Genomic DNA, 72,089 nt, shown 5'->3' on the forward strand with positions numbered 1-72,089 from the left:
ATGAGCCAGGCCCCAGGGTTATGGCAGAGAGTGAAAGAGATGGCAAATCCCTGCCCTCACTCCATACACATTTCCTTGGTAAACAAAGCAACCGAGAGCTAATAAAGGTGATGGTGGAAAGCACCATGCAGAGCAGCATAAGAAATAATAATGTCACTTGCACAACAAAAGAGGTTTAAAAGAAAATGAATGGGAGGCGGAAGCAGGGGCTTCTTCTCTAGCTGGTGTGAACCTGAAGGATCAAAGGGAGGTGGCCATGGCGCTCTGGGCAGGGGAAGGACAGGTAGGAAGGTTGGAAAGTTTGAGAAAGAAGGCCAGTGGGGCCGGAATGAAGGGGAAACTAGAAGGTGGTAAGACTGGAGTGGACAAAAATCACCAGGTCATGAAGGGCTTGGAGGACTTGATCGAGGAGTTCAGACTTTATTCTGAACGTGACAGGCAGTTCTGACGGGTTATTAAGCAGGAGAATGCCACATTCCGTTTGCCCTCCAGAGAATGGAACAAAGTGGGGGAGAGTGGATGTCTGTTGAGCCATGAGGAGCTGTATCAGTCACCTACAGCTGCATAACAAGTTATCTCATCACTTAGTGACTTAAAACAACATTTGTTAGAGCTCTCAGTTTCTGAGGGTCAGGAACTGGGGAGTGCTTAGCTGGGTGTCTAGCTCAGTGTCTTCCCTGAGTAGCAATCAGGATGTTGCCTGGAGCCACTGTCATCTGAGGGCTTGTCTGGGGCTGGAGGATGTGCCTCCACAATGACTCACTGCCGTGGCAGTTGGCTGGAGGCCTCAGCTCCTCACCATGTGGGCCTCCCCCTAGGATTGCTTGAGTGTCCTCACAGCATGGCAGCTGGTTCCCCCAGAGCAAGTGACCCAAGGGAGAGAGGCAGGAGGAAGCTCAGTGCCTTTTATGACCTAGTCTCCAAAGTCGCACACTGTCACTTCCGTCATACTGCATTTACTAGAAGCGAGTCACTAAGCCCGCCCACACTCACAGGGAGGGAACGGGGCTCTGCTCCTTGAAAGGGGATGTATCAAATAATCTGTGGAGCGGAGGCGAGTGCGGAGCAGAAGTTGGTGGCCTGGGCCCCAGGGCAGGCACGGGACGAGGTACCAGATGCTGGCTCTGGGATCTGTCTGGGAGGCAGAATCACTAGACTTGCTGGTGGCTTAGACGGTGAGGAAGAAAGAGCATCCAGAATGCCTCCTGGACTTGACCTGAGTGGGTGGTGGTACCGTTCTCTGAGACTGGGAGTTCGAGGTGGATGCCAGAAGTCCAAGGGCGGCTATTGGATATACCAGTCTGGGGTTCTGGAAAAAGATCAGCTGGACAGAGAAACTGGGGAGGCTTGGCTGTGGACAGCCATTCATTGGGCGCTTAGGGCCTGTTGTAGACATTGCCTATGTCTGCGGGAACGAGACAGGTCTCTGTGCTCCGAGACACGGGAACAGCACGCACGTTAGGCGCCCGGGTGGCAGGGCGTGCCGGGTGCTTGGGCTGGGCAGTGGAAGGAGTGACTTAGTAGGAAGGGACGGACAGTTGTCGGGAGGAGGTGACAAATGTGACAGGCCCTGCCAGATGTGTTACCAAAGACGCTTGAGCAAAGCCACGGAGGCAGGATTCTAGAGTTCAAGGCAGGCATGTCAGGAGAGGCTCGGACTCAGTGCTGGGGTTGCCTCGCGTTTTAATCTTGCAGCCAAGCCCCTTTCTTTGGGGCGACTTTTCTGGAGGCGGAGTTTCCTGTACCCCTCGAATCTCCCCCCGCAACCCCCCCACCTCGTCTTTGTCTTTTTGTCCCATGTAACCCTCAATTGGTTTTTGTTCTAGAGGTGGGCCAGCCCACTGCCCAGCTGACCTTTGACCTTGGGTGGGGGCGGGTCTTGTTGCAGCTTGACAGTGATGAGCTCCTGGATAATCCCGGGGAGGCCCAAAGTGCCTTCTATGAAGGTCATGGGGTAAGTGGCCCGGGGGCTCGGGGAAGGCCGTGGGCTCCAGGCATCACCCAAGTCGCCTGTGGTGGCAGCCAGTGGGGGAGGGGAGAAGGGGTCACACTCGTCCCCTGAGGCACTTTGCCGGGAGGGGGGCAGGAGGCAGTCACTGAGGAGCAGTGTCGGGTGGAGGTGAGGCCGGAGCTGCTGGACCCCCAGCTGTGCCCTCCGGCCCCTCAGAGAAGGAGGTGTGGCCCTGAGTCCCTGGCCTTGGAGGACAGCTGCTACAGAGCTGGTACAGAGGCAGAGGCTGGCTCTGGAGTTCACAGTGGGCAGGGCGGGGGCGCTAGGGGGTCCTGTCCCGGTCCAGCCATGGGTGGGGTGTGTGACCTGGGGGAAGGGGATCGACTGTTGTGGACCTCAGTCTCCACCTGGAAGATGAAGGCAGGGGTGATGAGCAAAGCCCAGAGCGGGGAACACAGTGGACTTTTATTGAGCACCTACTGTGTGCCGGGCCCATTACTCAGTGCCAGTCGTCCCTCCCTCTTCTTCCTCTTCTGTGGCCTCTCCCCTCCCCGCTTCGCTCCCCATCCCTCCCCCTCCTTTTTCCTCCTCCCCCCTCTTGTCTCTCCCTCCCACTACCCCCTCCTCCCTCTTCATTAACATAACAGTTAGCAAATACCTCTCATATGCCAGGCCCTTTACAGTAATTTTCATTTAGTCCTCACAACAACCACAGTAGCATTCCAAATAATTTATCTGGCATAATATAAATGACTAAATCCAGAACCCAACAAATACACATTATGTTCATGTTATTACATTTACGGACCAGTAACAATGTGCATTATTCTTAGCCGTGCCATCCTCTTAATGCCCATAACGTCCCTGGTCAGGTTGTCAGCACCTCCTGTACGTGACGTCAGTGAACGTTGCAGTGGCTTCTCTTATTGCGGAGCATGGGAGCTGGGCTCAGTACTTGTGGCTTGCAGGCTCTAGAGCGCAGGCTCAGTAGTTGGGGCGCATGAGCTTAGTTGCTCCACGGCATGTGGGAGCTTCCTGGACGACGGCTCGAACCTGTGTCCCCTGCATTGGAAGGCGGATTCTTAATCACTGCGCCACCAGGGAAGTCTGCAATAAAGTATTCTTAAATTAAGATATGTACTCTTGTGTGTGTCTGTGTGTGGTACACGGGCCTCTCACTGTTGTGGCCTCTCCCGTTGTGGAGCACAGGCTCCAGACGCGCAGGCTCAGCGGCCATGGCTCACGGGCCCAGCCGCTCCGCGGCATGTGGGATCTTCCCGGACCAGGGCACGAACCCATGTCCCCTGCATCGGCAGGCAGACTCTCAACTACTTTTCCAACAGGGAAGCCCCACTTTTTTTTTTTTTAACACATAATGCTACTCCACACTGAATAGACTATAGTATAGTGTAAACATAACTTATGGGCACTGGGAAAGAAACAAACAAAACTCCTATGATTGGCCTTATTGTGGTGGTCTGGAACCGGACCTGCAGTACCTCTGATGTATGCTGATACTTGAGCAATGGGAGTCAAAACTGAGAGCAGAGGTTCTCTAACTCTGGTTTCATTAAGAAATAGCTGGTGAGACTGTGTGAAAAATTCAGGTTCAAACACACCTAGTGCCCAGATCTTAGTTTTTAATACTGTTCTCCAATAAAAGTAACCAGGGCTCCTTGGATAAACGGCTGGTTCTAAGACTGGGCAGGAATTTATACAGGATGTGCTTAGAGTATCTGGTAGTTCCAGAACAGAAGTCTCTCAGCCTCCATCTCGTTGTCTCTCTCCCTCATAGACACACACACACACATGGGGTATGTCAAAGAGACACAGGAGCCAACTGAATGAGCTCCCAATAGTCAAAGCTGGAACAATCTGAGCAACAAAGTAGCACTGGATAATAACCCAGTCTATAAAATCTCCGTGAGCCCATGCTGATATAAATGAATGACTGAACAAATAAATAAATGGCCGTGCATGATTCCAAGTAATTTGTGTGGCTATTCTGCCCTCAAGAAGTTGAAGCATGACTCTTCACACCTTACGCATGAACTGTGCACAGTGACTTCCTTCCACAGATGACAGTATTGGGGGCGGGGACTAAGTTTACAGCGTAGAAACATGACAAACATTGTCAGCCAGGTGGTGGAGGTTAACGTCAACAGTGACAAGTCACACTGATACTGTGCACCCTGAATACCATGTGAGGACAGTGGCACTTCACTTCTGTGGTCTTCCTCCCCCTCGGATCATAAGAAACATAAGACAAACCCCAGCTGAGGCACATTCTCCAAAATACCTGACCACGACTTCTCATAACTGTCATCAAAAACAAGGAAAGTCTGGGAAACTGTCACAGCCATGAGGAGCCTAAGGAGATGTGACAACTAAATGTAATGTGGTGTCCTGGGAGGATCCTGGCACAGAAGAGGGACATGAGGTAAAAACTAATGAAATCTGAATGAAGCATGGACTTTAGTTAATAATAATATAGCAATATTGGTTCATTAATGGTAACAAAAGTACCATACTCATGTAAGATAAGAATAGGGGAAACTGAGTGTGGGGTATATGGAAATTCTCTATACCATCTTCCCAATTTTTATGCATATCTAAAAACTATTCTTCTAAGAAAGTTTCTTTAAAAAATTTAAGTTCCAGGGCCCTACCTCCAATGATTCAGATTAGGAAAGTCTGTGGTGGGGTACAGGAATTTGCATTTTTCACAGGACCCCTAGATGATTACGATGCAGATAATTTGGGGTTGAGAAAACACTGTTTTCTGGGGGTGGAGTTTGGCTGGGGGGAGGTAATTCATAAGAAACCTTTGCCCAACTCTCTTCTTACATTCAGAAATTCTTCTGGACCACCCACTTGTGCTTGCCACTGTATTCTGACCGCAGATAAGATGGGGGTGAGTTTGGATAACCACAAACAGTTTGGGTTCCCTGCCCCTCTAAGCAGCACTATTGTAAAAGCTTCCAATTGTTTAAAGCTGTTAAGTTTCAGCTTAATTTCTTACACAGCAATAGATAACTAACATACCACCCGGCCATGAAGCCAGAGACTTTCATTTCCAGTGTCATCGGGCTTCACTTGTTATGGAGGGTGGGACCCACACGGTGACAGCAACAGCATGAGTGCTCAGGTCATATGGGGCACCTGCCAATATCCGATTTACATTTTTCTCATCAAGGCTTCCCTGGTGGCGCAGTGGTTGAGAATCTGCCTGCCAATGCAGGGGACACGGGTTCGAGCCCTGGTCTGGGAAGATCCCACATGCCGTGGAGCAACTAGGCCCGTGAGCCACAACTACTGAGCCTGCGCGTCTGGAGCTTGTGCTCCGCAACGAGAGGCCGTGACGGTGAGAGGCCCGCGCACCGCGATGAAGAGTGGTCCCCGCTCACCGCAAGTAGAGAAAGCCCTCACACAGAAACGAAGACCCAACACAGGAAAAAAAAAAAAAAAAAAAGTTAAAGGGCATTAACAACAAGCCAACCAACCAGATATATGGGGGTAGGCATTTTCCATCCCAGTTACAGAATGAGAAAACTGAGACTCAAACAGGGAAAATGACTTGCCCAAGGTGGCAAAGAAGGAAGAAGAGGCAGGCTGTACATTCTGGTTCATCTGATGCCAGAGTCCTTTCCCCAACCACAGTGCCCGCACCGCTTCCAACTCAACTTCCTCCTCTGCTCCTCCTCCCTCCCCGTCTTTTCAGATGTACTGAGCTGCAACCTGGCCCTTCTGTGAAGCCTCCTGACACCACCGTTTGCCCTGCTCCCCTAGCCAGTCCCTCCGAAGGCAGCACACAGTTACAGACACAATCACGCCTTTAAGCCATCAATCCTCTGATGTGTCCCTCTTCCTCATCTCAGTTAACAGCATCTACTCAGTTGCTCAAACCCCAACCTGCCCTGCCAACCTCCATCTGTCCTTTTCCTTTCCAGCTCTCCCTGTGACGTGAGACCCATCAGCAAGTCTGAATCTACTTCTAACGTGATCCCTAATCCTTGCGCTTCTGGCCTCTTCACTGCTACTCCAGCCCAGGCCACCATCTCCGCTGAGAGCCTTCCAGCTACTCTCCAGGATTCCCGTCTTGCCGCCCACGGCCCCCACACAGCAGCTAGAGCTTTGCACAGCCTCCCCTGGTTCCCATGGCAGAGTCTGTGCTTTGCCTCACCGGGGCCTGGAAGTGGGTCTCAGCCTCAGCAGCATCCTCAGTGTGGCTTCCCACCCCCGCGCCATCCACCTGCCAGCGTCTGCCACTCCGTCACTCCCTCGGACTTGGCCCCCTGCTGTACTTTCCTCATGTCACTTTGTGGTGGACACAAGGTCTGACTCCCCAGTGGCCATTTCTGCTTCCTCTTCTTTTCCTGGCAAATGGGATTCCAGTTTGGATCGGGTGACAACAAATTTGAGGGAGCACACTGGTTCTCCCCACTCCTGGAACTGGGGGGAACACAACTTATGCTTTTGTCCTGGACACAAATCTTGAGGGTCCGGGATAACGGTGGCCACTTCCCTTTCCACTGCCACGGATCAGTTTAGAAAGAGCACGGGCTACAGTTCTGACCGAGGAGACGTGAGGGGCGTTCTGTTGGGCACTGCTACAAGCTTTCCTCACTTTTAAAAAGGGGAACAAGGAAGGGAGGGAGCTGCTCTCTGCCCTGCACCCTCCGAAGGTTTGGGTGCTCGGCGTACAAGAGGGGATTCTTGCTGCTGCTGCTGCAGCCGACTTGCAGATGCTGGCCACTGCTGGCAGGCCATGACTTCACCGTGGAGCCACTGGCACCACCACGTGTCCTGAGAGCTTAAACCTACGCTGACTCCTCTGTTATTACGGCCAAAACCATATGCACTATAGATATCTAAACTCACCTTTTTGCTGCTTTATCACTCCTACCTTCCCGCTCCTAAAATGTAAGCTCTGTGAGGGGAGGGGCCTGTCCCTCCATCACTATGTCCCCATCACGTGGACTGGGCATTGTCTGGCACAGCTACAGCAGGTGCTTGATAAATGCTGACTGCATTCATGTATGAGGCTCCTCCAGGGCAGGGACTCAGTCACTGTGGCTTCTGGGAGCGGCAGGGGCTCAAAAGCCTTCGCTGCATCAACAAGCAGGGAAGCCAGAAGACAGCTGCTTAAAAAACCAATTTAATAATATATAAGGAAAAACGTACAAAAACAAACTAACAAAGGAGACGCAACAGGGCTCGAGGTGCCCATGCCAACTAGCTGCCCACGCAGAGGGCCGATGCCAGCCCCTAGCTCGCCCTCCTCCTCCTACAGTTGGAAGGGCTCCACGGGCCACCTTGCCCTGACGGTGGGATCCACGTGGTCCTGAAGGCGGTGCCACTTCATGTGGGCATTCCGACCCTTGATCTTGCCAAACACCCTGAGGAGGCACCAGAGGACACAGGGGTCAGAGCAGGGGGAGGCGGGTAGCCCTGAGGGGGGCACCCAAGAGGGCTGAGGGCAGGCGGTGTGGGAACGTCCAGGGAAAGGGCGGTACCTCTCACACTCCCGGCAGGGAAAGAAGCCCTGGCCCTTGCTGCTCCCCGGCAGCTCAGGGGTCCGCTTCGAGCTGGTGTTTGGGCTGGAGTTGGGGATGGACTCCCTCCTGTAAGTCTCAGTAGTCCTCTGTAATTCGGGGGTTGGACGGTGGCTGCGTTTCCTCCGAGGGCTACGAGTGACCTGCAGAGGGGGCAGAGGTGATGAAAGGGTGCTGACCGCCCCGCCACCCTTCTAAGGGAGAAGCAGGTGTCCAGAGCGTCCAGACGTCACGGGGTGCACCCCCCCACCGCCACCCAGCTTGGATGGGCACCGGGCATCCAGATCCCTGCTGAACTCCTGAAGCCCTACCCCGAGACCCTCTACCTTCGCTTCTGTCCTGTCTGCTTCACCCAGCTCTCTCTTGACCCTCTTTTCTGGCACTGGGGCTCGGCCGCGGTCAGAATCGATCATTATTTTCTGCCTGTAGTAGTACTCGACACACTGGGCTACTGTTTTTGTCTGGACCTAGTGGAGGAAGACAGAAGCCGGCTAAGGACAGTGCCTCAGGAGCAGCAGTGAGGATGGCCTTGACGCCCTAAATCCCCTCCCCATGGGGCCAGCTGCCACTTTTTGAAAGCCCTCCTGAAACGTCTCTCCCCTATGGCTTGGTATGCTCCTCTGCTACGGGGGACAGAGAATCACAAAGTCCTCCTGGGGATGAAGGAGTTCAGAGAGAAGCCACCAGAGTCGACACCATCTAAGCTCTGCACGCTCTGAGCAACAAGGCTGGCCCAGGAAGGCTTCTCTCCAGGAAAACGCACACAAAGGTACACACGAGGACGCTCACTGTGACATTATGTGGAGCCGCATGTCTACCGACTGGGACTAATTAAAGCAGAGTGTCCTTACGTGGTGGATACCTCATAGCCTTATGCGACAGCTAGGCAGAGCCCTCCAAAAAACTGAAGAGGAAGGAATACTTCCCAACTCAGTCCGTAAGTTCAACATTTCTCTGATACCAAAGCCAGACAAAGATATTACAAGGAAACAAGGCTACAGACCAATGTCCCTCATGAACATAGATGAAAATTTTTAAACAAAACTTTAACGAACAGAATCCAACAATATATATATGTATATATATATATATATATATATAAAGGACAATATACCATGACTAAGTGGAGCTCATCCCAGAAACGTGAGGTTGGTTTAACAATCTAAAATCAATGTAATTCATCATATTAAACTTAAAAAAGAGAAATCATATGAGCATCTTGATAGGTGCAGAAAAAGCATTTGATACAATCCAATGTCCATTCCTGATGTAAACTCTCAGCACAATAGGCATAGAAGGAACTTCTCTTCAACCTGATAAATGATACCTACAAAATCCCTACAGCTAACGGTGGAGTGGTTTCCCCTCAAATATCATGAACAAGGCAAGGATTTCCACTCTCACCACTTCTACTCAATACTGTACTGGTGGTTCTAGAGTGCAAAAAGGCAAGAAAAAAAGTAAAGGCATCCAGGTTGGAAAGGAAGAAATAAAAGTGTCTTTATTTGCAGATGATATGACTGTCTATGTAGAAAATTCAGTGGAATCCACAAAGAAGTTACCAAAACTAATAAGTTAGTTTGGCAACATTTCAGAACACAAGATCAATATAAAAATCAATTTTATTTCTATACATACTAGCAACAAACCATTGGAAACTGAAATAAAAAAGAACTCTATAACATCATTAAAAAACACAAGTACTGGGCTTCGCTGGTGGCGCAGTGGTTCAGAGTCCGCCTGCCGATGCAAGGACACGAGTTCGTGCCCCGGTCCTGGAGGATGCCACGTGCCATGGAGCGGCGGGGCCCGTGAGCCATGGCTGCTGGGCCTGCGCGTCCGGGGCCTGTGCTCCGCGGCGGGAGAGGCCACAATGGTGAGAGGCCCGCGTACCGCAAAAAAAAAAAAAAAAACCCAACAAAAACAGAAAAAAAACCAAGCGCTTAGGAATAAATCCGACAAAAAGTATGCAACAACTGTACACTAAAAACTTCAAAACATTGCTGAAAAATTAAAGATTGAAATAGAGCGATATACGCTGTTCACGAGTCAGAAGACTCAATATTGTTAAGGTAACAACTCTCCCCAGTTGACCTATAGAGTCAAAAACAGTACCAATCAAGTTCCTAGCAGGAATTTTTATTTTGAAATTGACAAGTTATTTCTAAAATTCATAGGGAAATAAAAAGGATCTAGAATACAAAAAATAACTTTGAAAAAGAATAACAAAGTTGAAGGACTAACATTTTCTGATTTCAAGACTTAGAATAAAGCTACAGTAATAAAGACAGTATGGGAATAGCTTATTAAAAGACAAACAGATCAATGGAACAGAATACAGCGTCCAGAAGTAGATGCATATATATATGGCCAACTGATATTTAACAAAGGTACAAAAGCAACTGAGTGGAGAAAGTATGGTCTTTCCAACAAAAGGCATTGGAACAATAAATATCCATATGCAAAAAATGAACTCACCTCGCACCCCATAAAAAAATAAACTTACAATGGATCATAAATCTAGAAATAAAACCTAAAACTAGAAAACCTCCAGAAGAAAACATAGGGGAAAATCTTTGTGACTTTGGGTTAGGCAAAGATTTCTTAGATACAACACGAAAAGCACAGTCTATAAAAGAGAAACTAGTAAGTTAGGCTTAAGCAAAATTAAAAACTTTTCTTCGAAAGACACTGTTAGGAGACTGACAAATTGCATATTGGGAGAAAATATTTCCAAAGCATATATCTGGATAAAGGACTGGTGTTCAGAACAAAATAAGAATTCCTACAGCTCAATAAAAACACAGACACTCCAATAAAATCAGAGGCAAAAGATATGAACAGACAGCTCACCAAAGAAGGTGCACATAGAGCAAAAAAACACAAAGATGCTCAGCATCATTAGTCATTAGGAAAATGGAGTCAGATGCTACTGTACACTCATTAGAATGGCTAACATTAAAGAGACTTAGCATACCAAGTGTCGACGAGGGTGTGGAGCAACTGGACCTTTCATAACCTGCTGGTGGGAATGGGAAGTGGTATAGCCACTTTGGAAAACAGTTTGGCAGTTTCTTAAAAAGTTAAACATACATCTATTATAAGTTACCCTCATTCCCCTCCTAGGTATTTATAATCCCACCCCCATCTCTGCAAAAAAAAAAAGAACCCAGTACATGTCCGTACAAAGACTTGTATGTGAATGTTCAGAGCAGCTTTATCTGTAGTCATCAGTAACTGGAAACCGCCAACAGGTGGATGATTAAATGAATGGTGGTCGGTCCACACTGTGGTATACTCCTCAACAATAAAGGGATGAACTATGGGTACACACGACAACATGGATGAATCTCAAAATCATTAGGTTGAGTGTAAGAAGCCAGACAAAGCAGATCACATGCTGTATGATTATTCCATTTATAGAAACCTCTAGAAAATGCAAACTAATTTAGAGTGACAGAAAGTAGACAAGACTTGACTAGGGACCCGGGTGGCAGGAAGGAAGGGTTGCAAAGGGGCAGGAGGGAACTTTGGGGGGTGACAGATATTTTCATCATCTTGATCATGGTGGTGGTCTTACAAGTGTATAAATATGTCAAAAACATTAAATCTTACACTTTGATTATGTGCAATTTTGCGTACATCAAGTTACAAAAAGAGCAAAATAATCAGCAGGATATCAAGTATATGATGTCATCCTTCTTTGAGAAAGTGCATATAGGTGTGTAAAATCCGTATGGGCAGTCAATACCTGTCAGGTTATCAATCAGAAGTAGGATTGTGGGGAGGGGCCTGGAGGGCTTTATTTTGAACATGGGATTCATTTCTGTACCGTTTGGGGTTGTTCAAAGCAATGGCATTTCAGTTGTCAACTGTTCACAGCATGAGCAGAATATCGCCCCTGACAGGCCCTGCAGTTCTAGCGCCTCGGCCGTGTGAAGGAGCCTTGTCTACACCAGCCTGCCATGTTCGCCTTACCATCTTGTGTATCAAGTAGAAGTCCTTCTTGTAGGCACAGAACGCCTTCTTAAAGAGCCTCTTCTCCACGGAGGTCCAGATGTCCGAACCTATTGGAGAAACAGCCAAGAGGAGGAAGAATGTTTCTCCTTCTGGGAACACAGCCACGGCTGAAGTGCAGACTCCCCTCTTTTTTTAGGCCACCGAGCGCCCATTATATGCCAAGATTTCTGCTAAGCCCCTTACTTGCTTTATCTCACACAATCCTCACAAAAACCTTAGCAGGTAGGGGCTCTTACCATCCCCACTTGACAGGTGCAGCAACTTGAGGCTTCCTCTGGTTAAGAGACTTGCCAAGGGCAGGCGTGGGCCCCTGGTTGCCTGACTCCAAGGCTGGAGTGCTCAACTGTGGAACGTGAGCCCAACCCAACCTGGCACCCCCCTTCTGGCCACGAAGAGCCCACGAGGGAACCAGTGGAAAGGGGAAGGTTGGGTCCAACTAGAGAACAGCACCCACTGAGTCCCCCAGAGACGACGGGCCCTTCTGGGAGGGCAGGTGCAGGCCCCAAGAGAACTCCGGGAGGCACGTGCAGAGCTTGCCATGGAAACTGACTGGCTCGCAGGGGCCTCAGCCAGGCTAAAACCACGTGGGCAGCCACGCTCGTTACCTGTGTAGTGATAGTTGGCGAGAGGGTGAGTCCGTGGCTTCTGGGGTCCTCTCAGTAAGAGGGTCTCCAGGGCAACCTGGAACGAGAGGAGTGGTGGGCAACTCTCTGAGAGAGGGAAGGTGAGGTAGAGGCCCGTCTTCATTCTTTCATTCGTTCAGAAAATATGTGCAGCCCTCCCTAAAGCTACCCCTACCCCAGGGCGACTCAAAGTGTGGTCGGTCTGTGGACTGGCCACCAGCTGTGAACCACTTGGGACACACTGCCTACAGCACTAAGCAGACTGGTGAGTGCAGCTGACGTTACCTTTTTCATAGCAAGATTTACTTGATGACGAAACAGTGTGTGGACTTATTCTGGCACAAGCTCCTTATTTCTTCAGGGAGCAGCATTTGGAGTGGCACTGCCCCCGCCCTACCCCATGTTATGTTCCTCATAGCACTAATCATTTTTTGTTTTTTTTTTTGCAGTACGCAGGCCTCTCACTGTTGTGGCCTCTCCCGTTGCAGAGCACAGGCTCTGGACACACAGGCTCAGCGGCCATGGCTCACGGGCCCAGCCGCTCCGCAGCATGTGGGATCTTCCCGGACCGGGGCACGAACCCGTGTCCCCTGCATCGGCAGGCAGACTCTCAACCACTGCGCCACCAGAGAAGCCCAGCACTAATCATTATCTATCACTTTTAAAAAATGTATTTCATGTGCTCACTCTCCTAAAATGTAAGCCCTGCAAAGAGAGGGCATTTGTCTTTCTCAACAGTCCTAACCCCGGTCAGGACTAGCTATGCAGTTTGCAGGACCCAGCGCAAAATGGAAACACGGGGCCCTGTGCTCAGAAACTATTAAGAATTTCAAGATGGTGGCAGCAGAGCATTAAACCAAGAATGGGCCCCTGAGCTGGCCCCAGCCTGATACCATGACATCACCAGGTATCAGGAGGACCCAGTAAATGTGTGCTGATTACTCTGCTGAGCACCCACCACGTGCCAGCCACTGCCTCTCAGCTTGAGAAAAAGCACCATGTAGCCCTGACTCTTGGGTCTCCAACTCGGGTGACGTGACTTCCTCCCCCACTGCACACAGTTGGACTTCTTCATTTTCTAAACTTCAGGATTGTGAGGAGGGTCCTTGGAGAAGGCAGAGGCATTTCTGTTGCATCAGAGGTTTTTATACACCATTTTTAATCAAAAAGTTAATGTTCAGTAAATAAACCAGATTAATGCAGGCCCTGAGTTGGTTCTGCTAGGCACCGCCTCCCCAGTGCCGCGCTGAGATGAGGTAACGCTGGAGGAACCCTGGTGCTCTGCTGTCACCCCAGATAAATAACTGATTGAGCCCGTATGTGTGCATTTCCCCTACGTTCAAAAGGACACCACCAGTCCCAAAGCGACCAGGGAGAAGGGTGGGTGGCCAGGCTTTGGTTCTCGTGAGCTGCAAAGCCCCAAGTAGAAGGCACGTGTCTTGCGCCTAGAGCCCCTGGCCTTAAGAGAGCAGGGAGCTTCCCACAGCTCCTCTGAGCCCACCCTCGCCTGCACCGCACCTGGATGTTGCCCTGGGCTTCATGCAGACAGTGCAGAGCGAGCTCCAGGTTGGTGCCCCCGCCCGGCATCACGCTGGAGCAGGCCACGTTGCAGAGCTCGGTCACTGTTTCCAGCAGGCAGCACGGCAGCGGGAAGGAGAGGAGACACAGAGGGTCAGCAAGTGCCAGAGAGGAAACCTCCCCAACAGCACAGATGGGGCGGGAGGCTCCTGTCACCATCTCCACCATCTCTCTGCTAAAAGCAGGCTGAGGGAAGGGAGGGACAAGGAGGATGGGCAGAAACCCTGCTCCTGGCACCTGCTCTGGATGGCCTGCCCAGCTACTGGGTGAGAGGAGAGGTGGGGCAAGGGACTGCAGCACAGCAAAGCAGTCCTGCGCTGAAGGCCAGCTCTGCCCACCCCACCCCCGCCTGGGGATCACTGCTTCTTGGTCAAGGTGAGAACTGGGAGGAGAAACCCCTTGGGGATGGAGAAGGGCCCTCGGGAACCTGGCCCCAAAGTCTCAGCCACCTCTATCCTGTGTTTTCGGGTTGGTCATCACATCTCCCCATGGCTTCCAGACCAGAGTAGCTACATGCTCGTCACTTCCAGCCAGTGATCTGTCCCGGAGCTCTGGGATCTCAGCCTGAAACTGGCTTCCTATGTTGATGTGTCTGAAATGAGGCCACACACACGGACATAAAGACATATGTGTGTGACCAAGATGGGAAATACAAGAGAGATGTGCGGTGAGCCCTGCTCAGCAGGGCTGTGGAACCCACCTTTTGGCCATCTCTCAGACACAGGGAGTGCTCATCAGCCCAGTAGACACGCGCAGGTATTCCAGAGACCTCTTGAGGGATACTTCCTTCCTTCCTCCAATTGGCTTTATCGCCAGATTTCTGGCTTCAGGCGTTTGGGGTCTAGGACAGGGGAGGTATGTGCTGATACCTGGCATTCTTCTGTATCCAAGGTAACATGCAAGCTACAAAACAGTATCTCACTGCGCCGTCACCAATTCTATATAGAACCCCAGGGTGCTGGGCATTCTGTCCCCAGAGATCCAACTATGGTATGTCTGGACAGAAGGAATATTGGGGAAACGCCTGGAAAAATCCACCACTTCTCTCCTAGGGAGGCTCTGGATCTAGACCTGACTTTCCCGTGATGAAGGCTCCCTTGGGAAAAACCGACACTGGAATGCAAGGAGGGTAAAAGCATCCCCACATTGCAAGGACTCTCAGGTTCTAAGTCTGTTCCAACTCACGGTTCAGTGCTGATCTTGCTGTTGTCCTTCACCACACTGATGCCAAAAGAGCCGTCCATGTGATCTGGAAAACACCCAAAGAAGAGCCTCAAGAAGACTGGCTACAACTGACCCATGAGGCCCTTTCTGCCTGCCTTTCTAGAGCAGCTAAAAGCAGGCTCTTCAAGATTGCATGGTATACACACACTACTGTATATAAAATAGATCATCAACAAGGACCTACTGTATAGCAAAGGGAACTATACTCAATGCTCTGTAATAACCTATATGGGAAAAGAATCTAAAAAAGAATAGATATGTGAATATGTATAACAAAATCACTTTGCTGTATACCTGAAACTAACACATTGTAAATCAACTCTAATCCAATGTAAAATTGAAAATTAGAAAAAAAAGATTGCATGGTATGGAGTTTCCTCAAAAGTTAAAAGTAGAACTACCATATCATGCAGCAAACCCACTTCTGGGTATTCATCCAAAAGAACTGCACTCAAGGCCTCAAAAAGATATCTGAACTCCCATGTTCACTCCAGCACCATTCATAATAGCCAAGATGTGGAAACAACCTAAATGTCCACTGACAGATGAGCACATAAAGGAAATGTGACATAAACATACAATGAAATACCATTTAGTCTTAAAAGGAAATTCTGCAATATGCAACAACTTGGATGACCATTGAGGACATTATACTAAGTGACATAAGCCAGTCACAGAAAGAGAAATACTGCATGACTCCACTTATATAACGTACCTAAAGGAGTTGGATTCATATTGATAGAATCAAAGAGTGGAATAGGGGTTACCAGGGGTTGGGGGAGTGGGAAATGGGAGGTTACTAATCAATGGGCATAAAGTTTCAATTAATCAAGCTCTAGAAATCTGCTGTATAACATTGTACCTATAGTCAACAATACTGTAATGCACACTTAAATCTTTGTTAAAAGAACAGATCACAGATCAACTGTTCACATCACAATAAAATAAAATAAAAAGATTGCATGGAATAGAAAAGGAATCTATGAACTTCCGGGTAGGATGGCCGAAGAGTAAGACGCGGAGATCACCTTCCTCCCCACAGATACACCAGAAATACAGCTACACGTGGAACAACTCCTACAGAACACCTACTGAACGCTGGCAGAAGACCCCAGACCTCCCAAAAGGCTCGCCCCGCACTCCGTGCCCCTCCCTCCCGCCCGGCCTCAGTGAGCCAGAGTCCCCGAAGAGGCTGCTCCTTTAACCCTGTCCTGTCTGAGCGAAGAACAGACGCCCTCCGGCGACCTACACGCAGAGGCGGGGCCAAATCCAAAGCTGAGACCCAGGAGCTGTGAGAACAAAGAAGAGAAAGGGAAACCTCTCCCAGCAGCCTCAGAAGCAGCGGATTAAAGCTCCACAATCAACTTGATGTACCCTGCATCTGTGGAATACATGAATAGACAACAAATCATCCCAAATTGAGGAGCCAGGAGTCAGTGCTGTGCCTCTGAGGTGGGAGAGCCAACTTCAGGACACTGGTCCACAAGAGACCTCCCAGCTCCACATAATATCAAACGGCGAAAATCTTCCAGAGATCTCCATCTCAACACCAGCACCCAGCTTCACTCAACGACCAGCAAGCTACAGTGCTGGACACCCTATGCCAAACAACTAGCAAGACAGGAACACAACGCCACCCATTAGCAGAGAGGTGGCCTAGAATCATAAAAAGTCCACAGACACCCCAAAACACACCACCAGACGTGGACCTGCCCACCAGAAAGACAAGATCCAGCCTCATCCACCAGAATACAGGCACTAGTCCCCTCCACCAGGAAGCCTACACAACCCACTAAACCAACCTTAGCCACTGGGGACAGACACCAAAAACAACGGGAACTACGAATCTGCAGCCTGCAAAAAGGAGACCCCAAACACAGTAACATAAGCAAAATGAGAAGACAGAAAAACACACAGCAGGAGAAGGAGCAAGATAAAAACCCACCAGACCTAACAAATGAAGAGGTAATAGGCAGTCTACCTGAAAAAGAATTCAGAATAATGATGGTAAAGATGATCCAAGATTCTATTTCTAAGATCCAAAATCTTGGAAATAGAATAGACAATATGCAAGAAACAGTTAACAAGGACCTAGAAGAACTAAAGATGAATCAAGCATCGATTAAAAACACAATAAATGAAATGAAAAATACTCTAGATGGGATCAATAGCAGAATAACTGAGGCAGAAGAACGGATAAGTGAGGTGGAAGATAAAATAGTGGAAATAACTGCTGCAGAGCAAAATAAAGAAAAAAGAATGAAAAGAACAGAGGACAGTCTCAGAGACCTCTGGGACAACATGAAACGCACCAACATTCGAATTATAGGGGTTCCAGAAGAAGAAAAGAAAAAGAAAGGGACTGAGAAAATATTTGAAGAGATTATAGTTGAAAACTTCCCTAATATGGGAAAGGAAATAGTTAATCAAGTCCAGGAGGCACAGAGAGTCCCATACAGAATAAATCCAAGGAGAAATACGCCAAGACACATATTAATCAAACTGTCAAAAATTAAACACAAAGAAATCATATGAAAAGCAGCAAGGCAAAAACAACAAATAACACACAAGGGAACCCCCATCAGGATAACAGCTGATCTCTCAGCAGAAACTCTACAAGCCAGAAGGGAGTGGCAGGACATAATGAAAGTGATGAAGGAGAAAAACCTGCAACCAAGATTACTCTACCCAACAAGGATCTCATTCAGATTTGATGGAGAAATTAAAACGTTTACAGACAAGCAAAAGCTGAGAGAGTTCAGCACCACCAAACCAGCTTTACAACAAATGCTAAAGGAACTTCTCTAGGCAAGAAACACAACAGAAGGAAAAGACCTACAATAACGAACCCAAAACAATTAAGAAAATGGCAATAGGAGCATACATATCAATAATTACCTTAATTGTAAATGGACTAAATGCTCCCACCAAAAGACACAGATTGGCTGAATGGATACAAAAACAAGACCCATATATATGCTGTCTACAAGAGACCCACTTCAGACCTAGAGACACACACAGACTGAAAGTAAGGGGATGGAAAAAGATATTCCATGCAAATGGAAACCAAAAGAAAGCTGGAGTAGCAATTCTCATATCAGACAAAATAGACTTTAAAATAAAGACTATTAGAAGAGACAAAGAAGGACACTACATAATGATCAAGGGATCGATCCAAGAAGAAGATATAACAATTGTAAATATTTATGCACCCAACATAGGAGCACCTCAATACATAAGGCAAATACTAACAGCCATAAAAGGAGAAATCGACAGTAACACAATCATAGTAGGGGACTTTAACACTCCACTTTCACCAATGGACAGATCATCCAAAATGAAAATAAATAAGGAAACACAAGCTTTAAATGATACAGTAAACAAGATGGACTTAATTGATATTTATAGGACATTCCATCCAAAAACAACAGAATACACATTTTTCTCAAGTGCTCATGGAACATTCTCCAGGATAGATCATATCTTGGGTCACAAATCAAGCCTTGGTAAATTTAAGAAAATTGAAATTGTATCAAGTATCTTTTCGACCACAATGCTATGAGACTAGATGTCAATTACAGGAAAAGAGCTGTAAAAAATACAAACACATGGAGGCTAAACAATACACTACTTAATAACGAAGTGATCACTGAAGAAATCAAAGAGGAAATTAAAAAATACCTAGAAACAAATGACAATGGAGACACGACGACCCAAAACCTATGGGATGCAGCAAAAGCAGTTCTAAGAGGGAAGTTTATAGCAATACAATCCCACCTTAAGAAACAGGAAACATCTCGAATAAACAACCTAACCTTGCACCTAAAGCAATTAGAGAAAGAAGAACAAAAACATCCCAAAGTTAGCAGAAGGAAAGAAATCATAAAAATCAGATCAGAAATAAATGAAAAAGAAATGAAGGAAACAATAGCAAAGATCAATAAAACTAAAAGCTGGTTCTTTGAGAAGATAAACAAAATTGATAAACCATTAGCCAGACTCATCAAGAAAAAAAGGGAGAAGACTCAAATCAATAGAATTAGAAATGAAAAAGGAGAAGTAACAACTGACACTGCAGAAATACAAAAGATCATGAGAGATTACTATAAGCAACTCTATGCCAATAAAATGGACAACCTGGAAGAAATGGACAAATTCTTAGAAATGCACAACCTGCCAAGACTGAATCAGGAAGAAATAGAAAATATGAACACACCAATCACAAGCACTGAAATTGAAACTGTGATAAAAAATCTTCCAACAAACAAAAGCCCAGGACCAGATGGCTTCACAGGCGAATTCTATCAAACATTTAGAGAAGAGCTAACACCTATCCTCCTCAAACTCTTCCAAAATATAGCAGAGGGAGGAACACTCCCAAACTCATTCTACGAGGCCACCATCACCTTGATACCAAAACCAGACAAAGATGTCACAAAGAAAGAAAACTACAGGCCAATATCACTGATGAACATAGATGCAAAAATCCTCAACAAAATACTAGCAAACAGAATCCAACAGCACATTAAAAGGATCATACACCATGATCAAGTGGGGTTTATTCCAGGAATGCAAGGATTCTTCAATATACGCAAATCAATCAACGTGATACACCATATTAAAAATTGAAGGAGAAAAACCATATGATCATCTCAATAGATGCAGAGAAAGCTTTTGACAAAATTCAACACCCATTTATGATAAAAACCCTGCAGAAAGTAGGCATAGAGGGAACTTTCCTCAACATAATAAAGGCCATATATGACAAACCCACAGCCAACATCGTCCTCAATGGTGAAAAACTGAAACCATTTCCACTAAGATCAGGAACAAGACAAGGTTGCCCACTCTCACCACTCTTATTCAACACAGTTTTGGAAGTTTTAGCCACAGCAATCAGAGAAGAAAAGGAAATAAAAGGAATCCAAATCGGAAAAGAAGAAGTAAAGCTGTCACTGTTTGCAGATGACATGATACTATACATAGAGAATCCTAAAGATGTTATGAGAAAACTACTAGAGCTAATCAATGAATTTGGTAAAGTTGCAGGATACAAAATTAATGCACAGAAATCTCTGGCATTCCTATATACTAATGATGAAAAATCTGAAAGTGAAATCAAGGAAACACTCCCACTTACCATTGCAACAAAAAGAATAAAATATCTAGGAATAAACCTACCTAAGGAGACAAAAGACCTGTATGCAGAAAATTATAAGACACTGATGAAAGAAATTAAAGATGATACAAATAGATGGAGAGATGTACCATGTTCTTGGATTGGAAGAATCAACATTGTGAAAATGACTCTACTACCCAAAGCAATCTACAGATTCAATGCAATCCCTATCAAACTACCACTGGCATTTTTCACAGGACTAGAACAAGAAATTTCACAATTTGTATGGAAACACAAAAGACCCCGAACAGCCAAAGCAATCTTGAGAACGAAAACTGGAGCTGGAGGAATCAGGCTCCCTGACTTCAGACTATACTACAAAGCTACAGTAATCAAGACAGTATGGTACTGGCACAAAAACAGAAAGATAGATCAATGGAACAGGATAGAAAGCCCAGAGATAAACCCACGCACATATGGTCACCTTATCTTTGATAAAGGAGGCAGGAATGTACAGTGGAGAAAGGACAGTCTCTTCAATAAGTGGTGCTGGGAAAACTGGACAGGGACATGTAGAAGTATGAGATTAGATCACTCCCTAACACCATACACAAAAATAAGCTCAAAATGGATTAAAGAGCTAAATGTAAGGCCAGACACTATCAAACTCTTAGAGGAAAACATAGGCAGAACACTCTATGACATAAATCACAGCAAGATCCTTTTGGACCCACCTCCTAGAGAAATGGAAATAAAGACAAAAATAAACACATGGGACCTAATGAAACTTCAAAGCTTTTGCACAGCAAAGGAAACCATAAACAAGACCAAACGACAACCCTCAGAATGGGAGAAAATGTTTGCAAATGAAGCAACTGACAAAGGATTAATCTCCAAAATTTATAAGCAGCTCATGCAGCTCAATAACAAGAAAACAAACAACCCAATCCAAAAATGGGCAGAAGACCTAAATAGACATTTCTCCACAGAAGATATACAGACTGCCAACAAACACATGAAAGGATGCTCAACATCTTTACTCATTAGAGAAATGCAAATCAAAACTACAATGAGAGGGCTTCCCTGGTGGCGCAGTGGTTGAGAGCCCGCCTGCCGATGCAGGGGACACGGGTTCGTGCCCCGCTCCGGGAAGATCCCGCATGCCGCGGAGCGGCTGGGCCCGTGAGCCATGGCCGCTGGGCCTGCGCGTCCGGAGCCTGTGCTCGGCAGCGGGAGAGGCCACAACAGTGAGAGGCCCGCGTACCGCAAAAAACAAAAACAAAAAACAAAACTACAATGAGATATCATCTCACACCAGTCAGAATGGCCATCATCAAAAAATCTAGAAACAATAAATGCTGGAGAGGGTGGGGAAAAAAGGGAACACTCTTGCACTGCTGGTGGGAATGTGAATTGGTACAGCCACTATGGAGAACGGTATGGAGGTTCCTTAAAAAACTACAAATAGAACTACCATATGACCCAGCAATCCCACTACTGGGCACATACCCTGAGAAAACCATAATTCAAAAAGAGACATGTACCAAAATGTTCATAGCAGCCCTATTTACAATAGCCCGGAGATGGAAACAACCTAAGTGTCCATCATCGGATGAATGGGTAAAGAAGATGTGGCACATATATACAATGGAATATTACTCAGCCATAAAAAGAAATGAAATTGAGCTATTTGTAATAAGGTGGATGGACCTAGAGTCTGTCATACAGAGTCAAGTAAGTCAGAAAGAGAAAGACAAATACTGTATGCTGACACATATATATGGAATTTAAGAAAAAAAAATGTCATGAAGAACATAGGGGTAAGACAGGAATAAAAACACAGACCTACTAGAGAATGGACTTGAGGATATGGGGAGGGGGAAGGGTAAGCTGTGACAAAGTGAAAGAGCGGCATGGACATATATACACTACCAAACGTAAGGTAGATAGCTAGTGGGAAGCAGCCGCATAGCACAGGGAGATCAGCTCGGTGCTTTGTGACCGCCTGGAGGGGTGGGATAGGGAGGGTGGGAGGGAGACGCAAAAGGGAGGGGATATGGGAACATATGTATATGTATAACTGATTAAATTTGTTATAAAGAAAAAAAAATACTATACTTTATAGATGTGCAGTTTCTTGTATGCTAGTTATATCTCAATAAAGCTGTTAAAATATCTGCATAAAAAAAAGATTGCATGGAAGAGGGATAAGACTTCTGAAAAAGTAGAGTAAGGAACTCGGCAAAACAACAAATTTACTGATAGAAATCATTCAAAAAAAAAAAAAAAGAACAGTAAGCCAAAGTCTCTGCAAGTTGTCCTAAAGGCATACAGCATTTTAAGAAATACTCATTCAAGAAAATCTACTAAATCTTGGGAAGAACAGTGAGAGTGTGTGGCACTGGAGCCATGGCCCACTCCCTTACCCACCTAGCCCCCAGCTCTTTGAAACGGAAGCTCTACCCAGGTAGGTGCAGCCAAGGAGATGGGGGCTTCTTCTTTCCCTGGCTCCCATGCTTAAAGAATTAAAGTAAGATAAAATAAAAATTTCTCATCAAAGAGAAAATGCCATCAAGAGATGGAAATTATTTTTTTAAAAAGAAACAAATGTGGACTTCCCTGGCGGTCCAGGGGTTAAGACTCCGTGCCTCCACTGCAGAGGGAATGGGTTTGATCCCTAGTCGAGGAACTAAGATCCTGCATGCTGTGCGATGTAGTCAAAAAAGAAAAAAAAGAAGAACCAAATGAAAATAATTCAGCGGTTAAAAAAGTACAATAACCAAAATAAGGCTCAACAGTAGATATGAGCTGGCAGAAGAAACGATCAGCAAACCTGAAGATAGAACAATGGAGACTATGAAATCTGAAGAACAGAGAGAAAAAAAATGTAGGAAAGTGAAGAGAGCCTCAGAGAAATGTGAGATGTCATTAAATGCAACAATATATATGTAGTGGGAGTACCAGAAAGAGGGGAGAAAGGGACAGAATATTTAAAGTATTAATGGCTGAAAATTTCCCAACGTTGATGAAAAATAATATGTATATCCAGCAAACTCTATAAACTCCAAGAAAGATTAACACAAAGAGATCTACATCCAGACATAACATAGGCAAAATGTGGAAAGCAAAAATAAAGATAAGATCTTGAAAGCAAAAAGGGAAAAACAATTTGTTACATACAAGGGCACTACAGTAAAATTAACAGCTAACTTCTTAACAGAAACGATGTAGGTTACAAGGCAATGGGATAATATATTCAAATCACTGAAAGTAAAAGAGTGTCAACCAAGTATCTTTTACTCAGCAAATTATCTTGCAAAAATGAAGGTAAAATAAAGACATTCCCAGATAAATACAAACTGAGAATACCTGTTGCTGGCAGACCTGTCTTACAAGAAATATTAAAGGTGAAATATTATTCAGCCCGCAAAATGCAACAAAGTACTGATACATAGTGCAACGTGGATGAAACCTAAAAACATCATGCTAACTAAAAGAAGGCATTCATAAAGGACCACATACTGTATGATTCCACTCATATGAAATATGCAGAATAGCGTAATCGATAGAGACAAAGTAGATTAGTCGTTACGCATGGCTGGGGATGGGGAGGATGGAAAGGAGGGACTGCTAATAAGTACAGGGCTTCTTTTGGGGATGATGAAAATTTCTGAAAACTGATGGTAGTGATGGTTGCACAGCTCTGTGAATATACTAAAAACCATTGAATTCTATACTTTAAAGGGATGAATTGTATGGTATGTGAATTATATATCCCTAATAAAAATAAATACTAAAGAAAGTCCTTCAGATTGAAAGCAAATGACATCAGATGGTAACTTGAATCCAAACCAAAAAAAAAAAAAAAAAAAAGCGAAGCGCTAGTAAATATGGGTAACTATAAAAATCAGTATGATTACATATTTCTTTTCTTTTCTTAAGTGCCTTAAAAAATAACTGCATAAAACAATATGTATTGTGGGCCTCTAACATATAGAAATATAATATATGTGACAGTAACTGCACAAGGAGCACAGCTGCATTGGAGTAAAGGAATATCACCTCAGACAGTAACTCAAATCCACAAGAATAAATGAAGAGATCAGAAATGGTAAATAAGAAGGTTAATATAACAACCTCTATAAATCATGCTTGCTTTCCTTTATTCTCTCAGTGTTTTTACACGAAATAAAAGTATATAAAGCAATAAACATGACCGGTAAGGTATTACTGGGTCTCTCACATATAATAGCAAAAGAGTTACAAGGAAGAGAGCTAGATAGGAGCAGTGTTTCTAAATTTCATTGTTCGTGAGTTATTACACATCCTAACAGATTCTGATAAGACATATATTTTAAGTCCTAGAGCAACCACTAAGAAATGGCTAAGAAAAAGTGAAAAATTAACAGAATTAAAATGTTACACTAGAAAATACTCTCTTAATACAAAAGAAAGCAGGAAAGGAGGAACAGAGGGAGAAAAAGACATGTAACATATAGAAAATAGAAAGCAAAATGGCAGATGTAAATCCAACCATATCAATATAACAGTAAACAAGAATGGATTAAACAAACCAAGCCAAAAGGCAGAGTTTCTAAGACTGGATAAAAAAACACATGATCCAACTAATGGTGTCTAGAGGTAACATGCTTTATTTTCAAAGACACAAATAGGCTGAAAGTAAAAGAAGAGAAAAATATATACCAAGAAAACAACAACCAAAGAAGAGAATGGAATGACTATACTAATGTCAGGCACATTAGACTTTAAAACAAAAAAGTATTACTAGAGATAATGATAAAATTATTGTAGTAATGACAAATGAAGTCACAATCACATCATAATGGTAAAAGGTCAAGCCGTGAGGAAGATGTGACAATTACAAACATATACACACCTAAAAACAGAACCCCAAAATACACCAAGCAACAAACGACAGAACAGAAGGATGAAATAAACCATTAAAAAATAATAGTTGGAGATTTCAATACTTTCAACAGTGGATAGGGCAGCTAGGCAGAAGATCAACAAGGAAATTGAAACTAACTAGACAAAACAGACAAAATACAGCATTCCACCAAACATCAGTAGAATACATTCTTCTCAAATTCACATGGAACATTCTTCAAGACAGACCAGATTCTAGCCCATATAACATGCCTCAATAAATTTTAAATTTTAAAATAAATTTAAGGGAATTCCCTGGCAGTCCAGTCATTAGGACTCAACGCTTCTGCTGCAGGGGGGATGGGTTCGATCCCTGTTGAGGGAACTAAGATCCTGCAAACCATACAGCACAGCCAAACAAATAAAAAAAAAATTAAATAAATTAAATTGAAAAAGAAACAAAGTATGTTCTCTGACCACAAGAGAATTAGATTACAAATCAATAAAAGGCAGCAATTTGGAAAATTCACAAATATGTGAAAATTAAGCAACACACTCTTTAATAGTGAGTGTATTAAACAAGAAGTGAAATGATAAATTAGAAAATACTTTAGCTGAATGAATATAAAAACACAACATACTAAAACTTACAAAATGTAGCTAAAGCAATGTTCAGAAGGAAATCTATAGCTGTAAAATGCCTGTATTAAAAAAGAAGAAAAATCTCAAATCATTTACGGTCAACTGATTTTCCACAAAGGTACCAAGACAGGGCTTCCCTGGTGGCGCAGTGGTTGAGAGTCCGCCTGCCGATGCAGGGGACGCAGGTTCGTGCCCCGGTCCGGGAGGATCCCGCTTGCTGCGGTGCGGCTGGGCCCGAGAGCCATGGTCGCTGAGCCTGCGCATCCGGAGCCTGTGCTCCACAACGGGCGAGGCCACAAACACTGAGAGGCCCACGTACCGCAAAACAAACAAGCAAACAAACAAACAAACACCCCACAATGAGCTACCACTTTACACCCACTAGGATGGTTCTAATGAAAAAGACAGATAAGAAGTGTTAGCAAGGATGTGGAGAAACGGGAACTTTCATACAATGCTGCTGGAAATTTAAAATGACCCGGCCATTTTGGAAAACAGTCCGGCAGTTCCTTAAACGGTTAGACATAGTTACCCTTTGACCCAGCAATTCCACTCTGAGCTGTATACCCAAGACAAATCAGGACTTATGTCCAAAAACAACTTATACATAAATGTTCTTAACAGCACTATTTGCAATAGCCAAAGGACGAAAACAACCCAAATGCCCCTCAACTGATGAATGGATAAATAAAATGTTGTCTCTCCAGAGAATGGAGTATCATTCATCCATAAAAAGAAATGAAGCACTGATGCATAGTATAACATGGATGAACCTTGACAACATTATTCTAAGTGAACAAACTAGACACAGAATGTCACATATTGTACGATCCCAATTATATGAAATGTCCAGAACAGGGAGACCCATAGAAAAAGTAGGTTGGTAGACTGGTGGTTGCCCAGGGCAGAGGAGCTGGGGGCTACAGGGCCTGTGTGTAACCGCTCGTGGATATAATCATCTGGGGTGATGAAAATGCTCTAGAATTAGATTGTGGGATGGGTGTACAATCCTAAGAATACACTAAAAAATCACTGTACACTTTAAATGGGTGATTCATATGGCATGTGAATTATATCTCAATAAAGCTGTTTAAACAATTACTCGAAAGGGCAGGCAGAAGGGTGGTTAGGCTAAATTGCGTCAATTTTCTTTCTGGCTACAAAATTATAAGCACCTAGAAGGCTGCTGGTCCCAGATGGTCCTGGGATAGTTCTGAACAGCAACAGGACCCCCAGACCACACCCAAGCGTAGGCCAGAGGGAATGGCTGGACCAAATTCTACAGGGGGCGGGGTTCTGGCCCCCCGCAGTCCTATCATGGGGTGATCAAGCTCACTCACCAAGCATGGCGCTGATGAGCATGTCGGGACGGGCCCGGGCAGATGTGGAACACAGAGTGTTGAAATACAGCCCAGAGCCCTCCCGGATGGGGCTGAGCATCGGGGGCGGCGTGTAGGCAGGGCACTGGGACAGTCCCTTCAGGAGGCGGTCGACCAGGAACACGGGCGAGCACAGGCAGCTATGGCGGCATCCTCCCGGGCCCGGCTCCCCAGACATGGAGGGCGGAGGAGGGATGAGCAGTGCCTTGGGCCGGAGGAGCTTCTTCCGCTTCCTGTGTTGGCTGCTCTCCTTGCTGTCTCTCTCTTCCCCGTCCTTCTCCTGTCCCTGGAGAAGAAGAGACTTCAGAACCACAGGGGTCACCTGAGGCCACCAGCCCCAGAGCTCAGACCTCAAGATGGCCTGAGAGCGGGAAACTGTACTGACCAGCCAGACGCACACCCAGCATGGCCGTGCAAAGAGTCCTCAGCGCAGGAAGCCAGGCAGGGCCACCACGCCTGAGCCAGATTCCAGACCCTAAGCCGGGCGATGTTTGAGGCTGGGGCCTTCTCAGGCACACACACCTCCCAAGGAGAGGCCTTCACTCAGACCATTTTGGAAACTCACGTCCGTTGTTAAAGTGACTGGCACTTAAAGAGTGGGGGCCAGATGGATGCAACAGCATGACAAAAGGAAAACCTGTTGCCCTCAAAATGACAGCAGCTCCTGCGAGACAAACAGTGGGCTCCATGCACCCCGTCTCCGAGTCCAGCATGAACTTCTCCAGGTGGGGTCTTCCAGCACAGGCTGAAGAGACGACGGCTTGACCTTGCTACACTCTCTCTTACCTCCACGCAATCTCCCTTCCTCTCTGCCCATCTTACCCCTCCTCATCCTCCAGCTCTCAGCTGCAACACCCCCTTCCTCAGGAAGGGTCTCTGGTGCCGCAGGGGCTCCTACAGCTCCTTCTCCCAGCCCGGCCCGTTCTGGGTCGTCAGTATCCGGGGATGGGTCTATCTACTCCACTGGGCTGGGAGCCCCAGGAGACGGGGGCAGGCCTGTTGTGGTTGCTGCAGTGTCCCCAGCCCTGCCCAGCACAGGGCCAGACACAAAGGAAGTTCACTGGAGGTTGAATGGATGAAGGAACATGCAAATCAAGCTCTTCTGGAGTCAGGATTTGGGGGCTTTTCTCACAGCTCCAACTGGCAGCTGGAAAGCAGCTGGAAGGAAGTGCACCCACCTTGCTCCCTGGGGGATGGTTCGCTGGAGCCACTGGCACCGACACAGGGACCACCAAAGGGGCTGCGGTCATGTTGTCCAAGGACTTCCTGCCTCCCGGGGAACTCTGCCTGTCCCCCTCCGGCCTCAGCACCTGTCTTGGTGGCTTGCAAAACTCCATGCCACACACCTACACACAGAGAAGAGCCAGCCCTTTAAGAGACACAGTACGTAGGGAGCAAGGGGCCCCTCCAGAGCAGCACAGCCCTGACTCCCGGCCCCCAGCCAGGCTCCCCGCAGGAGAACGGCTCCATCCTGAGATGAATGGCAGCTTCGAGCCCCTTCACCTGCGGCTCCTGCTTCCCTCGAGGTGACGGCCACTGGTCGCTGTGAAAACACATGTGGCTGCTCAGCCCTTTCTCGGTATAAAACATCTGGCTGCAATTCTTGCAGACGTAAATGCTCCTTGGCTCTGCCCAGTCTGTGGGACCACCATTGTGCTGGTTACTGTGGGGAAGAAAGGGAGAATGGGACTCCGTCCCCAAACACTGATCCTCTGACAGACAGCTTTGGACGAACCCTAAAGAAATGGAGATGATGCCCCCGATTCTCTGTGACCTGGTGCTCGCCCCTTCAGGAGTGAAGCATTCAGAGCTCGCTCACCCAGGGCCAGCACAACAAAGCCACCAGAGGATTCCCGAGGGGCTTCGGAACTTACCAGCCACCCGCCATGTTCTCCTCCTTCATCGGGTGGGGGAGCCGGTAGATATTTCCACCCTGAAGATGAAAATACATCTGAGCCAACATATCAGAAATGAGATGCAAGAGTGAAAACTATAAGACTTGGAAGAAAACACAGGTATAATTCTTGGTAACCCTGGAGTAAGCAGTGGTTTCTTGGATGACTCCAAAACCAAACAAAAGACAGACGTATTGGACTTCAGCAAAACTTACAACTTCTGTGCTTCAAAGGACATCATCAAGAAGTGAAAAGACAGAATAAGAGAAAGAAGTTGCAAATCATGTATCTGATAAGGGGCTATGTAGATTTATGTATCTGTGATACATAATGAACTCTCACAGCTCAAAAATAAAATCACATCCCAATTTAAAAATGGGCAAAGACTCTGAAGAGACACTTATCCAAAGAGGATATACAAATGGCCAATAAACACATTAAAAGATGCTCAGGATTATTAGCCATCAGGGAAATGCAAATTAAACCATAATAAGATTATCATTTCCCACCCACTAAGGTGGCTGTAATCAAAAGAACCAACTGGACAATAACAAGTGTTGGTGAGGATGCAGAGAAACTGGAGGCCTCATACACTCTGGGTAGGGATATAAAACAGCACAGCTTTTTGGAAAAGTCTGGCACTTCCTACAATAGAATTACCCTATAGCCCAGCAATTCCGCTCCTAGGTATTTCCCCAGAGAAATGAAAACATATGTCTAAACAATAATCTGTACACAAATGTTCATAGCAGCGTTATCACAATGGCCAAGAAGTGAAAACAACCCACATATCTATCAGTGGATGAATGAATAAATAAAATACGGTGTATCCATACAATGAACAACTTACCAGCGATAAAAAGGAGTGAAGTTCTTACCCGTGCTACAGCACAAAGGAACTCTAAGAACATCATGTGAAGTGAAAGAAGCCAAAGACACAAAAGGCCACGCAGCATTATGATTCCAATCACATGAAGTGTCCAGAATAGGCAAATCCATGGAGACAGAAGGTAGATGCATGGTTGCCAGGGGCTGGGAGGGATGGAGAGATTGTGGGTGACAACCAAGGGTTTTGGGTTTCTTCTTGCGGTGATGAAAGTGTTTTGGCAAAGAGTGGCAATGGGTGCACAACCTCGTAAACAAACTGGATGGTGCACTTCAAGATGGCGAATTAGATGGCACGTGAATATTAAAGCTGTGAAAAAAAAAAGAGGAGGAGGTAGCTGTGGTGTGACAGGAAGGATGCTGGACCTCGGAACATCACGAAGAGACGTGGCCAAGCTCTCTGCGCCCAGGACCTCATGGGCACGATGTGGGAGGGCCCAAGCTGCTCCACAAGGGCGGACCGGCCCCAGGCCTGCAGCAAGGGCCAAGTCGGACTTGTGGACCTGTGATTCACAACCAGAATAGACACAGCATTTCACGTACAAATATCAAGGGCAAAGGAGCTCTGCCTTTACATTCTCTAAAGAAGTGAAGGAGGCAAATCCAAAAGGAAGCGAAAGGCAGAACAAAAGCAAATAGAAAAAGTTTAGTGAAGAAACATGACGCAAAGTGTCTCTGACAACTCTAAAGCCCTGTTCTGTTTTGTGTGTGTGTGTTGCAGGGCGGAGGGTGATGGAAGGAACCATCACTTCTCTGGACCTTCATTCCCCCCTCTGTAAACAAACTGCATCTGACGATTTGCTGAGGTTATATACAGTGCCTGGACAAGTCAGAAACACGGACACAGGTAAGGACGACACTCTGCCTCCCGCATGGTCACCTCCCGTGAGAGGGCCCTGGTACCTGGATCCTGTTGAATATCATCAGCTTGGACTTGGAGTCCCAGGGAGGATCCGCTGGAGGCCCGGCCGACGACGAGAACGAGGCCATGGCTACCTGGCTTGGAGAAGCTGCACAGCACATACCCATTTTTAACTTCTCCTTCTGGAAGCCTGAAAAGCGCTGGGCCCTGGAGTTGCCAGAGAAGAGCCTGTAGCCTCCGGCCCAAGAGCAGGCCGGGCCCTTTACCCTTTTGTGGCACCGGAAGCGGTGCCATTCTCAGACTGGGCCTGCTTCCCTGGGAGGTGGGCTCTGGATGGCTCCTCTCCTCCTAACTGGGTCTAACGCAGGGCCCCGGGGGAGAAGATGTCCCACAGGTCCAAGGTCCCTTTCGAGGATCTCAACTGCTTGGCCAGAGAGGAGATGTCTGGGTTCCCAGGAGGGTCCAGGGACGATGCGGTGAGGGCAGGTGGAGCAGCAGCCACTTTTGGTCTTCCCTTTGTGTCCTGGCTCACTGTGCTGGGGGAGGCCTCTGTGGGGAAAGCAGGTTTGGATTTTCTCCTGCGGGTTAGGGATCCCTCTGGCTCAGGGTTCACGGGGCCAGCATGGAGAGTCAACAGTGGGCGCCATAGGCGGGGGCTGCTGCGGCCACGGCCCCTGCAGTGACTTCAGGGCAATTTGCTTGCCGTTGGGTGTGGGAAGCTGGGAGGAGGCAGCAGCCACCTGGGTGTGGGAGGAGATCCGCTGGGACTTGGTGATCATCTGGAACACCTGCATCTGCTCGTGGCTCACCAGAGACTCCTGAGACTTCAGGAACAGCTGCCGGAAGAGCAGCGTGGCATCCGACGGGAGGCCGCTGGACTTCTGGCCGTCCTGGGGGCCAGGCTCACCAGGGTTCTGCCACGAGAAGGTGTCGCAGTCGAACTTGCGCCTCTTGGAAGCCCAGGAGTCGTCTTCCCCGCTGGTGCTGACATATCTGGAGTCGCCCGAGGCCTCCCCTGGTGCCTTCAGGAGCGTGGGAGGGAAGGGCGGCATGTCCTCCAGACCGGTGCCCCAGCTGGGTGAGGGCTCCCCCGCAGAGGAGGCGCTGCTGAGCCCGGGGCCAGGCTCGGAGCCCTACCGGGACAGAACTGCAGAGGGCTTGTGGACGACAAACATACTGTTTCCTTTGCTCTTAGGGCAGCCCGACAGGTTTTGGAGCCACTGGAAACTGTGGCTTGATGGCTGGGAACTGGCAGGGACAGTCTGGCTATGCAACAGAGGCAGGCAGTCGGGCAGGGGAGTGCCCTCGGGCCAGCCCTCCAGGGATGATGGGGGCTGGAGCAGGGGCAGCTCTGGCTCAGCTGGGTTGGGCCGCTGTTCTCCGCTGCCCACGAGTGGATGGCTGTGAACACGTCCGTGCCCGGCTCCTTCCGTGGGGGCCGGGGCTCCTAGGGAACCTCAGTGCCCAGGGCTCCTGGGGCCGCCGGGGTGCTGGCTGGGCCCCAGAAGGAGGACCCTGATGAGGGCAGGGAGGAACAGGCCGTGATCCTCCCTTCGCCGCCGTCTGAAGGCCCTCCCAGGGCTGGCCCGGGAGAAGGGATCTTCTGGCAGACGATGCTGCTCATGATACAGCACAGGAGGTCTCGGTTGGGCAAGAGGGAGCTGGGGGATGGGGCTTCCAGGGACACCAGGGACCACAGGCTCACGGGTGCAGGCTGGCTTGCCACCTCGTGCGCATGGGGTGAGTTCCCGCAGGGCTCCTCCTCCGGGGGGGCCTCCTTGAGGATGCACAGGCCGTGCTGGACCTCCTAGTGCCAGTGCAGGGAGCGGTAGTCGCAGTAGCTCTTGCTGCAGCCCTGCGCACTGCGCACAAAGGGCTTGGTCTTCTGGTGAGTGAGCGTGTGCCCAGTCCTGGAATCACATGAGGAGAAAGTTAGCAGGTGTCTCGGCGTGGGTCACTAACTGCAGGAACCCAGGCGTGTCCCCAGGGGGCAGCAGCATCGCAACTCAGAAACTGTGCTCAGACCCTATGAGGAAAGACCCCTGCTAAGGCCAAAGCCCTCTGGAAGGGGGAGCTCTTGCCCTCACCCCTAAGCAAACCCTTAATCTGAGATTTAAAAAATCAGTGGGAGCCAAGTCAGAGTTCCCCAAAGTGGGTTCCTAAGGAACACCAGTCTCCAGAGTTGCTCCCTGAGGACTTGGGCCCAGGTGGCAAATAAGTTTGGAAAAAACATTGTTTACTTCTTAGAGGTTCCTAGTAGCAAACTGAAAAGCCACAGAGCAGATAAAGAGAGATCTGTTGAACTTTCCATGTCTCTCAAACTTATTTGCCCACAAAACCATTTTTTTAAATAGACCCGTATAGCATCCCCAAGAACCAGAGAACCAGAGTTCTGAGAACGCACTTGAGGAAATGCTAACTTGGGGATGATCCTTCCTTGAACAAAGGAGTCTTTGCCTTCCCACAGGAGTCCTCTAGACAGTGACCTGGGAGCCCCACAGCAAAAAAAAAAAAAAAAAAAAAAGAAAAAGAAAAAGCCAAATTTGCCTATAATTTCTGCAAATATAAACGAATGCAAGTATGTATTATATTTACATCATACTTATACCTGCATTAATATATTATAAATATAAACAAATGGGTAAATCACCCTCTGGGTTCCCAACAATCCTACTCCGGATGGTTCTAATCAATGGAACCCAGTAAATAATGAAACCCTTTCCCAAACGTGGACCCTTGGCCTCCATCTGCGGGAAGCAGCAGAGAGGGCATCCGGAGACCCACTTTCTAGCCCTAACTGTTAGCAGCTTGTGGCAGGAGTAAATCATTTCCCATCCTTAATGGCGAGAGGGGAGAGGATACAATGAAAGCGGGATCCATCGAAGCCTCAGTAAAGGCCGGGCGAGCTGTAAACATGCAAGGGATCGTCCTCTCCCACTTACGAGTCTCTCAGTTTGAAAGTCTGTCTCTCCTCCCTCGGCAGCAAGAAAAGCTTATCATTTCTAAGACATGAAGAACAAATGGAATTCTGCTCCTCTTACACTGACCTTGCTTTTTAAAGTCAAGTTTAAAAAAAAACTGAGTTAATAAAAGGGGGAATTAAGGAAAAAAAAAAGAGTGAACACTCCATTGCCATGTTCTAGGAACAGGCATCTCAGAACCTCTTACGCCCTGGTGTTATCCCAACGTATATTCCTCATGGAGTGCATATCTCTTCTGCTCAGACACCTACCAGGGACTCTAAAAATTTCTCTACACAGTTAGCCCAACTCCCGTCGTGACAAAATAGCCTCTGGAGTGTGTTTTTAAAGCACATGGGTCCTGTCTGCAAATCGCAGCGGCACTCTCCTCACTGGAGTGAATCTGGAGGCTGGGGAGGGCGGGCTGTCCAGGGCAGTGTAGGCCCTGGCCCCACAAACACTGGCCGTGGGAGGAGAACAGGTCGCACACACCTGGGACACCTGACGGTGGGGGGCGGTGCAGGTGGATGGGAGGGGATGCAAAAGAACCGGGAACACGCCCAACCCCCAGCAGCCCCCTGAACAGACATCCCGACCAGACTCCTACATACAGGTGGTCCTGACGCTTAAAGGCCTTGCTGAAGATTTTGCACACGTGTCTCCTCTCCTGGCTGTGCGTCAGGTAGTGCTTGCTGAGAGAACTGGCACTGCTTCCCGCAGAGGCTGCAGTCCAGGAGTGTGTTCTGTGGGGAACTGTGCTGCCGCTTTCCTTTCCTTGTGCTCCCAGACGTGGCCCTGCCTCTTTTGTTAGCCTCTTTGGGCAACTTGAACACGCCTAGCCCCAGGTCTAGACAGAGGGAGAAAGCACAGGTTATGACATCCGGGGACATCGGAGCCCGGGCCGAAGCACTCTACCACCCTCGGACCAACTTCAGCAGCTGAGTCCAACTCAGGGCGTTGGCCGAGAACCCCAACTTCAGCAGCCGCACTCGCAGAGAATACCAGGCTTAGCACCAGGTGAGGCGGAGAAGGGACCCTGGTCAGGCCACCCCTCCAGGGCCGCACCCAATCTTCAAGCCACACTTGGGGGGTAAGGGAGGGGACAGCAACAGTCTGAGTGCTTCCAGGACAGAGTGACTCGACAGGCAGGGCTTCATGACGGTAACATCAACAGCACACTTGCAAGTGCAATCCAGAAATGCACAAGGCAAAATCTTAGAAAAGTTTAAGTCCTTTCTCCCAGCCAATTCCACTCTGGGTTTTTTAATTAAGGAAATTAAGGCAGATCTGTACAAATTAACGGAGATCTTGCAGTGAACTGCAAGCGAGTTAACTGCAGCATTGTTTTTCCTGGTGAAATGTGAGAAACCACCTAATAACTGACACGAGGGCACGTGGGTGACTGTATTCTGGCCTCAATGGTCTATGGCGCAGGCATTTAAGATAAAACTGTAGGAAAATATCCGATGACGTGAAAGGATGTTCATGCCAGACCACTAAGTGCTGTGCCAGTAACAAGAGGATTGCTGAAAAACGGAATGATCTAGTCTTTAGAAGGGACAAATAAATTTGAATACAAACAAACAGAATGGGATTGATTGGTAGGATCATGGATCAACTTAATTTTCCTTTTCCTGTATATCTGAATTTTCCATGTTTATGTACTTCTTGGGTAAATGATAAAAGGTATTTCCACGAATCACCTCATCAGAGGAACAGGTGAAGAGGCTGGGAATGTCCATGTGGGAGAGGGAGATGTCTTCAAGTAGCTGAAGGGCCAGGATGTGGAGGAGGGAGCACACTGCTTCTATCTTGCTACAAGGGGCAGAGCTAGATTTGATTAATAAAAGGTAAAGAGAGGGACTTCCCTGGTGGCGCAGTGATTAAGAATCCGCCTGCCAATGCAAGGGACATGGGGTCGAGCCCTGGTCCAGGAAGATCCCACATGCTGCGGACTTCCCTGGTAGCGCAGTGATTAAGAATCCGCCTGCCAATGCAAGGGACATGGGGTGGAGCCCTGGTCCAGGAAGATCCCACATGCTGCGGAGCAGCAAAGCCCGTGCGCCACAACTACTGAGCCTGCGCTCTAGAGCCCACGAGACACAACTACTGAAGCCCACCCGCCCAGAGCCCGTGCTCCGCAACGAGAGAAGCCACCTCAATGAGAAGCCCGTGAACCGCAACGAAAAGTAGCCCCCGCTTGCTGCAACTAGAGAAAGCCCACATGCAGCAACGAAGACCCAATGCAGCCAAAAATAAATAAATAAATTTATATTAAAAACATGTGTAAAAAAAAGTATAGGGAAGCTGATTTTAAATCACTAGAAACGTAAGGACAGTGGATACAAGACCTAAGAACTCTGCAGGCTTGCTGCTGTGTTCCTAGCTCCTGGGATTCCCATTCCTGTACTCGTAGGCACACAGTAACTGTTGCATGGATGAATCATGAAAGATTTTTCTACCCCTTAAGATGGATTAGACTGCCTCACGTGATAGCAAGTTTAAAAACTGCCCTTCGGGCTTCCCTGGTGGCGCAGTGGTTGAGAGTCCGCCTGCCGATGCAGGGGACACGGGTTCGTGCCCCGGTCCGGGAAGATCCCACATGCTGCGGAGCTGCTGGGCCCGTGAGCCATGGCCGCTGAGCCTGCGTGTCTGGAGCCTGTGCTCCGCAACGGGAGAGGCCACAGCAGTGAGAGGCCCGCGTACCACAAAAAAAAAAAAAAAAAAAAAACCTGCCCTTCATCTAGGATGCAGCAGAGGCTGGACCCAAGAATCCAACAGGTCAGGGCGTGCATACTGCACTAAAGGACCCCAAAGGCTAATTCTCTGTGGCTGAGATGTAGCTTGAGAGACACAGCAGAAAGGAACCTCGACTCTCATCCCAACTCTGTCTCTGGCCATTTGTCACTTAACCTGTCTGGTCTACATCTTCTTCATAGGAAAAGCTGCTGTGTTGAGTGGTCGAATGATTCTAACAGTTTAAATGAGGGAAAATAGGACTCCCATGTGGGAAAGTCCTTGCCATGCTAACTTACTTTTAAAATGTTCATTAGAAGGCTTCCCTGGTGGCACAGTGGATAAGACTCCGCGCTCCCAATGCAGGGGGCCCGGGTTCGATCCCTGGTCAGGGAACTAGATCCCATATGCATGTGGCAACTAAGAGTTCGCATACCACAACTAGGGAGCCCGCCTGCCACAACTAACACCTGGTGCAACCAAATAAATAAATAATAATAATTTTTTAAAAAAAAGATGAGTATTTAAAATAGATAAATAAAAATAAAATAAAATAAAATAAAATGCTCATTAGGACCTCCCTGGTGGCACAGTGGTTAAGAATCCGCCTGCCAATGCAGGGGACACGGGTTCGAGCCCTGGTCCGGGAAGATCCCACATGCCGCGGAGCAACTAAGCCCGTGCGCCACAACTACTGAGCCTGCACTCTACAGCCCGCGAGCCACAACTACTGAGCCCACGTGCCACAATTACTGAAGCCCGTGCACCTAGAGCCCGTGCTCTGCAACGAGAAGCCACCGCGATGAAGAGCCCGTACACCGCAAAGAAGAGTAGCCCCCGCTCGCCACAAATAGAGAAAGCCCGCGTGCAGCAACGAAGACCCAACGCAGCAAATAAACAAACAGAAGTTTTTCTCTAAAAATAAATAAATAAATAAAATGCTTATTAAAGCAACTGTTAAACTAGAGAACAAAATGTGGTTTCAAAGAAATTGGCAGGGACACTGAAAAACAGGCACATTGAGTCACTGGCCCGGGAAGCCACTTGCTCTTCCCAGAAAGCATGTGCACAAGCTCTAAAACTGTGTGTGTTCTCCGACCAGCAAGCCTACACGGAGGAATATGTGCGAAGAACTCATCCAAGAGAAAAGTCAATGGAAAAGTTATTCACAGATCCACTGTAACATTCTATCAGGCAAGAATATGGTCCGACAATACAATGGAATAACCATTACAATGACAACCGAATAGTCTACCTTCATATAAGAAAGCAGACTCACTAAGTTTTAGAAACTTCAAATGAATTAGACACTTAATACATCTCTGCAAAACCATGTGTACCCTAGTGGCCTCACCTACGTTTTTTAAAAATCCACGTGTGGGAGCCATGGTGGGGATTTTAATTGTTATTACTTTTCTTTATTTTCTAACTTTTCTATATAAATATATATCACTTTCTAATTAAAATATATAAGCATATCCATTTGTATGAATCTGAATTTAAGTTAGAGAAGTGTAAAGAGTTAAAATTTAACGTTCAGTGGATTTTTTTTAATAAGGTAACCAAAAAAAAAATCCTCAACTTTAAAACAAATTAGGAAAAATTGAACTAGATTAATGCTTTGTAACATTCACTGGGGGGCACAGACCCATATGAAAATCTGGTGAAATATCACAGTTTCTCTGCCCAGCAAAACGCACACGTACTCACCCTAGCAGCATTTTTAGGTAATTTCTGTGGTTCAGGTTGAGAACCTTAATTACTGTAACCAGGCCTGGCCCAGCACCTGCAATACCAAGGATGGCCTTGGTTTCTAGGATTTCACATTTAGCCACGGTTCCAACACGGGGACAAGGCTAACGGCTTGTCTACATTGTGTGGAGTGCGGGCCTCGGCAGTCTTTCATTCTAGCGAGTACACAGGACAGTTCTTGAGCTGCTGATCCCAATTAACATTGACATTTGTTCTGCAGGGCTGTTCCGGATGTGGCCTTCCATGCGTGTGGTGTGATTATAAATACAAAGGAGCTCTAAGTCAACTCGTCTAAGCAACTTACCCAAGAACCCATGAAGTGGGTTAAAAACAAAAATCAAATTTATCCTATGGCGGAAGTCTGAAGGTAAACCAAAAGGTGATGTAACCAACGTCTCTGACTGTTCCACTAGTTCTCCCTTTGCTCCTCCGCTGCGGAAGAGAAAGACTTAGAACTGCATCAATGGACTGTGGGAAGGTATTCTAACAGTATTGGTAAAAATCACTACCCTCTGTCCAGTGCTTCCCAGCCTGCAAAGTGCTTTTACTTTCATTTCTTCTTTTGCTTCTTACTGCTGGCACTCTGGGGGGAAAGCAGAGTGGGTATTATTGTAAGGCAGTCTGAGATTCTGGATCTGCATACTCCACCAGCGGCTTCATGGAGTCACTGTCCTTCCCTGAATACACGGACAGGGCATCTAAGCTGTCCTCCAGCATCTCGCTGGGCGCGTCGGGCATCAGGAGGCTGAGGTCCAGGTCCAAGTGGCTCAGGCCGTCGTACAGCAGGTCTCGTGAGCCAGGCCCCAGATCCCGGTTGAGGGTGTCGCTGCATTTGAGCGCCTGGCTCTCGGGAAACGAAGGGAGGTGCATCTCGGATGGAAGGGTGCCCTTGTCCCCCAGGCTGCACTGGTCCATGGCTCTCCACTACCAGGTCTCAGCCAACAGCTACTCTCTAGACAAGCAAGGCTGTGTAAGGAGTCAGGGAGGAGAGAGCTCTTGGTGGTGTTTATTTCCTGAGAATGAACGAGGACGAATCACAATTATGAGATGGCAACACACATGGTGGATAGAGCGTGGACTTGGAATTCAAACAGACCTGTATGGGGGTTTGTTCTCGGCCACTTAACAGCCACATGACCTTGGGCAAGTCACTTAAGGTCCATGAGCCCTAGTTTCCTCATCTGGAAAATGAGCGTAAGAGTACCTCCATCATAAGATGGTTGTAAGGAAAAAGCAACCGAAATGTCCATCAACAGAGGAATGGATAAAGAAGATGTGGTACATATATACAATGCAATATTACTCAGCAATAAAAGAGAACAAACTAATGCCATTTGGAGCAACATGGATGGACCTAGAGATTGTCATACTGAGTGAAGTCAGTCAGACACAGAAAGACAAATATCATAGGATATCACTTATATGTGGAATCTAAAAAAAGGGGGATATAAATGAACTTATTTATAAAACGGAAGTAGAGACATGGATGTAGAAAACAAATTTATGTTTACCAGGGGATGGTGGGGGGAAGGGATAAATTGTGAGATTGGGATTGACATACACACTACTATATATAAAACAGATAACTAATAAGAACCTACTGTATAGTACAGGTAACTCTACTCAATACTCTGTAATGGCCTATATGGGAAACGAATCTCAAAAAAGAGTTGATATATGTATATGTATAACTGATTCACTTTGCTGTACACCTGAAACTAACACAACATTGTAAATCAACTATACCCCTATAAAAATTAAAAAAAGAAGAAGAAGAAGAAAAAAAAAGATGGTTGTAAGGAATAAATGAAAGGATTTTGGCAACATGGTGGACTAAACTGACCTCTTTCTCCAACTATAAACACATAGAGATAGGAGAAAAGACCATTTTTAATACAGAGTCAAGCTCAAGAGACAGGTAAGACCCCAAGTGCCAGCAACAATGAGGAAACTCAAAGCCACAGGTGCGAGCACAAGTTGGCCCAAGGGGAAAGTCAGACTCCAATACAGGGCCTGGAACTGTCATCCAATATGGTGGCCACCAGTCACATGTGGTGATGACACACTGGAAATGTGGCCCCGAATTGAGACCTGCTGTGAGTGTCAAATACACTGGATTTGGAAGACTTAGTACCCCAAATAATTCATTTTCATATTGATTACATGTTGAAATGATAATATTTCGGATCTACTGGCTTAAATGTAATATGTTATTAAAATTAATTTCATCTACCTCTTTATTTTTTAATGTGGCTATTTGCAAATTTTAAATTATATACATGGCTCATATTATATTTCTCTTAAAGAGCACTACCCTGGAGGCTGGGACCTGAGGTTGTAACAAACACATGGAAAAGGAAACAGGGACTTGAGTTCACAGGCAAGGGAGACCTGGGACCCTGGAAGAGCCAAGCCATCCACAGGAAAACTAAATAAATGAAAGAAAAACACCGCACACAAGCCTTGAAAAGCATCACAAGAACTAGTTAAAAACAGGACGAGAGACAACAAAACCTAGCAGAGAAAAGAAGAAGACACAAGGGGCAAGGACATTTTTTAAAAGAAACAAATGAAACTTCTAGAAATGAAAGACTTGTAAATTTAAAACTCACTGGGAGGGTTAAACAGCAGATAAACAGTGCTGAAGAGACAAATAATGAACGGGCAGAGCAATCTGAAGATAATTCTCCCCCAGAATTCAGTGCAGACAGAGAAACAAATGGAAAATACAAATGAAGAAGCAAATGCAAAAGTCCAACATATGCCTAAAAGGGGTCCTGAAAGGGAAGAGGAGAGGATGGAGAAGACATGGTACCTCAGGATGGCGGAGGGATTTCCAGAACTGCGGAAACACAGGGCTCCAGACTTAAAGATATGATTCTTGAAGGTATATGGTTAATCATGAACAAGCACTGCAAGGCCAGAGCAGGACAAAAAAAAAATGAATTCACTCCTCGACACACAAGCAGAACTGCAGAACCCTAAAGACCAAGAGAAAACCCTAAAGACTACCAGGAAGACCAGGCAGATCATTTACAACTTCTCAACAGAAACGAGGCTAGAAGACAAGGACTACCACCACCTGCAGACTGAGGAAAGGCAGGAGTCAGCGCAGAACTCAATGCACAGGAAAACCAGGATTCAAGAGTCTACACAGACTTTTCCAGACAAGGCATAAGACTGTACCTTGTACACTTTGGCTCAAACACTACCACAGGTTTTGAATCATTTAGTAAAAACAAAAAGAAAGATGAAGATTCACTTCATACTTTAAGTATTCACACTCAAAGAATCTAACCGTAACCGCCAGAGAAAAGGAATAAACTATGTAACATGTAAACTAGTAGAATTGATCCTAAAAAGAAAAAGAGAGAAAAGAGTCAAAATATTAAAATCAGAAATTAAAGAAGGGACATCACTCATGATCTTACAAAATTCAAAGGATTGTAAAGGAATACTATAAACAACTGCATGCCAACAAATTAGGCAACTCAGACAAAAACGGACAGATTTCTAGAAAGATATAAATTACCAAAACTGACTCGAGGAGACAGACTATCTGAAAAGACCTATAAGGGTAAAAAGCTTGAATTACTAATTTAAAATCTTCCCACCCATGCCAGCATAGAAACAGTGAAAACAATCTACCTTGTCTGAACTGTGGAAAATAGTAAGGTTTACAGCAACCAAGCAAACACTTATCAAGAGAAAGGTGAATGAACCACCCCCGCTTCCCCACTCTACAGCTCAGCAGTGATTCTGAAGACAACACCCCCCTTCTCTTGTGGGTTCCTGGTGTGGGAGGGAGCAGACAGGACCTTGTTCTCAAAGAACTGAGGCTGTCTGTCCTGACCTGTCAAATAGCTTCTGAAGGTCTAATGAAAAGGTGCTGCCTTTGGGAGTTGCCTTCTGAGTTGTGTCTAACTCAGAATTTGCTCAGAGCAGAGAGTGGCCATGGGGAAGGCATTTGTCAAAAACATTCAAGGCAGTCAACCAGTCACTGCAGCCTGGGGCAAAGGATATTAACTGAGGCCGACAACAGACAGCACTGAAAGCCAGGGAGAAAAGCTGGAGAGTGAGATGCTTTGGGGAACAAGGGCTCTGAAAGGGCTCCACACTGGCAGTTTCTTACAAAGCTAAACATAAACAGGGCCTTACCATACCATCCAGCCATCGCACTTCTAGGTATCCACCCCAATAAGCTGAAAACTTATGTCCATACAAATGTTTATAGCAGCTTTATTCATAACTGCCAAAAACTGGAAGCAACCAAGATGTCTCTCAACAGAAGAATGGATAAACGAACTGCGGTACATCATATAATGGGATATTATCCAGCAATAAAAAGCAAAGAGCTATTGGACTTCCCTGGTGGCGCAGTGGTTAGGAGTCCGCCTGCCAATGCAGGGGACACGGGTTCGATCCCTGGTCCGGGAAGATCTCACATGTCGCGGAGCAACTAAGCCCGTGCGCCACAACTACTGAGCCCACGTGCCACAACTACTGAAGCCCGCGTGCCTGGAGCCCACGCTCCGCAACAAGAGAAGCCACCGCAATGAGAAGCCCGTGCACCGCAATGAAGAGTAGCCCCCGCTCGCTGCAACTAGAGAAAGCCTGTGCACAGCAATGAAGACCCGATGTAAGCTGTAAGCTGCCTGCTGAATGTTGAAGGCCTGTCCCAACACTCACCCAGATGTCAACTGCAGAGACTGTGAGTTGTTTGATGTGGGGTTTGTTTGTTTTGCTTTGAACATTTAAGGAAATCTCTGTCAAATGTCTCTTTGGACACTTAAGGAAATCTCTGTCAAATCTCAGAAGAGACACTTCACTGACCACGCGTGACAAAAAATACAGTCTTTGTAAAAATAGCCTAGAGAAGTCACTAAACGAACAAACAATTAGAACCCACACTGGACAACAGCAAAGCCTGGGGTGGAGGTGCGGGGGAGAATCTGATTCCCAGAGGTACCATATTATAATATTCAAAATGTCCAGTTTTTCAACAACAAGTTATGACGTATGCAAAGTATGGAGAGGGCCATCCATTTCACATAAATGGCATCAAACAATATGCAGCCTTTTCTGTCTGGCTGCTTTCACTAAGCATAGCATTTTCGAGTTTGATCCCCCCCATGGGGCACATATCATCACTTTATTCCCTTTTATGGATGAACACTATTCCACTGTGTAGATAGAACACATTTTCTTCATCCATTCATCTGCTGATGAGTATTCGGGTTGTTTCCATTCTGGGCTATCACGCGTAATTCTGTCCATAGCGAGACATTTAATAAACGCTTGACGACTCACTGATAAATCGAGTGGATCCTAGAATAACTGGAGTTTGGGCTAGTTTCCTAGGCCATAGGTTTCGACTGTTTTTAAACCTTTCATGTTGCAATGGAATAGACTAGCTGCAAGTGTAACGTCTGAGTGTCACATTATGTGTCCACCTGTGTGTCTGTGTTAAGTAGCCTACTGAGGGGGCTCAAATTAAAGTTCACTGCAGGTCTGAAATCCTGTACCACAACTCCGGGACCCAAGTGAGTTTCAGAATTCACAATCTGAGGGATTCAGAAAGGTAAATCAATGCATACGCCACACTGTAAGTAACCGCCAGTGGGTCCAGGGCAGCACCTGGTGACCAAATCATTCTTTCTGCATTGAAACCCTGACAGCTCAGAGTAAACAGAATCAATAAAGACAGGAAAGAGCAATATGTGAGTTCAGGTGTGGCCACAAAGAGGTCTGAGCCACCTCAGCATTTTCAGACCTTCTGGGAATTCTAAATTGCAGACAAGGGAATGTGGATGACAGAAGTTTATATTTTAAGGCAAAGTGAATTTCTCTGCCAATTCCAAAGTTTCTTCTACAGTGCTGCTCTAAAGTGTTCCCAGCACTCCAAGGGGAAAAGAACCCATCTCCTTCACCTCCCGACTATAAAAACAAGCAAATAATATAAAACATAAAGCATTACTTAAAAGTAACATAAAGCAACATCTTATAAAGTAAAACTGTAAGCGTTTTCTCCTTGTCAGGTAGCACACCAAGTGCTCTTCGGGCCTTAATTCACTCACCCCTCACAACGACCCCGAGGTCGGTTCTATCATTACTCCCACTTTGCAGAGAAGAAAAGGGACTCTGAGAGGGTAAATCATTTGTCCACACTCACACAACTAACAGGTAGTTGAACCAGATCTTAAACCCAGATTATTATTATTTTTTGTATATATTTATTTTTGCGGTACGCGGGCCTCTCACTGTTGTGGCCTCTCCCGTTGCGGAGCACAGGCTCTGGACGCACAGGCTCAGCGGCCATGGCTCACGGGCCCAGCCACTCCACGGCATGTGGGATCTTCCCGGACCGGGGCACGAACCCGTGTCCCCTGCATCGGCAGGCGGACGCTCAACCACTGCGCCACCAGGGAAGCCCAAACCCAGATATCTTGACTTTAGAGCTTGTGTTCTTACCCGCTGCACAATACTGATTCCCTATAAATTAATCTGTAGACTGCACTGCACCAATTATACTAGAAAACACAAAAGGTGCCAATCGGGGCGGGGTGGAAGACAGGATTATGTCTCAGGATTTCCCCAATGCCGAAATTGCCTTCCTTCCAACATACTCCTATAGTCCATAGAACAAACTGGTCCGGTTACAACCTCAGGCAGGCACGCCAGAAGTCCAAAGGCTGGGCTTTGACATTTACATCCTTTTCCAGATAGTAAAGCAACACCCCCCCCCCCACCCCGCTCAACCAGTACTGAACTTGCTCTTGTTCTGTCAACAGATAAATTCAATTCAACAAGTTTTAGCACCTTCTATGCACAGAGCTCCCCGCTAGTCCCTGTAGGGCAGGGTTTCTGGTCCCCTGGAGACATTCCCAAGCTTCCAACTACTCTTTACAAGACTTTTGTAATTTTGTGCTTTCGTTTTGAGAACAATCTAAACAAGAAAATCTGTATATCTGGATTATTGGATTACCACTTTATAACCCAGTAATACTACCATTTGGTTTCAATGCCCGGGCTTTGTTTAGGATTGCACTAATGCCACTAAGGCTGACTAGGACTACTTTAATTGCTGCAGGCTAATGAGAAGAGGACAGAGGTGGATTGAGCTCATGATAATGCTTTTGGGCTCAACTAAAGCCAGTGGACATCATGGTACAAGTGGAGGTTTTGCTGCAGTTCAAACTGAAAAAGGGATGGGAGATCTGAGATACCACAGGGCCTGTTAAACCCAAAAGGGCCCGGTGTGGCAGTCTGCAAAGTATTTGTTTCAAGGAAGCCGTTAAATTCCAGCAAAATAGCAGCCCTCTCATTAAATTAATGTTTGTAATTTGAGTTACATTAGTTTGGTTGCTTTGTTTCTATTTGATTGGCAAGTTGACTTTGGCTTTATGGTGGCACGAGAGCTCTAAGCTTTAGGAACTTGTGCTTCATTTTAGCATCATTTAGGCCTTGTTTAATAGTTTAAAAAACAGTTTAAGTCAACACTGGGGATCCAAAGCCATTTTATTTATTTTTTCTTTTGAAAAAGGCCTATCAGGGCTTCCCTGGTGGCACAGTGGTTGACAGTCCGCCTGCCGATGCAGGGGACACGGGTTCGTGCCCCAGTCCAGGAGGATCCCACATGCCACGGAGCGGCTGGGCACATGAGCCATGGCCGCTGAGCCTGTGTGTCTCGAGCCTGTGCTCCGCAACGGAAGAGGCCACAGCAGTGAGAGGCCTGCGTACTGCAAAAAAATAAAATAAAATAACTAAAAATAAAAATAATAAAAAGGCCTATCATTCCACGACTGGTGGGGTAGGAGGAGAAAGAGATTCTCCTGTGAAATGCTACAACCTCTTGGGAAAGTAACCCACCATAGATTCTAGACCGCAGCCATAAATCCACACTTAGGTAAATAATATTTACTGAGGCCTTGTTTGGAGGGAAGGGAGAGAACAATTTCAATATCTACCTGTTCTATAGAAATGTTTTACTCAGCCTGCAGTAAATTTCAATATTTTTCAATTAGTTACCAAGTTGAAAAATCTGTCAAGAGTTTTTTTGGACAGAGTATCACTGTCCAAAAGAACCTTCTGAGCTGCTGGAAATGTTCTAAATCTGCATTGTCCAATGACAGCCACTCAGCACATGCAGTTAATGAGCAGCTAGAAATGCAGCTAGTGCAACTGACAAACTAAGTTCTTTATTTTATTTAATGTTAATTAAGTTAGCTACAAATGGCTTGTGGCTACCACCTGGGACACTGCATTGAAAATAAGGTTATCCAAATTCTATTTAAAAACCTGGGGAAAAATATCTGATGCTCTGTCAACACTGAGTCCACAAAGCAACAACTGGCTGGAGCTGAGAAGCCACAGCTGCCTTTAGACACAGCATGCACTCTCCAGTTTGCCACAGTCCTCACCACTCCCTAACCTCTCACACCTGGCCATACCGCTCATCTATATGCCCTGCCCAGCCCCTCGAGACATCTGAATTTATGACACTGATTTTGTGCCGTTGCCCTTGACCACCTTCTCTTCACTCGGCTTTACCAAACAAAACGCTTCCAAAGAAGACCGAAACGCCCCCTCTACTGCAGAGAATACTCCCAACATAACTAAGTCTGAGGTTATTTCCCCCTCCTCTCAACTCTGATAAGCACTTGTCTGAAAATCCATGTAACACTCATCCTGAATGGCTTCAAAATTTAATTATCTTTCAGGTTCTTCTATTTTCCCCCGGACTATAAGCTCTAGGATGACTTTGACTCTACCTTATGTGTCTCTACTTCTGATAGCATCTTGCTGGTCACAGAACTCTGATCAAAGAAGGCTCTCAGCATCCCTTTCCTTATGAGTGACAGGATTCCATTGGGCCACCTCTCTTCCTCTTTGAGCAGCCCTAACCTGTTGGTGTGTCAGCTTTGCCACCTCCCCCTCCCCACCAAGAGCCACCTTCTCTTCCTCTCTGTGCATCAGTGTTACCAGGGACACAGTGATCATGTCTCAGTAACATCAGGTTGTTGGGAGCTGGGAGGTAGGAGAGACTTGCAGCTTTTACCCCGCCGATGCCAATTCTTTCCTTATTTTCCCACTCCAAACATTGTTGTAAACTACAGGCTTCTTTTGTTTAACCTACACAGTGTTTTTAAAAAGTGGATCAAAAAAAAAAAAAAAAAAGAAAAGAAAAAAAAATTGGATCAGATTGCCTGAATACCCCAAATATAAAAAATAAATAAAAATTGGATCAGCCACCAACATTTTTTTTAATGGGGAGATTACACCTAGAGATATGACTTTCTGCCTTCTCTTGAAAATGATTAGATTTGATATTCCCGGATAGGTAATAATAAGATAGAGTGAGGGACAACGGCCATCTCTGGATGGGGCAATGGCCTCCAGGTCCCACAGTCTCCACTTACCTTCCGGCCTGGCCCCCATAATAACCACCATCATAATACTAAGAATAGCAGCAAACATTTACCAAAGCGTTATCATGTTTCAAGCATCACTGCAATCACTTATATATCACTTCATTTAATTCCCACAACATCCCTTTGAGGCATAAACTATATTATTGACCCTATTTTATGGATGAGGTGAATAAAGTCCACACAAGTTAAGTAACTTGTCCCAAATCAAGGTTAGCATTCAACCCTGGGAAGTCTGACTTCAAAGCCCTCACCCTTAACCACTCACTGTGCTGTGATTCCACGCTTGACGCTGGGATTCCTGCCCTATACTCTGCACTTACATTCTTCACTTGAACAACCAAGGAAAACTCCTCCTCTAGCCATGGAACCAATATAGAATTTTCACCGTAAGTTTCACTCATTTCCTCTGATCGCTCATTTAAAAAGCAGATATAAAGCTTATGCTGGAAAACAGAACGACATAGAGGAATCAGAAGGCTATGATTGCACTTGCCAGAGAGACTTCTTACATAGAATTAACTAAACGAGGAAAAGAGACATCAAAGTTTCTCACTCCACAAGCTCTTCCTACCAGAAAATGCAGACAATCGTTAAAATCTAGAATAGACATTTTCGTAGTGAGGACAATGAGAGGACCCCCGGGGTCCTCGAGAGTCTTTCACGGAGTCTCTGAGGTCAAAATTATTTTCATAACAATATTTAGATGTTATCTGCCCTTCCTATTCAGTGAAACTTTCCAGGGGCTACAGGACTTATCTCAAAAGGCTGAATGCAGAAGCAGATATAAGACTCCAGATGACTCTAAAAATGTAAAACGGGACTTCCCTGCTGGCACAGTGGTTAAGAATCCGCCTAACAATGCAGGGGACACGGGTTCCAGCCCTGGTACGGGAAGATCTCACATGCCGCAGAGCAACTAAACCCGTGAACCACAACTACTGAAGCCCATGTGCCTAGAGCCCGTGCTCTGCAACAAGAGAAGCCACTGCAATGAGAAGCCTGTTCACTGCAATGAAGAGCAGCCCCCGCTCACCAGAACTAGAGAAAAGCCTGCGCACAGCAACAAAGACCGAACGCGGCACCCCCCAAAACGATGCCACTATTCTTTTTTTTTTTTTTTTAAATTTATTTATTTATTTATTTTTGGCTGTGTTGGGTCTTTGTTTCTGTACGAGGGCTTTCTCTAGTTGTGGCAAGTGGGGGCCACTCCTCATCGCACTGCACGGGCCTCTCACTATTGCGGCCTCTCTTGTTTCAGAGCACAGGCTCCAGATACGCAGGCTCAGTAATTGTGGCTCACGGGGCCAGCTGCTCCGCGGCATGTGGGATCTTCCCAGACCAGGGCACGAACCTGTGTCCCCTGCATTGGCAGGCAGATTCTCAACCACTGCGCCACCAGGGAAGCCCGATGCCACTATTCTTGCTAAAGTTTTTATCTTCTGAAATATAGTTTTTAAATTAAAATGTCAATTATGTTAATATATAATGGGTTTACTATTGCTATTTTTAAATGAATTAATTTTTTAAAATTTATGTTTAAACTTTTAATACAGCAAATATCAGCAGATACAGTTCACATGCACAAAAAGACCCTGAGGTCTTCAATAATTTTTAAGTGTAAAGGGGTCCTAAGATAAAGAAGTCTGAGAACTGCTGCTCTGAAGAGAAAAAGTCCAGCATGGACGCATGGGCCCAAATAGGTGTGTATATGTGTCTAACCTAAACCCAAAATTCCAAACTGGTGGCCAGTAACGTGTTTTGCAAGCTCCCACACCTTGGTGTGGTCTTTAATAAGGTCTTTAAATACTTATATTTAAATACTTTAATAATTTAAAATTTAATAATTTTAATAAATATATTAAATATTTAAATAAAGGTCTTTAAATACTTATTAAATTGGTTGTCAACATTTAAAGATCAAAAAGCTTCACATAAAGACAGTGTTCTGGTTTCTTCTGGAAAAAAAAAAAAAGAAAGTAAAAGTTCTGGCAACACTGCCCCAACATTTCCACTTGGCCATTTCCACTGGCTGGCATCGCTTAGATGGGGAACACAATCTTAGGTTTGCCAGTCTGGGCCTTTACCTGCCCATCCCCTGCAGGTATCTAAGTTGCTGAGCTAGAGGGAAAAAAAAGGGTTTCTTTGCAATAAATGATAAAACATACACCAATCTAATAAATGTCTGCATTCCTACAGAGCAGTCAACATGTACAATAAATAACCCTTTTCCTCATCTGACCTCCCAAAGCAGCAACTTCTAATGGTTTCACCATTGGTACAGAGACCCTTGCATTGATGAGAAACCCTTCTGCGAAAGAAAGGAATCCATCTGACAAAGTGGATGTCCTCAGACAAATGCAAAGGGAGGAAACTCACCAGGACAAGTGCGAGTGAATGAAAGAACCTCCAGGGAACAGGAGGGCCCAGTTTAGGTCGCACAGTGAAGGGGGTTCAGGTGACAGACCATTAGATATTTCCTCCTGGAATGCTGGGTAATAAATTCGGGACACTCATCCAACTTCTTTTGCCCTGAAAGCAGGTGGTGGAAAGGCAGGGGCAATCAGAACTTGGGTCGCCAAAGCAAGGGCACAGGTGTAAAACTGGGGGAGATTGGCAATTTTTGCAAGAAAGAAGAAAGCAACACTGAACTGGGGAGATCTAGGTAGGAAAAGGGATTTTGTTGTTAGAGGAGTTATCTTCTTTCTTTCCGTATTTTTCCTCCCTTGGGAAGGAACCTGGAGAGCTTTGCTGGGAGAAGCCTAATAGGGGTGGAACTGGTGAGGAAAAGGGGTTTTCGAGGGAGTGTTGGGGAAGGCGGTTGGAACAATAAATATTAGATGAGAGAGAAAGTGGAAGGACTGAGCTGGTTTGTTATCAGTGGAAAGATCTTCCAAACAGGGGGACTCTTGGTGGGAAGAAAGAATTTTTACTGGAAAGTGATCCTCAATGGAAGAGAAATCTGGGAAAGAAAAAATAATTTCTTTGCTAGAGGAAGCTCCTAAAAGGAGCGGGAGGGGCGTAATCAAGGAGTCTGGGAGGGCTTTTTGGTTTTGCTGGAAGATCCTAAAAGGAAACAAATCTGGGTCCCCTAAAGGGAGGGGGTCTCTTCAGAAGGAAAGGAGATTTTAGCACCAGGGGCCTAGAAAGCAGAGGGCGAATGCAAGGCCGACATGCAGAAAGTGCGGAGGTCGGGTAGGGCCCGCGGCGCGAGCTGGGGAGCTGTGAGGGGGCAGTTGAGGCCTCGGGGGGGCGGGATAGGAAAGAAAAGTCGGCCCGGGCCTCTAAGGAGAGTCTTCTCCAAGGGGGAAGGGGCTGCGGGGATGCAGAAGGTGCGTGACGCGGTGCGAGGGGCACCCGCCGCGCCTGCTGCGCCCCTCGAAAGGGAGATTGGGCCCCCCTGAAGAAGAAATATAAACGAATTCGATTTTAAAAGGGGGGAGGGGGTTGAAGAATGAGGAAGAGGCGGGAAAGGACGGGGTAGGGAGGAAGGGGAGGGGGGCAGGGGCAGCAGCAACCGGGTTTTACCTGACCCTGGGGTCTCGCGCGCCGGGCCTCGTGCCTTGCGGGCCTGCCGGCAGCCGCCGCCTCCCCTTCGCCGCCCGCCGGCCGACGGCCGCTCACGCGCAGCCGGGCCCGCTCCTGGGGCTGCCCGCTCACCCGCAGCGCAGGAGCGCGCGCTTGCGTGGCCGCTGGCCGCATCGCACCGCCCGAGCTTCCGGCGCGTGTCGCCAGGCCGCGCATGCTCTGAGGCTCTTAGGCCGACGCCAAGGGGCGGGGCCACGCGAGGGGCGGGTCTTGGCGTGGTCAGGTGACCAGTGGCGGGCGGGAAAGGAGGCGGTTTGTCGCCATTTGGGAAGGAGGGCGGTTGAAGGCGGGAGAGTGTGAAGGGGCAGCGGGAAAGGAGCTGCGGGGGAAGGGGCCGGCCCCCGACGACCAACACACCGAGGCCGAGAGTCGGGCAGCTCCGGCCATTGTTCCTTGAGAGCGTCGTTCGGACGCAGCATGGGGAGCTGCGGCTCCCCGCGGGCCGCTCTGCGCTGCAGCCTCCCGCAATGCAGGCGAGGGGGTTGAGAGTAGGGGCCGCCGTCGCATTGTCGTGGGGCCTAGCGAGGCAGTCCCCCGTGCTCCCGAGGGGCCAGCGAGGCCTTCCTGGCAGTGGGTTGGGAAGATGTGGGGCTGCAGAAGCACAAAGCGGGATGCGATCTGCTCTGCCTTTCTTTAAGCAAACCCTGAACCACGTGTGGGTCAGGCTATGTCCTGAGCTGTGCTGCCGGACAGAAGGAAACCGGGAAGAGCAATGGGCCGGGGTGGAAGGTGGGGGCGTGCTGATCGGCCAAGAAGTCTGAACCGTGGAACGACTTAGAAGGGGAATTCATTCCTTAGAAATTGCGCACTGAAAACCTATGGAGACAGCAGATTTGTGGTTGCCTGGGGGCGGGAATGGGTATCGACTAGTAAACAAACTCGAGGGGATCTGATTGGGGTGATGGCAATATTCTGAAAGTGGGTTGTAGCAATGGCCGCACAACGTGGTGACTTTACTAAAAATCCTTTTTCAAGGATTTTACACTTCAAATGGGTGACTTTCATGTAACTTCTATCCCAATAAAGTTTTGATGTTTTAAAAAATTGATCCCTGGGGTAGGTAGAGCAGAGAGGAGAGGAAAAGGACTGGCATTCCACTTTTGGATTCCTTCATTCAACAAATATTGTTTATAGAGTTTCCGTTTTGTTCTGAAATACCGCAGTATATGAGTCAAACATCCCTGCTCTGGTTTATGTTCTAGAGCAACGCTGTCTGGTAGAAATAGAATACAAGCCCCAAGTGCCAGTCACAAAGTTTTACATTTCCTGGTAGGCATATTTTTTAAAGGTTAAAAAAAAGTGAAATTAACTTTAATAATACAATTTAACCCTAAATGTTATTTCAACAGGTAATCAATACAAAAAATTTTAATGAGATAATTTACTTTGGGGGAGACTTAAAAATCTGGTGTATATTTTACATTTACAGGACATGTCAGTTCAGACCAGCCACATTTCAAAGGCTCCATAGCCCAATGCAGCTAATGGCTTTGGTACTGAACAGCAAGCATACCTTTAGTGGGGGACAGGCAAATACATTTAGAATGCAATGTGGTTATCTTTTTTGAAAAATGTAAGGAAAGAAGGTAGAGACTGTCCGAGGATTCTATTTTCTATAGGTCAATAAAAGCCTCTCTGGCAAAGTTACACTGAGCAGAGACTGGAAAGCCATGAGGAAGGGAGCTATAAAAATATCTGGGGGAGGAGCAAGTGCAAAGGCCCTGAGGCAGGAAGAGGTGGGATCCGTTTGAACAGCAGTGACCAGTGTGGTTAGAACGATGTGAGTAAAGGAAAGCGTAAACTAGGGGCATATTATGTAGGGCCTTGTAGGTTATGCAAAGACAGGGATTAAAAACCTGCCTTCGTTTTAGGAGGGATTCTTCATTTATATAGCAAACACTAAAAAATACTGAGTTTCAGCAGTGTGATCTCTTGGTGGAAGAAATGAGGACCCTGGCCAATGGGTAGATGAGAGTTTAAAGAACAGGACTTAAGCTCCTGAAGGAAACTGACATTTTCCTGTCCTTTGACAAACATTGGTCACTTTATGGACAGAGACAAGATCCTTGCAACACATAACACAAAGAAGTAGCATTCAGAAATTATTTTAGAAGACTACAAGTTAATGCGACAGCCCAATGAACAAATAAAAGATATGAAGAGGCGCTTCATACAAGAGGAAACATAGGAAAAGGGGCCTAATTGTAGCAAGATTTTAATGCAAATTAAAACCACAGATATTAGGTCACACCCACCAGTTTGGCAAATTTTTATATTTTTTTCTATCACGCAGAGCAAGGGGAACTCACAGTCATGGGTCATGGGTAAACTTGGTACAATCACAGTGGAGTACAAATTGAAGATATTGAATAAAATAAAAGATGTGATGTGTCCCATGCCCCAGCAATCCAGGGATTGACGGTGGAGAAACTTGCTCATATACACTAGGAGATGTGCACAAGAATAGTCATAAGCAGCAAGGTTTGTAATAAAAACAAACAAAAAAACCCACTTGGATTGGATGATTCTGGAACAGAAAAAGGACATTAGTGGAAAAACTAGTGAAATCTTAAAGACTGAAATTCAATGCAGGGGACACGGGTTTGAGCCCTGGTCTGGGAGGATCCCACATGCCGCGGAGCAACTAAGCCCGTGTGCCACAACTACTGAGCCTGCGCTCTAGAGCCCGCGAGCCACAACTACTGAGCCCACGTGCCACAACTGCTGAAGCCCACGCACCTAGAGACTGTGCTCTGCAACAAGAGAAGCCACCGCAATGAGAAGCCTGCGTGCCGCAACCAAGAGTAGCCCCCGCTCGCTACAGCTAGAGAAAAGTCCGCGTGCAGCGACGAAGACTCAACGCAGGCAAAAAAGAAAAAAAAAATTAAATTATTGATGAAAGTTCAACTAAAATTCGGTAGTCACATTAAACTTAAATGTTAGTGATTAGATTATACTTTTTTACTAAATTTTGATTAAAATGGAGTCAATAAAAGTAAACAGTGAATTAAAATTAAATTTTCAATTATAAAATTACATTTTCTGCAGATGATGTTTTACAATTTTAATTCTACAGTGAAAGGAATTCATGCAACATGTGTGTGAAGGTAGCAAACGCAGGGCCTGGTGCATGGGAGATGCTCTGATGGGTGAGTTTCGAGGTAGGACGTGAGCTCAGGCTTAGAAGCTGGGGGTGCTAACCTCTTGCCAGAGACCACACGCCATGGTGGAAGGAGCATGAGCTCTGAATCAAATATTTACCAGAAGCAGCAGCATCCCTGCCATGTGCCCGGCACTGTTTGAAGCCCGTTACATATATGAACTCACTTGAATCCTTATAAGCACCCTATGAGGCAGATAGTATTCTTATCCCCGTTTTCCAGATGAGTAAACTGAGGAACAGAGACACTCATCGAATCAATGGAGGAGTCAGGATCCAAAGACCTGGATTTGAACCCAGCCTAACCCACAAGCTATATGGCCTCAGTCGAACCTCAGTTTCTGCCCCACAGATTGAGGACAGCGACCCACTGTGTTGGAGGTCACAAAGAGAAAATGGGAATACTTGGAAGAAAGCCCTCACTGAATCCTAACATATGCTGAACATATGTGAATGATTAAAGAGCCAGGAGGGAGGCTGGCAGTCCTGGCAGGGAAAAAGGCAGGAGCAAAGGTACTGAGGCCTCACCTTGAAGGCCGGGCCAGTATGGCTGTGTGGAAGTTGCTACAGGAGATGGGGAGTGAGGTGTGTTTGTGCCTGAATCCTGGATGCCTCCTGGAGCAGCCTTTTTCCTTCTGGTGCTTAGTGAATGTGCCACTTGGTGGCCACAGGGCAGGGCCCTCTTCTGGTAATGCTGGTTCCCATGGGTGGGGGCAGTGTGACTCTGAGGGGGTCAGCTCCTTGGGTCAGGGCCTCCCACCCTGAAGACCTGTCCCATTATCTCCAGTGGAGTCTCAGAATTCCCCCCAAACCCCCAGAGAAAACTCACCTCAATTTAGGAAAGCGAAATAGGTTGTAGAACTGGAAAGGACCAGAGATGTCATCTGGTCCAACCCTTTCAATATACGCAGATCAGGAGATTGAGGCCCAGAGAGGGCAAGGACTTGCCTAAAGTTACACAGCAAGTCAGTGGCAGAAACAGGGCCAGATGCAGCTATCTTGACTCCTGGACCTGTGCTTTTTCCTCCCCCCCAGGTTTGTGTATGGGAGTATCTGGGTATTCACATGAATTGAACAGATGGGAGCAGGGGAGGGGAGCTGCCAGCCATATTGCACTAAAGGAGAATTGGGTGGTGCTTGCCTTGACAGTAAACAACAACCGCCATGCTATTAAATTTTTCTTAAGTTTGACATTCAGCCATTTTGCTGAATAAATGATTCAACCAAGTATTTCCTAAGTCTCTACTATATCTCCAGTAAGCTAAGCACCAAAGGAGATTATAGACAAAGACCCAAGAAATTGTCCCACCTTGTTAGGTCTTAATGTTTTTGTCCCCCCCTAAATTCATATGCTGAAACCTAACTCCCAATGTGATGGTATTAGGAGGTGGGCCTTTGAGATATGATTAGATCATGGGGGTAGAGCCCTCATGAATGGGATTAGTGCCCTTTTAATTGATTTTTTATTAAAATTTTTTTGTTGAAGTATAGTTGATTTACAATATTGTGTTAGTTTCAGGTGTACAGCAAAATGATTCATATATATATATATATATATATATATATATATATATATATATATATATAAAATGTTCTTCTTCAGATTCTTTTCCCTTGTAGGTTATTACAAAATATTGAGTATAGCTCCCTGTGCTATACAGTAGGTCCTTGTTCATTATCTATTTTATATATAGTAGTGTGTACATGTTAATCCCAAACTCCTGATTTATCCCTCTCCTTTCCCCTTTGGTAACCATAAGTTTGTTTTCTATGTCTGTGGGTCTCTTTCTGTTTTGTATGTAAGTTCATTTGTATCTTTTTATTGACTCCACATATAAGCAGTATCGTATATTTGTCTTTCTCTGTCTGACTTACTTCACTTAGTATGATAATCTCTAGGCTCATCCATGTTTGGACGCGATTAGATCATGGGGGTGGAGCCCTCATGAATGGGATTAGTACCCTTTTAAAAGAGACCCTAGAGAGCTCCCTCACCCCTTCCGCCATGCGATGTTATAGCAAAAAAAAAACCCCAGCTGTCTATGAGGAAGCAATATCACCAGACATTGAATCTGCCGGCACCATGATCTTGGACTTTCCGGCCTCTAGAACTATGAGAAATACATGTTTATTGTTTATAAGCCACCAGTTTGTAGTATATTTGCTATAGCAGCCTGAATGGACTAAGACACACCCTTTCCAGCTTCACAATTGTGGTCAGATAAGGTTGGGGAAGTAAAAAGAGACACATAAAATAATAAAGAACAATTATCAAGGTTAGGATTGGCCATCATTAAAAATAACACTAGGCAAGTCTTTGCTGTACTCTGCCACACCTCCATCATCTTATAAGTGCATTTGCCCTTCAGTATCTTCTAGATGGACACCATCTCTTTTTATCTTTGAGTCTCCTGCAGTCAAACATTTAACAAATATTGAACACCTGCTCTGTGCCAGAGTACCGCAGTAAACAATCAGACAATCTCCCTGGTCTCATGGAATTTATGTTCTTGTGCAGAAGACAAGCAATAAACAAGGAAAGAGATAACAAGTTAACTCCAAAATGAGATGAGAGCTATGAAAAAATGAACACGACAGTGTGATAGAGAGGGTCTGGGTGCTTTAGAACCTGGCTGTTCAAAGCACGGTACCCAGACCAGCAGCATCAACAGCTTGTTAGAAATGCAGAAGCTCAGGCCCTATCCCAGACCTCCTAAGGCAGGAATTGTTGCATTTTAGCAACATTCCCATGGGATTCATGTGTACCTTGAATTTTGAAAAGAACTGCCTTAGACGCATGATCCACGAAGACTTTTCAGAGGAGGTGGCATTTGAATGGAGACCTGAAGGTTAAGAGTCAGGCTGTCAAGCAGAGGTCTGGAGCAAGAATTCCAGGCAAAGGGAACTTCAAGTACAAAGGTCATTATACCAAGTAGAGGTCTGAGGAGCTCAAAGAGGACCTGTGTGGCTATGGCAAGCAAGTTGAGGATACTGATGTGGTTAAAGAAGTGGCTGAGGGCCAACCAGAGCCTGGTGGGCCCTGGGAAGGAGTTTGGATAGCATGTGAAATCAACAGAATCCACTGAAGAGCTATATGCGAAGAGGGACACAATCTGATGGGCATATACAAAAATGTCCCCCTGGGCCTGAGGGAATTCATACTGTGACAACTTAGCTAAGTTGGAACCACATTTCTCAGAATTCCCTTCCATATATGGTCTGGGTTAGGCTTGGCCAGAGGAGAAATCCACACAACATTAAGATTCATTCAGTGATTTTTTATTTTTATTTTTTTTCGGTACGCGGGCCTCTCACTGTTGTGGCCTCTCCCGTTGCGGAGCACAGGCTCCGGACGCGCAGGCTCAACAGCCATGGCTCACGGGCCCAGCTGCTCCGCGGCATGTGGGATCTTCCCGGACCGGGGCACGAACCCGTGTCCCCTGCATCGGCAGGTGGACTCTCAACCACTGCGCCACCAGGGAAGCTCCTCATTCAGTGACATTTATCGAATGTTAATCCATGCTCAGATTTCCCAATCATCGTCCAAATATCTCACCTTAATAATATTAATATGAATAATATTCCACGTGACAATTAGAGCTGTCCTAAGGTTGATCATACATAATTGCAAAAACAAAAAAAAATTTGTTAGGGGTGGCAAACAGCATCTTCCAATGGTTTCTCCCCTTGGAGTGACCAAATTTTACACAACCAGCCCTAAACGGAATGGTGTGATGGGAAATGCACATCTCATGCCTGGAGATTGTGAATGAATTGACAAGCCCATGACAAGGGCATTGTTTGGTTTGAAAGCTTCCCCAGGTGGTCCCAGCGTGCATCCTGGTTTGGGAATCACTGCTGTGGCTGCAGGAAAACCTGCCTGTCTCAGAAGTCAAATCCTCACCATGCTCTCCCTGGCATGTTGGTGGATAAAGCTGCCCCTGGGGTCCTCTCCGCCTCCCACCACTGCCTGACCTGCATGCAGAACACCTGCTTTTTTCAACAGGTCATGACAGTGCTTCTGATACTGGGATCAGGAAGGTTATCTGGTCACCGAAACTTTGGAAGGGGTGAGAATGCTTAGGAAGCCCAGGCAGAAAAGGAGAGTCAAGGGGTGGGGGGTGGGGAGATGAGGGTGGGGTGCCCGGATTTGCACTCGGAAAAGTGCAGGCATTTGAGGAGAAGTCAATCAGTGAGGACACTGAAAAAGAAGAACCAGAGAAGTGGAAGGAAAACCATGAAAAGTTAAGCCCTGGTGAAGCGAAGGAAAAAGATGCTCTCCAGAAGGAATGAGGGGTCCTTCCTGGCCACCGGTTTCTGCTCTCCACCCTGCTTTCCTTTCCTCACATTCATCCCTTGAGTCACTTCCTTCAAGCATCCTCAAAGCCCATGCCCCTCACAATCTGCAGTAGGCATGTTGCCAAACTCTGCCATCTGCCCCCCAAGCCAGCTGAACACAGCGAAAGGAAACCACCCAGCCAGCCTGGCATGTTTTACCTGAATCACAGAAATCACAGACCTCAAGGGGGCACAGGGCACTCTCTCTGTGTCTCTGGGGAGCTTGCTTTCACTCCATCACAATAGGACTGTCTCCTTCCAGGCCTCCCACCCACCCACCCCTGCCATCCAGCTGATGGCCATGTCCCGTGCTTCTCTGTGCAAACTGAACCCGACAGTAGGGAACCCCCTCATTGCCTAGCACGAGAGCCCAAGCCCCCTCATTTTCCCGTTGGTTACCAGTCCCGCAACCCTTGGGTTCCATCCTGTTTCTCAAGGACTGAGGTTATTTCCTTTCTTCTTTCCCTTCTTTCCTTCCTTCCCCATTTCCTCTTCTGCTGCTGCTTCTACTTCTCCTCCTTCTAATTCTCCTCCTCCTCCCCGCTTCCTGTACAATCTGGCCCCATGCCAGCTGCTGCAATCCTTTCTAAAAGGCAGATGGGGACCCTCCACCTCTTGGCGGGAAGAAGGGTCACAGTACTGCGGACAGATTTAGCTGCTACTGTCTTGTCTAAAGGTGTTTAGGTGGTGACTGTTAGCTCCCTCCGTAGTAAAGGAATCTCTTCTCCTTGGCGAACAGCAATCTGAGACGTGATGCTTTGAGACCGTGTGAGCATCCTGCACCCCACCAACCTTTCCCCAGGGATGTTGGCATCTCATTCTGCCTTTCGCCTGGAACAACGTTTCCCAGCAATTGACCACGTCAGAGATGATAGCAGCCTGAAGTCAAGTAGTCAGAATGGAGATGGACAAAGATGATGACTCTCGGTTTAATTGCAATGAAATCAATCCCTCACTGTGTAACTAATGACTAAGTACGCATCTCTTTTGCTCATTCCATGAGGATGGGGGCCATGCAGGTCTTGGTCACTGTGTCTCCAGTACCTAAGAGGACCTTCCAGTAACAATAATTTAAAAGCACCAGGCAGTGTTCTAGCACTTCACATCAACTCCCTCATTGAGCAAGGAGGGTTGCTGCTATGCCCATTGTACAGATGAGGAAACTGAGGCACAGAGAGGAGACTAACTTGCTCAAGGCACAGAGCCAGTAGGTGGCAGAGCTGGGATATGAACCTGGAAGCCTCATTCCAGAGCCTGCACTCTTCGATATCATACTCTCTGGCTTCAGAATGAAGCTGCAGGGCTTCCCTGGTGGCGCAGTGGTTAAGAATCTGCCTGCCAATGCAGAGGACACGGGTTCGAGCCCTGGTCTGGGAAGATCCCACATACCACAGGGCAACTAAGCCCGTGCGCCACAAGTGCGGGGCCTGCGCTCTAGAGCCCACGAGCCACAACTACTGAAGACCACGTGCTTAGAGCCCGTGCTCTGCAACAAGAGAAGCCACCACAGGGAGAAGCCTGTTCACCACAACGAGGAGTAGCCCCTGCTCGCTGCAACTAGAGAAAGCCCGCGCACAGCAACAAAGACCCAATGCAACCAAAAAAATATAAATAAAATAAATAAATTCAAAAAGAAAGAAAGAAAGGAGCTGCAGTGCCACTATGGAAAACAGTATGGAGGTTCCTCAGAAAACTTAAAATAGAATTGCCATATGTTCCTGCAATCTCTTTCCTGGGCATATATTTGGAGAAAACCATAATCGAGAAGATACATGCACCCCAAGGTTCATAGCAGCACTATTTATAATAGCCAAGACATGGAAGCAACCTAAATGTCCATCGACAGGTGAATGGATAAAGAAGAGGTGGTATCAATACATATACACGATGGAATACTACTCAGCCATAAAAAGAATGAAATAATGCCATTTGCAGCAACATGGATGGACCTAAAAGTGATCATACCAAATGAAGTCAGACAGAGAAAGGCAAATACCATAAGATATCACTTATATGTGGAATCTAAAATATGACACAAATGAACCTATCAACAAAACAGAAACAGCTGCACAGACATAGAGAACAGACTTGTGGTCACCAAAGGGGAGGGGGAGTGGGGGACGGAAGGATTGGGAGTTTGGAATTAGCAGATGCAAACTATTATATAGGGGATGGATAAACAACAAGGCCCTACTGTAGAGCACAGGGAGCTATAGTCAATACCCTGTGATAAACCATGAGAGTTTATCACAAAAGAATGTGCAAAAGAATGTATATATGACTGAATCACTTTGCTGTACAGCAGAAATTAACACAACATTGTAAATCAACTATACTTCAATAAAAAAAAGAAATCCTTTGAGACTATAATAATAAAGATATTCTCCTTAAACAAAACAAAGCAAATAACAGAAGAAACTGCAGTAAAAGATTATGGAATGAGTTAACGCTGCAGGGTGTGGAGAGGATGGGGGGTGGGGAGTTTGGGAAATGTGTTCCAGGTCATTTCAGCTCCCTCTACTTCAAATCCTTTAAAGGGGGACTTTTGTCTCCTTTGCTGGGTTTTTTCAATGATGGGAAACGTCCAGCCTTCACAGAATGCGTTTTCTGAGCACGAGTAGCACTAGGCCAGCCTGGCAGATGGGTCCCTGCTCTGCCATGCCAGGTCCTTTAGGGCACAAGGCTCCAAGATTCCAAAGTGCAGCTCCTTCCATGAAGAAAAAAATTCAAGTGTGTCCTATGTCTGAGGCCACCCAGGATGTTCATTTTCCTAACAGAAAAATCCAGTTTCACAGATACTGTCCCTTCCTTACCAAAGTCATTGAAGTTTCACTGTGTGGGGTCCAGAAAAGAGGAAAGGGTGTAACAAAGGCAATTTGGCCAAAGCCATCTTTGCGCAGGTGACGTGGGTGGCTGAGGAGGAACTGTGCTTCTCTCCCTTCCACTAGTACCTCTCACCTTATTTCCTGAGATTCAGCAAGATCATCAACTGCTCTGAAATCAAGACCATTGTTCCTTGATTTCAATGATAATAATAGCTCTCACCAAAACATGGTCCAAGTTTCAAAGCTGTTATTCTTTGGCCATGCCATTCTCTCTTGAAATGTTAATCCAGCATCCCCGGAAGGGACATATTTTGTATTATTAGCAGCAAGCTACAAGCTGAATATCAGAATAAGAGTTTCAAGAGGAAGTTGTTGAGGGAAAGGTGAGAGATAATTTTGGATTTCTTTTGTCATTCAATAAATACTAAAATACTGGGTGTTGGGGATGCCCACACGTTCATCCTAGTGCTTAGCCTCTCCTTTGTATCAGTTAGCTACAGCTGTGTAAGAAACCATCTTGAAATTTAGTAGCTTAAAACAACAACTTTTTCTTTTTCTCTCACGTGTATTTGGGTCGTCTAGACAGTTCTGCTAATCTGGGCCAGGCTTGGCTGACCTTGGCTGGTTTCACTCGTGAATCTGCCATCATCCTCTGGCAGGTTAACTAGAGGCTGGCTGGTTTCAAATTACTTCAGCTGGGATGACTCAGTTCTTCTTTACCTCTCCCCCACATCCCTCCAGCAAGCTAGCCCAGGCATGTTCTCATGGCAAAGGTGGAGAAGAAGAGAGAGAAGAGAAATACTCTGAGCCTCTTAAGGCTTAGCCTTGGGATTTGTGCACTCCTGCTGTATTCTACCGGCTAAAGCAAGTTGTAAATTTCAGTTCAGGGGATGGGAAAAGAGACTCCATCTCTCTTTTTTTTAATTTTTAAAAAATATTTATTTATTTATTTTGGCCCTGCTGGGTCTTAATTGCGGCATGCAGGATCTTCGCTGCAGCATGCGGGATCTTTAGTTGCGGCAGGCATTTGGGATCTAGTTCCCCCATCAGGGATCAGACCTGGGCTCCCTGCATTGGGAGCGTGAAGTCCTGCCCACTGGACCACAAGGGGAGTCCCAAGAGACTCCATGTCTTGATGGGAGGATCTGCGAAAGCACACCGCAAAGCGCCCGGATAAAGGGAGGGGTGGAGAAGGGCAGCCTCAAGGCAGGGAAGAGTGGTCCTTCTTATTTCTGCTTCTCCCATGAGCCAATGACAGTCTGATTCCCATTGTCCACAGTTGCCTCATCTGCCCCACAGTCCTGTTATCTGACTTTAACCTTCACTTCTTTCTGTGAGTCCCTTAGGTCTCTTTTGGGGCAGCTCTATCCCATTCCTTACTCTCCAAGCCCCCAACCCCACCTCCACCCATCATTGGAAGCTGATGAATCCCCCTCCTACTTCAGGATAAGGCCGATTCCAGCTTCCCTGCCTTTTGTTTATTTCTTCCATCTCCTGTGGGAGGTGTTTGTTCTTGAATGCTCATGAGGGAGGGGTTCAAACTGGACTCCTCCCACTTTCTCAGATTCCCCCCCCACAGCCCCAAGTTAGTCACCCTTCTACCTCCCTGTGGGTCAGTCCTCTTGTTTCCATCCCCACGTTTCCATCCCGGTCCAGGCCCCACCATTATCTCTTGCCCTAGACTAACATCACTGTTGCGGCTTCTCCCGTTGCGGAGCACAGGCTCCGGATGCGCAGGCTCAGCGGCTATGGCTCAAGGGCCCAGCCGCTCTGTGGCACGTGGGATCTTCCCGGACCCGGGCACGCACCCATGTCCCCTGCATCGGCAGGCGGACTCGCAACCACTGCACCACCAGGGAAGCCCGGTGTCTGGTTTTTAATCCTGGTTCTGCTGTTTATCTGCTGGGTGACCTCAGGGACCTGACTTTGCCTCTCTGTGCTTCAGTTTCCTCCTGCTGGAGACTGAATGTTTATTTCCCCCCCAGCCCTCAAACTCTGTAGGTTGAAACCTAATCCCCAATGTGATGGTATTTGTAGATGGGGCCTTTAGGAGGTGATTAGGTCATGAGGGTGGCATTCTCATGTATGAGATTAGTTCCCTTAGAAAAGAGGCCCCAGAGAGCTCCCTCACCCTTTCTGCCACGCGAGGACGTGCAAGATGATGGCTGTCTGTGAACCAGGAAGCACCTTGATCTTGGACTTCCCAGCCTCTGGCACAGTAAGAAATAAATTTCTGTTGTTTACAAGCCACCCAGTCTATGGTATTGTGTTCCAGCAGCCTGAACAGACTAAAATACCTCTTCTATAAGACACCTCACTTCTACAGATTAGTGATGATAATAGTATCTGCTTATAAGGTTGTTTGCTGTAAGGATCCGAAAAGCAACCTCATCTGAAGATCTGAAGCACTTGGGACTGTTCTGGTCCTGGAAATTGACAGGGATAAATGGGGATGACAGGATGGGGGTGGGGGGATTAATTCCATCCGATGTACTAAGTCTGTGCTCAGTATGTCACTGGTCCTCCCAGTGAGCCTAGGGGTCAGTTCCATTTTCCCGATGAGACAACTGAGGCGCAGAGAGGCTCAAGGTCACGGTTGCCCAAGGTCACGGTTACTGAATAACTGGGCCACGATTTGAACTGAGATCCATCTGATTCCTAAGATTCTCTTTCTGACTGTGAGCACCGGCTTCTCCCTTGTCTCCCCGCTTCCCCTCTGACCCCCCAGTCTCTGCTCCCCAGTCCGCCAAAGGGAGGCAAAGAAGGGGTCAAGCTAATCAAGTCTCCCCCTTCCTAAGATTTTTCAGCAACATGACTCAGTCCAATGCATGATCCAAGCTTGGATCCTATACTGGCGAAAACATGGCTATAAAGGACATTACTGAAGGGAAGCGAGAGATTTGAATTTGTGCATTAAACAACAGTATTACTGTATCAGTGTTACAGTTCCTGATTTTGATAACTGTCCTGGGGTTTTTGAAGAGAATGTCTTTGTTCTGTAGCTCCATGCTGAAGTATTTATAGGGATCAAGGGACAGGATGTCTGCCGCTGCCTCTCAAATGTTCTGAAAAGAGTGAGATAAAACACATGTGGTGGGCCTCCCTGGTGGCGCAGTGGTTGAGAGTCCGCCTGCCGATGCAGGGGATACGGGTTCGTGCCCCGGTCTGGGAGGATCCCATATGCCGCGGAGCGGCTGGGCCCGTGAGCCATGGCTGCTGAGCCTGTGCATCCGGAGCCTGTGCTCTGCAACGGGAGAGGCCACAGCAGTGAGAGGCCCGCGTACCACAAAAAAAAAAAAAAAAAAAAAAAAAAAAAAAAAAAAAAAAAAAAAAAAAAAACACATGTGGTTAGGTATTATTGACTGATGAACGTAGGAGGATGGGGTTCTTTTTACTCTTCTTGTTTGAGAAGAGTAAACTGTAAAAGAGTTCTGTAGTTTGATCTTATTTCAGGTGAAAAACAAATCAGCAAAAACACACTCTTCATTCTGCTCCTCAGTAGGTACCCATGAGAAAGGAAACTCTATGTCCACACAGACACTTGTACCCGAAGGTTCAAAGCAGCATTATTCCCAGCAACCAAAAAGCAGAAACAACACAAATGTCTATCAACTGATGACTGGATAAACCAAATGTGGTGTATCCCAACAGTAGAAATATTGTTTTATTGAAGTATAGTTGATTTACAATGTTGTGTCAGTTCCAGGTGCACAGCAAAGCGATTCAGTTTTATATATATATATATATATATATATATATATATATATATATATATGTATATATATATATATATATATATATATATATATATATGTATATATATATATCCTTTTCCATCATAGGTTATTACAAGATATTGAATATAGTTCCCTGTGCTATACAGTAGGACATTGTTGTTTATCTATTTTATGTTTAAAAATTTTTTATTGCCGTATAGTTGATTAACAATGTTATGTTACTTTCTGCTGTACAGTAAAGTGAACCAGTTATACATATACATATACCACTCTTTTTAAGATTCTTTTCCCATATAGGTCATTACAGAGTATTGAGTAGAGTTCCCTGTGCTATACAGTAGGCCTTTATTAGTTATCTATTTTATATATAGTAGTGTGTATATATCAATCCCAATCTCCCGTTTTATACCTCCCCCCTTGTAACCATAAGATTGTTTTCTACATCTGTGACCCTATTTGTGTTTTGTGAATAAGTTCATTTGTACCATTTTTTTAGATTCCACATATAAGCAATATCATACGATATTTGTCCTTCTCTGTCTGACTTACTTCACTCAGTATGACAATCTCTAGGTCCATCCACGTTGCTGCAAATGGCATTATTTCATTCTTTTTTATGGCTGAGTAATATTCCATTGTATATAGGTACCACATCTTCTTTATTCATTCCTCTGTCAATGGACATTTAGGTTGCTTCCATGTCCTGGCTATTGTAAACAGCACTGCAATGAACATTGGGGTGTATGTATCTTTTCGAATTACAGTTTTCTCTGGATATATGCCCAGGAGTGGGATTGCTGGATCATATGGTAGCTCTATTTTTAGTTTTTTATGGAACTGCCATACTGTTCTCCATAGTGCTTGTACCAATTTACATTTCCACCAAGAGTGTAGAAGGATTCCCGTTTCTCCACACCCTCTCCAACACTTATTATTTGTAGACTTTTTAATGTCGGCCATTCTGACCAGTGTGAAGTGATACCTCATTGCAGTTGTTCATTTTTTTTTTTTTTTTTTTTTTGGATGCACCATGTGGCATGTGGGATCTTAGTTCCCCAACAAGGGATCAAACCTACGCCCCCTGCATTGGAAGTGTGGAGTCTTAACTACTGCACTGCCAGGAAAGTCCCCTACCTCACTGTAGTTTTGATTTGTATTTCACTAATAATGAGCAATGTTGAGCATCATTTCATGTGCCTATTGGCCATATGTATGTCTTCTTTGGAGAAATGTCTATTTAGGCCTTCTGTCCATTTTTTGATTGGGTTGTTTGTTTTTTTGTTATCAGGTTGTATGAGCTATTTGTATATTTTGGAAATTAAGCCCTTGTCAGTTGCATCATTTACAAATATTTTCTCCCAATCCATAGGTTGTCTTTTAGTTTTGTTTATGGTTTCCTTTGCTGTGCAAAAGCTCATAAGTTTGATTAGGTTCCATTTGTTTATTTTTGCTTTTATCTCTATTGCCTTGGGAGACCCAACAGGGGAATATTATTCAGCCATAAAAAGGAATGAAGTTCTGATTCATGCTACAGCATGGGTGAACTTTGAAAACATTGTGCTGGGAATTCCCTGGCAGTCCAATAGTTAGGACTCTGCGCTTTCACTGCCAAGGGCCTGGGATCAATCCCTGGTTGGGGAACTAAGATCCCACAAGCCATGAGGGGTGGCCAAAAAGAAAACATCATGCTAAGTGAAAGAAGCCAGACACAGAGGCCATATATTGTAGGATTCCATTTATATGAAACGTCTGGAATAGACAAATCCATAGAGATAGAAAGGAGATTCGTGGTTGCCTAGGGTTGGTGGGGAGGGGGACATAGGAAGGACTGCTAATGTTACAGGATTTCTTCTTGGGGTGATGAAAATGTTCTGGAACTAGATAGTGGTGATGGTTGCACAGCCTTGTGAATATACAATAAACCATGGAATGGTCCACTTTACATGAAGAAGTTTTATGGTATGTGAATTGCATAGAAGTTAAAAGTAATAACGACAGTGAAAACAAACCCTTCAATGACTGTGTATGGCTTTTGGGATCAAACCCCAAATCCCCGGTGTAAGGTCACCCAGTCCCTAAGCCTCTCTCAGCCAAGCTCTCAAGACTCCAGCAGCCCAACCTGCCTTCTTTCCCTGCCACTGCCACCTCTGGGGCTTTGCACCTGCCCTTCCCCTCCAACCTTGTCTGACTAACTCTATTTATCTTGCAAGTCTTAGCTTACAACTGACTTCCTTCACGATGTTGTCCCTTAATCCCTAGAGTCTAAGTCACCGGGTTCCCAAAGTAGCATTTGGGATGATTTCCAGGTGACTTTTTTTTTTTTTTTTTTTCTGTACACGGGCCTCTCACTGTTGTGGCCTCTCCCGTTGCGGAGCACAGGCTCCGGACGTGCAGGCTCAGCGGCCATGGCTCATGGTCCCAGCCGCTCCGTGGCATGTGGGATCTTCCCAGACCGGGGCACGAACCCATGTCCCCTGCATCGGCAGGCGGACTCTCAACCACTGTGCCACCAGGGAAGCCCTCCAGGTGACATTTTAATTGTTATGCATTTATTTTAAAGCACGTTGGGGAAAAAAGGAACTGGCCCTTCACTCCTGTGACTTCATGACTATTGTTCCCTGGGATCAGCCTAAGGTAGCCCCAGGGGAACCCATCAAAGGAAGAAAAAAAGTTGGTTGAAGGAACAAATTTTATTTGATTTTATTGAAGTATAGTTGATTTACAATGTTGTGTTGATTTCTACTGTACAGCAAAGTGATTTGGTGATACATATATATTTTTTCATATTCTTTTCCATTATGGTTTATCACAGGATACTGAATATAGTTCCCTGTGCTATACAGGAGGACCTTGTTGTTTATGAGAGAACACATTTTCAAGGTACAGACAATAGAGGCAGTACTCGGCAAAAGTTGTGAAATAGACCTTTAGGAATAATAGAAGTGGGGAAACCCCGGGGGGCTGAGTTAACTCCACCTGACCTCCCATAGCAACCGTCAGGCTAATATCTGTCACACTGCGAAATGATTTGTTTTATGTCTGTCTCCCGCACTGGGGTGGGAGTCCCATGAAGGCAGGGCTGGGCCTGGCTCTTCCCCGCTGTTTCCCTAGCACTGCCCGCGCAGGGCGGGGCATGGAGCAGGTGCTCAGACAGGGTGTGCTGAATAAACTGAGGCCAAGCTGTTCCGGACTGTGGACTACCCCCAAGGGCACTAGAGAGCCTTAGGAGGGTTTCAATCAGGGGAGTGTCAAGGTTGATCTGTGCTTTACAAATTCCAGGCCCCCTTTCTACTTTGCACCCGGAAAATCCACATTCCTCCCCGTCTGACCTTTCCTATCAGACTCCTCTTTACCCTTCTCCTCCTCCAGGATGCCTTCCTGAACTGCAGGCTGGGTCAGGTGTCTGCTCTGGGCTTCCACAATCCCCCACCTTCCCCCATCACAGCCCTGTCTACCCTGGGGGTGGGTCTGTATCCTCCAGAGACTTGTGAGACCTCCACAAGTTCTGCCCTAGGCTCTCAGGAACCACTCCAGAGCAGGTGCATTGACTGGACCCCTCTCCACTGCCATGTCCCCAGATCTCCCTCCATTATTTTCCTCCACCAGTCCCTCCCTAGCTGTATTTGGATCCTCTCCTCGTATACACTGCCATGTGTATTATTTTTAAAATCGTGTGCTTAACACCACTGCTTTCTCACCATTTAAAATTTAAAAACAATTTTTGTGTCCTGAAATTGACTGTTGTCACCATTTAAAATGTACAATTCAGTGGCATTAAGCACATTCACAGTGTTGTACCACCATCACCACTATCTAATTCTCGAAATTTCCCATCACCCCCAAAGGAAACCCTATGCCCATGTAGCAGTTACTAGCCACTCCCCCCTCCCCCCAGGCCCTGGCCACCTCTGCTTTCTGTCTCTATGGATTTGCCTCTTTTGGACAGTTCATATAATGGACTCACCCAATACGTGGCCTTTTGGATCTAGTTTCTTACACTTAGCATCATGTTTTCGAGGTTCCATGTCATAGCATGGATCCGTTCCTTTTTGTGGCTGAATAATATTCCATTGTGTGGATAGACCACATTTTGTTGATTCATTCATCTGCTGGTGGACATCAGGGTTGTTTCCACCTTCTGGCTATTGTGAATAACGCTGCTGGGAACATTCATGTACAAGTTATTGTTTGAACACCTGTTTTCAACTATTCTGGGTATACACATAGGTGTGGACATGTAGTAATTCCAGGTGCAACTTACGGAGGAAACAGCAAACTGTTGTCCATATTGGTGGCCCCTTTACCCACCAGCAGTGTGTGAGGATTCTGATTTCCCCACATCCTTCCTAACACTTGGTATTGTCCCTTTTTTGGATTATGTCCATTCTAGCAAGGGCGAAGTGGCCTCTCATGGTTTTGACTTGCATTTCCCTAATAACTAATAACCTTGAACATCTTTTTATGTGCTTCTTGGTCATTTTCTCACTACCTTTTGCAAACTGGCCTCAGCTCCTACTACCTTGCTAAAGCCATTTTCCCCATATTCACCAGTCCACTGGCTTCCCTTTTTAAAAAAATTTTTTAAAATTTATTTTATTGAAGAATAGTTGATTTACAATGTTGTATTAATTTCTGCTGTACAGCAAAGTGATAAAGTGATTCATATATATATATATATATATATATATATATATATATATATACTCTTTTTCATACTTGTTTCCGTTATGGCTTATTACACAATATTGAATATAGTTCCTTCGGCTATACAGTAGGACCTTGTTGTTTATCCACTGGCTTATCTTAATTCCCATTTTTTCCTGTCTCTCAGCAACTCTGGATGCCTTCCTCTCTCTCCCACCATGACCTACCCATTCTTGGTCTTCCTCTTCTTTTTCTGGAGAGAGATGTGGGACCTTGGGCCAGTTATTTAACTTCTCTGTGCCTCGGTTTTTTCATCTGTGAAATGAGACCGCTAACTATTTCGACTTCTTGGTTGTTGTAACAATTCAATGAGCTTAGAAGTGTGCCTGATGATTACATAGTAACGATCAGGGAATTATTTAGTGGTGAGAGGAGTAGGAGGGCTGAGGGCAGAACATTTCCTCGTGAAAGGTACTGAAAAAAATGAAAAAGCTGGAGGGTGAAAAAATAAAATAAAATTTAAAAGCTTGCCCTGATACAGAATTTTAGGAAACACCATCAGAAATTCTTTTATTAAAAAAAAAACCCACAAGAATATTACTCAGCCATAAAAAAGAATGAAATAATGCCATTTGCAGCAACATGGATGGACCAGGAGATTATCATACTAAGTGAAGTAAGTCAGACAAAGACAAATATCATATGATATCGCTTATATGTGGAATCTAAAAAGAAAAAAAGAAATACAAATGAACTTATTTACAAAACAGAAAGAGATTCACGGACATAGAAAACAAACTTATGGTTACCAAAGGAGAAAGGGTAGGGGGGTAGGGATGAATTAGTGGTCTGGGATGAACACATACACACCACTATATATAAAGTAGAGAACTAACAAGAACCTGCTGTATACAAAAATAAATAAAATGCAAAGATTCAAAAAAAATCTGCATTAAGCTTCTTATAGCTTTTAAAACAATGCATCAAAAGACAAAAAAGTTTTTAGGGGCAAGTGTCATATGGTGGTTAAAAGTATGAACTTTGGGGCTTCCCTGGTGGCGCAGTGGTTGAGAGTCTGCCTGCCCGATGCAGGGGACACGGGTTCGTGCCCCGGTCTCGGAAGATCCCACATGCCTCGGAGCGGTTAGGCCCGTGAGCCATGGCAGCTGAGCCTGCGCGTCCAGAGCCTGTGCTCCGCGGCGGGAGAGGCCACAACAGTGAGAGGCCCGCGTACCGCAAAAAAAAAAAAAAAAAAAAGTATGAACTTTGGAGAAGGGCTGCCTGGGTCCGAATCCCTGTGACGCCTGATGTGGGCAATTCTATAACTCTCTGTGCCTCAGTTTCCACAGGCGTAAAACGGGAGGCTGGTAGAAGCTGCCTGGATCTTTCTGGGCATTCACCGAGTTTATCTATGTACCTGGGCCGGCAGCTCCAGCTCTGGTAGGCGTTAACTTAGAACATCTCGTAGCCGGTCAAGTTTTCACTCCAGGCCATCTAAAAACAATGTTTCACAAACCCTGTAGCGAACTTATACACAGGAAGTCTTAACAAGTAAGATCCATAACAGGTCAAATCTCAGCTGCAGGAAGTCGTTCTCATTCTCTGCTCCAGATCTCCCGGAACAGAGAGGAATAATAAAAGTCAAAACCCGGACAACTCTCCCTTCTGCAGGTCAATTCCGCCAGCGTCGTTGTCCGGAGGAGGCAGGCTTCCCTTCTTAAAGGGGCCTCTCCTAGTTTTGACTTTCTCTTCTCTCTCCTAAGAGGGCCTGGCTGGTTTCTCCTCCTCATCCCCCACTTAGCATCTCTCAGGAAGCGGCCCCTCCCTCTCCGTTGGGATGTGAAATCCTGCAGTGATTACTAATAAATAAAGCCACTCTTCATTGAATCTGGATTTCTGTTGGTCCTGAGTACGTGAAGCAGCTCAATTCCCCAAATACCATTGTGGGTTGTAGGGGGCGCAGGTCGGGGGTCCATGGCCTCTATAGCCAAGTCAAGAAGTTTCCTAGGGGCCGTTGCTTCGAGGTACGTGGATGAAAAGGGAGAGTTCTCAGAACTTAGTATTTGTTTACAAGTTTCTAACTTTACAAAGGTCCAAATAGATCCACCCTCCACGCACCCCGGTCTCCCTCCCCACAGACGCTGCAGTTACCAGTTTGTTTCTGCTTTCGAAGATATTCTGTGCATTTAACAAGCAGCAGCTTAGATTTTCTCACCTCCCCCTTAAATTATTATACACTCGTCTTCCTTTATTGCCTTTTCCCCTTAACTGAATTCATAGCTTATTCCGCGTCGGTTCATG

At 46.1% G+C, this 72,089-nt stretch overlaps 1 pseudogene across 1 annotated transcript; it reads right to left on the bottom strand.

Annotated features, from left to right (window-relative positions):
• Positions 1–7,093: 7,093 nt before the first annotated feature.
• On the bottom strand, positions 7,094–39,115 carry LOC307066101 (zinc finger protein 541-like; annotated as a pseudogene). The gene is made up of 15 exons: positions 38,677–39,115; positions 34,192–34,427; positions 30,662–32,530; positions 28,853–28,911; positions 28,482–28,641; positions 28,157–28,324; positions 26,940–27,264; positions 14,913–14,976; positions 14,177–14,319; positions 13,668–13,771; positions 12,132–12,207; positions 11,485–11,573; positions 7,833–7,973; positions 7,468–7,649; positions 7,094–7,350 (listed from the first exon to the last, which is right to left on the bottom strand). The product of its transcript is annotated as a zinc finger protein 541-like (transcript).
• Between the last annotated feature and the right edge of the window lie 32,974 nt (positions 39,116–72,089).

The sequence above is a fragment of the Hyperoodon ampullatus genome, assembly GCF_949752795.1.
Source record: "Hyperoodon ampullatus genome assembly, chromosome: 18".
NCBI lineage: Eukaryota > Metazoa > Chordata > Mammalia > Artiodactyla > Ziphiidae > Hyperoodon > Hyperoodon ampullatus.